We start from the raw sequence: 72089 nt of genomic DNA on the forward strand, positions 1-72089 counted from the left end.
AACCACCACATCAGAAAAAAAACGACCACATTCAGGTTACTTATCAGCTGCATTCTCCATAAAATGTGCTTGAAGTGGCTTTACAACACCATAAACACAGAACCATTCAAATCAATCATCTATCAATTATAAAATCAACAAAATATTGTAAAACAGAGCTACCACTATTGTGTGTGTGTGTTAAGTGCCGTCAAGTCGCTTCCGACTCATGGCGACCCTATGAATGAAAGTCCTCCAAAATGTCCTACCTTTGACAGCCTTGCTCAGATCTTGCAAATTGAAGGCTGTGGCTTCTTTTATTGAGTCAATCCATCTCTTGTTGGGTCTTCCTCTTTTCCTGCTGCCCTCAACTTTTCCTAGCATGACTGTCTTTTCCAGTGACTCTTGCCTTCTCATGACATGACCAAAATACGATAGCCTCAGTTTAGTCATTATAGCTTCTAGGGTCAGTTTTACAATAGTGAAACAAAAAAGCAAAGTAAAACAGCTTCAATAAGTATGGTTGCCAGCTTCCAGGTGGGGCCTAGAATTCACCTGGAATTACAACTAATCTCCAGACTACAGAGATCAGTTTCCCTAGAGAAAATAGCTGCTTTGGAGGGTGAGCTCTATGGCATTACACCCCAGTGGAGCTTCGTCCCTTCCACAAACCCTGTCCCTCCCATGCACACACACACACACCCAGATCTCCAGAAATTTTCCAAACCAGAGTTGGCAACCGTAAAGCACAATAAAATAATGGCAGTGTAACATGCCTTGAGTCTATCACTGGAGAAAGGCAGGCTAAAGTATCCTGAATAAATAAACAGCTTTAGTACATGCTCAAATAACAACTCCGTTTATACTGATCATCTTTGTTTTCTTCTATCCATTAGGTTTCAATACACTATATTTATTAATAACTGAGTATTCCATACATAACAGCTTCTGATTCTACAATTACCAAAGGGATGATGCAAAGTTACTCTGATCTAGCACAGCAGCAGTCAAAATTATACACACAGATCCATTTTAATAATGAAAACCCCACTAATCAGTGGTTTGGGGAAGCCAGACAGACTGAATTAGGTGCCTGCTTCTTCTCCCAAACATAAAATGGGTGGAATGGAATTTTAGTTTTCTGTAAAGAACTCCACATATGCAGCTCCAGCTGTTGGTCTGAGGAAGATTTTGCAGTTCACTTCCTTATCCAGCTAGGCTATACATGTGGAAGCCTCTTTATATGTGCATAAAGTCCTTAGCTGGATCATGACAAGTATGCTTAATCATTAACTTGTTCTCCATTTGTAGCTGCATTGTCTGCGCTCAAAATCACTTTATAGAAATATAACTGCCTGTTCTATTGTAAACCAAGAGCTCCTTTGACGCTGACATCTAACTGTGCCAAACCCAGAGCTAGCTGGAAATAACAATACAGACAAACTATGCCCCTTTGACTACAAGGATTTGGAAACGAAAACAATGGCATTATCGTAACTGCGTCAGCACATCCGCCCTCTGTTCTATTTACTCCAGTGTTTTGTAGACCAAGGCTTCCCGCCTGTCATTTTTCAAAGCTCCGTAATGAATCCAGTCCAGGCGAATATGGGGAGATGATAGAATACAAAGTGTGAGAACACACCTGAGGTTCCATTGCCCTCAGAGTGGTGATTATTAATATGAAAGAGTCAGAATGTGAAGATGTGTCCAAAGTTCTTACAGGCAAAATTGATAGCTCACAGCTTCAGCATCCCTTGGCCTTTGCCAGCTGTTCTGCACCTGGAAATGGAACAAAGAAATCTCCTCCTTCCATTTATCTTTCTTGTACTTGTTGCTTATGGGACCACGATGGCAGGTGACAAAGAATTAGTAGCAGAAGTTTAAGTGTCCACCTGCAGAGCACTAATTCCTTCTGGGAAGACTCCAAGGTGCAACACACCTGCTTTCAAGAAACCTACAATCCTCAGTGTTTCACATGCTCATGTTTCTCTCCCAGACAAAATTGTAACTCACCGGCTAAAAGATGGGGATTATTTTTCATATATTAAAAAAAAAAAACGAATCACTCAACAGCATGATTTAATATTCCTAATGGGACAAGACTAGGGAAATAAATATTTGTGGGAAAAATAGAGGATTGTCTGCTGAATTTCTGAATAATAAGGGGTTTAGTGAAGGAAAAGTTCCATACTTACCCTTACTTGAACAGAGGGAGATCTAGGGCAGCTATTATCCTATCCTGTCCTACAGAAGCATGTAATTTAATGCATGCACATATCTCTTGCACATGTAACTACCACCTTTATTTAAATGAAAGAAGCTAGTCTCATTGGTTTGAATGAAATCGATTTATTTAATACATTTATATACCATCTATCTGTCAAAACAATAAACAGTAAAATTGCTTCAAGTCACTGGTTGTCTTGATAGCAACTCTTTGAGTAAGTTAGGCTGAGAGATCATGGCTGGTTTCTTTAACTTTTTCAGGAGGCATGCTGATTCTGGTTTGCTTTTTTTTTTTTAAGGTAAAGCAAATGTCTATAATGTAACGTTCTAGCTGTATGATACTAGATTCCCACAGTTCACACAACCAAAGCTTAACTCACACTTGCGTAAATCCTAGTTTCTTGAAAAGGGACTCACATCAGTCATTGCTAAAATTACAATACCCAAGGAAGTGACAAAACAGGCAAAAATGGCCAAGGTGATTTAAAACTGAACTGGGTTTCGGCTCATCTGTGATTTCTACACAAACTTTTTATCAGGTCAATGTGATTTTGAAACCACCATCTATGTGAGTTGTTTAGGTATTGTATGCTCTTATGCTTACAAACACAGACCAGACCATGTGAATGAAGATTCTTATGTATGTCGTTCATTCTTTAGTGAGGACAGGTTCAAAGGTGCAGAAAATAAAATCCTCTCCTGTGCCTGTGACACCAGATTTCAGGCTGGGGAACCTGTGTGGATGGACCCTCACATCAAACCACCAGGAGCTTAAAGTCTGAGGTTACTTTAAGGATAATGAGCACCCCTCCCCTCCGAGGCACATAGCATTTTATTTCTAATTTTATTCTTGTGTTCTTTATTTACCCTTACCTTGCCTTGTCCATATTTAGACTGCTTAATGAATCAAGACAAGCAATGCTGTAAAACTAATGAGAAGATGTAAAGCGGGAAGGGGGAGGAATTACAGTATGCTACAACCCACACATACCAATTAGAAATGTGGCTTTGATACAGACAATTGTAACACTTTGGGAAGTGTTAAGAATTCTAATTCCTTATATATACACATACATACATACATATATATATATATATATACACACATATGGAATTGGAATTCTTAACACACACACACACACATACACAGACACACACACACACACAATGTAAAATTGTGAAAAGACAACTCTGCAACTTTTGCAAAAAACTGCAAAATAGTACCAAAGAGCAGGTTGTGTGGAGAGAATAGACAGCCAGGTTCCACAGGGACAGTCTAAATTATACTACCAGAGTTGTTACACAAATCATCTCTATTAATCAGAGTGAAGAGATGAAAGCTACACTGAAGAACAGGGGCTTTGGGGGTGGGGGAGAAGGCCGATTCCCTCCTGGATCCCCAGAAAGTGCTCTCTGCAGTTTTCCAGAAACCATCAGGGGAACACCTATAATATATATGGAAAGACATTGCAGATGGCTGAATGTAGTCTGCCCAATGAACTGGTTTGTTGGTGGGTGTTCAACTTGGATTCTAAACCATGGTTGGTACCTGTTTTTTATCCATGGTTTGTACCAATTGTAGCTTGTTGTGAGGTCTGAATGCAGAAATCCCATTTATTGAGTAACACCACCCATCACACAAAGACTGTGAAGCACAAACTAACAAAACAGTTTGCCACTCAAGCTGCATTCAGCTATTGATGGTTCTTTCTAAGGACGATCCTTCTCCCCTCCCCTATCTACACATAGCTTTCGGGGGGGGGGGATACAAAAAAGGCCCAAGGGTGGTGGTGGGGGTAGGCAAGAAGACCTCAATCTTCAGCAACAATTAGAATCCTGTCAGATATGGTATATTGTTGCTAATGGATTTTGCTTTATGAACTGTTTTATTAAATGCTCATATGTCTGCTCTAAGTCTGTAGGATCTAGAAAACAGTTAATTTTGCAAACTGCAACTGCCCTAACTTATTTTGTTTATTCAGCAACTTCAACTATGCCATTTTCCTTAGCTATATTTTAAGATAGAGAATGCTTACAAGTGAGTGTGGGAAATGTGTCTGTGTGTGTGCAGTACAAGTATCACAAACGTGATACTTCTGTCCCTCCCCAGCCCTGCTGGATACAAATCCCATGGTCCCTGCTCTGAGGGTCCTAGAGTATGAGGACAGAAGGGCTGCAGGTGTAATTTTCTACCTAATATACTCTGTGGGAACTTTCACAGCCCATTCCTGAGCTTTCAGCGGCCAGGGATGGCGGGGAGGAGGTGTTGCTGTGGAGCCTCCTAAGCCGTTCCATGGCCACCAAAATCACGAAAAAGCCTTTTAAAGTCTTTTTTCTTTTAAATAGCGAGAATAGTGAGGCTGCACCTGCTAAAAAGCAAGCGCAGCATCGCTCTTCTCCCCGCCATAGGGTTGCCAACTGCCAGGTAGTAGCAGGAGATTTCCTGCTAATTCAACTGATCTCCAGCCGATAGAGATCAACTCACCTGGAGAAAAATGGCCGCTTTGGCCATTGAACTCTATGGCATTGAAGTCCCTCCTCTCCCCAAACCCCGCCCTCTTCAGGCTCCGCCCCCAAAATCTCCCGCCAGTTGCGAAGAGGGACCTGGCAACTCTACCCCGCCGGCATACCTGGGGCGAAAGGGGACAGGAGGCTGTCTACAGGCAGCCCTGCCCCCCAGAATGCCCCAGAAACGCCCCCAGGATGACTGAACGCCCCCTGGAATGCCGGCACGGGCCTTTACACCCGTGGGACACTGGAGGAAGGCCCCATTGGTGTCCCGGGGTGGCGCCAGAGTAGCCTGTATGCCAGTGTGGGGGTCCTCCTGAGGACCTCCTGAGGACTTTCGTCTTCAGAAGTCAGGAATGTGCTGATAATCACTTATTTTAACCCCTTTCTTGATTCAAAATTATAGCAAATGGTCTCCTGCAGCAAGAGAACTCTCAATACATTTTCAAATCAATCAAAGAGTTAATTAAAATGAGTGATTATAGATTCCTGAAGAGGCTTTCCTTCCAGTGTTCCATTAAGAATTGGTGAGTTTCCTTCCATGTGTGAAACCAAATAGTTAATAGTGCATTCAAGGATTCCTTGTTTGATGCCTTCTTTGAAACCTAGCAATGACAGCTGTGACTCTAGCATCCCTTAATGTTTCCAGTGATGTTGCAAGCCAAAAGAATGCTGTAAATAGAAACCAAACTATATAAATAAAGTAGCATTCCAGAAAGCAATACCAATTTGTAGACAAACACCCTGGACAATTAGGAACTAATGTCTATAAAATATCCGGTTGCCACAAGGCACATACAAACTGATTAGAGACAGACACTTCAGTGAATGAAGACATCTCTTGATGGAGGATGGGTTTGTAAAATGATGCTCAATAATTGCAACCAGATGTTCCAAGTACATTTTCAAGCTTAGCTTTTTGGTAGGCAAGCTGAGGAACATTAAGGAGGTAGTTTTTCCATGAAACAGATCAGAATTTGAGCTGTTCCCACCTATGCCTAACTCATTCTTTTATAGCACTGAGGAGGACACTCTATGCTGCTTTGAAAAGGCTGATAAAAACTTATTTACACCCAGTTTGACATAAAGGCAGTGTTATGCAAGTCAGTGTGGTATTGCTCAGAGTTTTCTTTTTATGATGGAGAAAGATGGTAAATTTCTTGACTATCCCAGAAATCTGTAGGTCTAGGATAAAAACAAACACCTCTCAGGTGGCATAAGGGTCAAGGAGGGGTCAAGGAGAAAATAGTTTCTTTCCCACTAGTTGCCTCCCTCCTCCCATGACATTGGTGTTTTTATGCATGGTCGCTTTAACCTCCTTTATTCCCCGTTTCAGCCAGGATCAAATTTTCCATCCCTGTCATCTCTAGGTTTTAAAAAAGATCAAGTAGATGATGTGAAAGACCTCTACCCTGAGACTCTGGAAAGGTGTTGCAAGTCAGAGTAGACAATACTGACCTTGATACATCAAGGGTCTGACTCAGTATATAGGCAGCTGCATGTGTGTTTTCATGTGACTATCATGTTAGGTAAAGGTGGTCCCCTGTGCAAGCACGGGGTCATTACTGATCCATGGAGTGATGTCATGACATTTACTAGGCAGACTATGTTTATGTGTGTGTGTGTAAAGTGCCTTAAGTCGCAGCCGACTTATGGCAACCCCTTATGGGGTTTTCATGGCAAGCGACTAACAGGGGTGGTTTGCCAGCGCCTTCCTCTGCACAGCAGCCCTGGTATTCCTTGGTGGTCTCCCATCCAAATACTAACCAGGGCTGACCCTGCTTAGCTTCCAAGATCTGACGAGATCGGGCTGTACCATGCTGCCTTCCCTCCTAGATTATGTTTATAGGGAGAAGAAATATAAATATGTGAATAAACTGATTTTATTCATGTTTACCTACCTGGTTTGTTTGTTTTTTTATTTCAACAGTACAACATGGAATTTGGTGGTCATTGAATCTGAGATGTTTGAGTTTAGAAATCTGAATGCCCTGGCTAAAGCCTGACACCTCAGGAAACTGAAATTTGCGATAATTGTATCAATTACAGCAATACTGCTCACAGTTGCTCACGTTCACTGCCAAGATGTCTCAATGGGTTTGGATTAGAAGAAAGAGGATATTTACAAGGCTCAGGAGGGAAAAATTGACACTGAATAGGAAAACAGTAATTATTATGTTTGGGCCATTGCAAAAAGAAAAGTTTTGTTAAATGTACAAAAGACTATTTTTTGAACTCAGATGATTTGACAAGTCAAATGTGTAGAAATCAAACATTGCCTGTGGTGGCAAAAATATCGTTTATAAATAATCCTTTATACCAACAGGGCTACTGAATACACCAGCAACTCCTAAATAATAAGTATTGCAAAGACCTTAAAACAATAATAATGATTGGTTTGTTTTTTCACTGACAATTTCTTTAGATTTTATTTCTATCTACAGACGGCAAAGGGAGATAAACAGTGCAATCCTGAAAAGAGTAACGCCCTTCGAAGCCCATTGAAATCAATGGTCTTGGAATGGTGCAACTCTGCTTAGGATTGCTCTGTCAGTTGCTTATTGCTGCTTTGCAAATGTAATGCAAGCAGACACAGAGAGCTCAGGGAAAAGAAAAGCAAACTTCAAAAATACTTGGGTGATGAATCTTTGTGTTTATGGTGCCTCAATGGCCCTGCCCATCTGAATTCAGACAGTGTTCCCATTATAGAGAAGTTATAATTGCATACAATAATCAATACACAATCCATATATGTATGGTTGCCAACCTCCAGGTGGTGGTTGGCGATCTCCCGCTATTACAACTGATCTCCAGCCAATAGAGATCAATTCACCTGGAGAAAATGGCCACTTTGGCAATTGGACTGTATGGCATTGAAGCCCCTCCCCTCCCCAAACCCCACCCTCTTCAGCCTCCGCCCCCAAAATATCCAGGTATTTTCCAACCTGGAGCTGGCAACCCTCCTTATATGACAAGAGTTAAGCTGTTTGATGAATAGGTGTCGTTTGAGTTTCACAGATATTGAAAAATTAAAATATTACCCTACTGTGTTTCTCGAGAATAAGTCTGTACTTAGTTTTTTCAGGGTATTTATGTTTCTGGGATGCCTCGACAATGCATTCAGATTTTTAGTTTTCTTAAATGTCACAAAACGGAAGCATCTTAGAATATATCTGCCACAGTTGAGCCCTTCCTGACTATGGCAGTTGGGGTAACAAGAGAAGCAGCTGACTTGGAGCTGGCTCTAAAGAGTAAAACTGAAAAGGATTCAGATAAGCACTGTGATCACCTGTTATTAGCCATAACACAGATTACTGTGTGTGTGTGTAAAGTGCAGTCAAGTCGCAGCCGACTTATGGCGACCCCTTTTTGGGGTTTTCATGGCAAGAGACTAACAGAGGTGGTTTGCCAGTGCCTTCCTCTACACAGCAACCCTGGTATTCCTTGGTGGTCTCCCATCCAAATACTAACCAGGGCTGACCACACAGATTACTAGTGCTAAGCAATTTAAGACCGATAGACATGAGCAGTGCAATTCTATGCACTGCAAGTGGTGGTTCCAGATTAAATTTTCCATTAACAGAAGACACCTCTGCCAATGGAACTGAAGTTTTCGTGTTTACTCCATCCGTGATTGAGATCTAAAATGCTGCTCCTTTTAGAGGATTGGGCTTCAGTAAGAGGGGGAAAGGCAGAAGAGCCCTGTTCCATTGACAAAAGTGTCTCCCACTAACAGAAACCAAATCCAGCTCTAAACAGAAACCTGAATCCAGTCTAGAATTACCGAAACCAGCAGCCAGCTATGGCTAGACCAGCTCACCACAAGAAGACCTTGTTAGGGATCTTGATCATTTTAAACTACGTAACCCAGCACCTGTTTATGCAACATGATGTATTGCTGTGTCAGACATTTTTGTGTTAATCTGCTGAAATTAATCTGAAATTAATCTTTAAAAGGAGGCTGTAGTCCACAGCCTCAAAGAAGGTAATAACATTTCAAAACTTTAATGTACGTTAATGGGATATGGCATGTGCACAATGCCTTGCCAAAGATAGAAAGAGAAACAGTATGAATTTAGCATATGGGCAGAAAAGGTGATCCTGTGGTGGTTCAAGATAGGGTTGCCAGGTCCCTCTTCACCACTGGCCGAAGGTTTTTTTGGGGTGGAGACTGAGGAGGGCGGGATTTGGGGAGGGAAGGGACTTCAATGACATAGAGTCCAATTGCCAAAGCGGCCATTTTCTCCAGGTGAACGGATCTCTATCAGCTGGAGCTCAGTTGTAATAGCAGATCTCCTGCTACTACCTGGAGGTTATGGCAGCTCAATATGTCAGGCTGCTGCATTGTGTAATCAAATAAAGTACCAGCAGAGATTTGCCCAGCTTTTAAGGAACAAACTGTAATATCAGATGAGAAAAGGTGTATAGTGCACCACCTAATAGATTTGACTTACCTGTACTCTGGAGAATTTAGAACAGTATTTTTCAAATATCTCTTTCAAGTGGTTCTTGTAGGTTATCGGGGCTGTGTGACCGTGGTGTTGATATTTTCTTTCCTGACGTTTCGCCAGCAGCTGTGGCAGGCATCTTCAGAGGAGGAACACTGAAGGACAGTGTCTCTTTCAAGACTTATATAATGGGCTCTTAAATAGATAGAAACTAACCCATTATAACTCTATCTTTTCAGACAACCTATGCACATGCCTGGTTGGGTTTGAACTGTTTGTATATGTATTTATTAATTTATTTCTGTAAATGTGTGCAGTCTTAACAAGGGTTTTAATTAACCACTGATGAAGGCCCTATAGGCCAAATCGCGTTTGGTATGTGGTTACAGTTATCAACCTCAGGAAATGCCACTGTGCTATTTTAATGCTTTTAAATAATTTCAACCTTTAGCGCTTCATATATATATATATATATCACAAACAGGAAGGTGATTAATTTGTTTTCAATTTTTGTATGTTGTTGTGGATATTTTCCAATTGACTTACTTGTAAGCGTTGATATATGACTATTGGAATGTATTAGGTGGTGTACTATTGTAAGCTCTAGTCCTGAGGCAAACCCATAAACAGATTCCAGCAGACGGCAAGTCTACAAAAGCAGTTTTATTGATTAGACTCGACAGGTTACAGAAGCCATATTCAGAATGACACTAGTAAGGGGCTAAGGCAAGACACATGGCATATATGGAAAAGGAAAAGGAGATAACCAGTAACCCAGGCAACCCCCCTCCCAGAGGCAGGAAGGAGTACTTGGCATTTCCCACACTAAAGGAATCTACGAAGGACTCTATGAAGCCTAAACACGGGGCACGGACTGGCCTTGGAGAGAACTGCAAAACAACACCTGGGAGCACAACCATGAACTGTCTTCATGGCCTGTTCCTGACAACTATACACCTTTTCACATAAAAGCTGGGCAAACCTCTGCTGGTACTTTATTTGACTACCTGGAGGTTGGCAACTCTAGTTCAAGAGAAGCTTGCCAGAAAAAGTATGTGGTAAATTGCAGAAAGAGATGGAAACGGCTTTAGATACAGAGGTAAGGGAACATGTTCTAGCAAGGGCAAGAGAAACAGGGTTGGAAGTATTAGCAGGAAGGATTTGGGCTGCTTTAAATAATTTTTTTTTTTTTTTGCTTTACTAGTACTCCTTGAACCTGAAAAAAGATTTTGATACTGCTATGTGCCATCTTTCCTTCCAATACAGTCTCCTGAAATTGTACTGCCATTTTTTCCAACATCAGAAAGTTTCTTTCAGGCAATGGCATCTTGTTTTGCCTCGTCAGCGCATGAACAAAAGGAGGCACTGTAGAACTTCCTGTCGGCTCTGGTACAGATTTTCCTCTGCGGTGTCACTTTGCTACTGTGGAGAGGGAAGGACAACCGGCAAAGGAAAAGGGTTAACATTAACTTGTGATAACTGCGCCATTAACACATGTCATCAGTGTAACCATGTGCTAACGTTAATCAACTCCAACACTTCTTTTTTATATATAAAACGTCTGCTGGCATTATGCTCCGACAAGAAGAGGGAAGCATTTCCCCTTATTTATATGTTGGGGGGGGGGGGCGGAAACATAGGATTGTCTATATAATTGAGAATTGTAATCGTACTTTTAGAGAAAGGTTGCTAATAAGGACAAGAGGTAATGTTGCTCAGTCCCTAAAATATTGCTTCATGACAAATATATCCTTAATTTCTCAGGCAATGGAAACTAGGGTTTATCTATGTAATGTGGAGCCTGCTTTCACACTATACCTCTGCTGTATACCTGCCACATGCACTGACTTCTAGCCATCTGGTCTGTGTATACAGCCATTTGTCCTACCACTATGTGCCTGGAAAGCAGCTTTGTCCCGTATTCCTCCCTGTTCCTTTCAAGGGAGTGAAATCAACCCATTTGCTGAGTGGAACTGTGCTTATGGAAAAGAAAGGAAGAACAATTTTACCCCACTGTATGCCTTCAGTTCTTATATAGTTCACCTATTTTCAAGGTGCCAAATTCTTCCCACCAGAACTCTTTTTTAAAGCTCCCAATTTGGCTCTTTTGCTGAATTTTAGTGGACTGCTTTATGCCTGTTTAAACTTGTCATTTTTAGTATTTAATGCTTTTGTCAATTTATTATACGCTCTCCTGTGTAAACTGCTTATGCTAAAAAATGTAAGAAAATGAAAGTAGTAGTAGTAGTTTATTGTATAAGACCATAGGCCATTACAATGTAAAACAATAGAACAGCAATTTTAAAATGTACAAACCAATATCATTTTTAAAAAGTACATTAAAATGTGCCCGTTCAATTCTATCCAGCATTGCACAATTTATATTTGCTTTTCTCTGATTTTCTTGGCTGCCAGGCCATAAAGTGCCATTTTTGGGGAAATATAGGGATCCATATCTGATAACAAATGAATTAATTTATCGGCATCAGATAATGATTGCAATGCATTTAGAATGTTTGCCAAGAACTTATTTCGGGGTTCAGTGTATAAATGGCAGACCAAGACATAATGGGGAAGATCTACAGCCCCACCACACAGGCATATACATTGAGCCAGATTTTTTTTTTTTTTTTTTGAGAAACAACCTGCAAGAAGTTCCGTGGGCATAGTTTGGAAGCGCAGCGATGTAAAGGCTGCTCTGAGGCTATAGATTGTGACATCTGCCAGATAGGAGGTTCTAATGTGGTCTTTTTAAAATCTTTTTAAACCATGGGGCAAATTTCATCTGGGAAATTAAATAGCTGGCAATTATAGCATTTTCTTTGTAGACCCAACTCCTTAGTTCAAGGTTGCTCCCCGAGGGCTGGAGCAAGTCATCGGGAATAAAATAGCGGGAGATGATGTTACTAAGGTAATTGGATCTATCATTATCCTTATTTTGCAGTAGGTGGAAACTGCTTTTACCGAGTGTATCGGGAAAATGAAAGTAAGCAAACAGCAAGCAGAAGAACATTAAAAGCCTATGCATAATTCTTTGATTATTAAGTTGAAACACTTCCTGGAACTTGACCAGATGAGTTCAGGAACTACACAGCTTCCTCACTACTGAGCTCTGGAGTTTCCCTGAACTTGACCACATTTCCTTGGAGCCTTAAAGGCATCCTTGGAAAGAAGTTCTTTAGCTTTCTGTAAACTATAATTAGTGTGTACAACATGGACAAAATATAGATTGAAATTAATAGAACACTCTGCAGAGTGCAGTATCTCATTTTAGATTATGAGCTAATTTAGGTCTTCTCAGAGACGTTGAAGAGGAAAACACCAAATGGAGTTTCTCTGTCAAAATACATTTGACTCTGAATAGTACAAGCTAAGCAAAATCATACCAGCTAATTGAAAATGTCAGTATCACTATCAAATACTGTCTAATTAAATTGTCAAGTATCAATTATTTTTGAGTATCGAATATGAATATCAAACTTTTAGTCAACATTATGAGAATATTTAAGCACCAAAATAATATCTGTAGAATATTCACTTTCAAGCTTCCTAAACAGGAATTTTGAGAATTTGGGTGAGTAAATTCATTGCAGCTCTTCATTCATTCATATAAAACCCACTTTTCTACATCAGAAAGAAACCAAAGTAGCTTACAATTTAAAAAATACTACAGAAACAAACAGAAAACGTTAAAAGGCTCACGTGCTTTCAATATTTTGATTAAAGGCAATTAAAATTATCCCCTGCTCCATTTTGGGAAGCACTATGTTCTCCATTTGCTCACAGGTCAGGCGGCAGCCACCTGAACCCTGCCCCTGTTGAAATATTTCCCTTAAACATAAGGTTACTCTCGCTATTCACTATCAAGCTTCCTAAACAGGAATTTTGAGGATTTGGATGAGTAAATTCATTGCAGCTCTTCATTCATTCATATAAAACCCACTTTTCTACATCAGAAAGAAACCAAAGTAGCTTACAATTTAAAAAATACTACAGAAACAAACCAGAGAAGGAGGTTCACATGAAGATGCCTTATACTAAATCAGACCCTTGGTCCATCAAAGTCAGTATTGTCTGCTCAGACCAGCAGCAGCTCTCAAGGGTCTCAGGCAGGGGTCTTTCACATCACCTACTTGCCTAGTCCCTTTAACTGGAGATGCTGGGGATTGAACCTGGGACCTTTTGCATGCCAAGCCGATACTCTACCACTGAGCTAAGCCCCTCCCTTCCTATGTCTGCCTGCCTGATCTTCCACTCAGCTCTAGCCTATGACCCACCACTTAAGAGCTGAAGAAAAAGAACTCTTCAGCTCTTGCCCCTCAGCACATGCCTCCGGGTATGCCCAAACTTTAAGTACCTGTGAGCAGAGGAGAAACAAACGCAACCATATCATATTCAGCAGCTGCTAGCCAGTTAGCAGACTCATCCCTACTTCCTCCCCTGCCAGCTATCTTCAGTGATTAGTTATTTAAGAGTCCAAATCAGTAGATAGGTTTGTTATTTTTGTAACAATCTTTGGTTTTCTGGACTATTAAGGAGTCTATGGAGGGAACCAGAATGCTAAAAGTTTGGTTTTATGCAGTGTTTCACTGTAGCTTGATTGGTGTCACCAGGGAAACACTGGATCTGGTTAGAACCAGGCAAAAAATGACGTAGAAATTCCAAGCACAGAGCTATGGATTGGTGAGGCTGAGAAGAGGCTCAATGACTTGTCAGAAAGTCAATAATGCGTGATAAAAGAACTGGAAAGATTTTAGCTGTCCTGAGAGAAGAGAGTCATGTACTGTAGAAATGATAATTTTAAGGCACTTTGACAAGGGAGCAAATGGGAACTTATGCACAGAAGCTTTTCAAGGCATTTTTTGCCTCAGACACATAGCACTGCTTCCATTACGCTTTGAAAGCTTCTTGAATGGGAAGAATGATATAGTTTGGGCCATGGATCAATCCTAGAACTTCTGAGCTGAACTCTGGAATCTAATGGCAAACCCAGCTGCTACTGCATTTTCCTCCTCCTTTATAACACCTCAAACAGCCCTGGGTCAGGAGCCAAGTTTGTGGGTCACTACCATGACTTCTCAGACAATATGCTGTGTGAGATTGTGGGAAAGATTCCAGGTTTGATATTAAATCTGAGAAATTAAGATCAGGCTTCAGGCAATCAGGATGCTAAACTCATGAGGATGTAGCGAGGTTCCCTAGGGCCAGAACACTCCCCTGTCAATGGTTCTATTCTTTGGCTTCCTGAGGGCTCATCAAAGTTCAGGTCACAAGCAAAGAATGAGGTTTTGCAGAACAATAATCTTCTAGTATCATCCTGGGATCGGCCTTACGATACAGCCTTCCCTGGAGACCTATTAAATTAATTCGGGGCCATCGGCCATCTCCTTGCCATTGTAAACAGGCTTAACACTCAGGTAAGACAGTCTTCACACCTTCCCCATTGCCTCATCTAGCTCCCATCATCCCTCCCTCCTTCCTTATGACCATTTTTGCCAACTGCTGCTCTACCTTTACAGAAACCAAACCAACCAATAACAGCCAGGATTCTAGATTCAAGTCCAGCTGCACCTTAGAAACCACCAAGATTTTGGGGTATAAGCTTCCGAGAGTAATAGCTCCCTTCATCAGAGCTTTGTCTCTTGAAAGCTTATCCCCTGAAAATCTTGTTGGTCTCTAAGGTGCTGCTGGACTCAAGTCTAGCTGTTCTACTACACACCAACATGGCTACCCTCTGAAGCTAGCCAGGATTTCGACTTTCTCCAAATAAGAGCAAGAATTTTGCTAAGTTTCCAAAAATGCCACCAATAGGAATCTATCTCAGTGGTATATGCCCAAGGGCATATCAGACAAAAATAGCATCACAGGAAGGGGGAAATTAGGTTCAGTCTGATCTTCAAGGATTGCTCCTACACCGCTTAAATCACTGGACAGAGATTCCCTCCTTCCATGTGTACTCACCCTTGTTATTTCTGAAATTCTTCAGCCTCGTTAAGACTTCTGGAGGGCAGAGCTGGGGAGGGAGAGGCCTCAGCTGAATATAATGTCATAGAGTCCGTTTTCCAAAGCATTTTCTCCAGAGGGACAAATCTCTGTCATCTGGAGTTCAATTGTAATTCTGGGAGATCTCCAGGTCCCACCTGGAGATTGGCAACCCTAGGTCTGGAAGCAACCTCTGGGTGACTGGATACCACCAACCTGCAAGACTTAACTAGGCCTGGCTGTTTGCTACTGTTCAATAGCAGCCACCTTAGGAAAGCCAATGTCCTGTAGCAGTTAGAGCTTCAGAGTAGGGTCTGGGAGATTCTGGTTCAACTCCCCATCTTACTGTGGAAGCTCACTGGGTGACTAATCCCATACTTTCGCCCAATCTACTTTTGAGCCTAACCTACTACCTCACAGAGCTGTCATGTGGATAAAAAGGAGGAGAGGAGAATAACGTAAGCTGTGTTGAGGTATAAAAGAAATAAATAATAAATATAGCTGAAGATGGGAGGCAGATAAAAGGTAGGTTGGTGAATGGCTGAGAAGGAGGCAGGGAAATGGGAGAGGATATGAGGGTTGCAAGAAGGGTGGAAAGAAGAAATAGCGTGGGGAGGGGGATACAGGGGAAAGGAAGTTCTTGACCGTTCCCTACCATGCAAGTGGGCCTGGCCTAGTAGCCAGCATCACACAACTGGGCCAGTTTTTCTAAGCAGAGGCTGTTGGAGTGGGGGGAGGTAAAGTGGAAGACAGAGGGGCAGATAAAGGTAGGTTGGCTGTTGGGTGGGAAGAAGATAGAGTTGCCAACTGCAGGTTATGAAAATCCTGAAGATTTGGGTGGTAGAGGTTGGGGAGAGTGGGGCTTGAGGAAGGGAGGGATCTCACATGGGTATAATGTCATAGACTCTACCCTCCATGAGAACTAGGGTTGCCAACTTCCAAGTAGGAGCTAGATCACCCAGAATTACAGTTGCTTTCCAGATGACGGAGATCAGTTCCTCTGGAGAAACTGGCTGCTTTGGAGGGTGGACACTATGACGTTATACCATGCTGAAGTTGCTTCACACACACACACACACCCAAAAAACCCTCACTCTCCCAAGGCTTGACCTCTAAATCTCTAGAAATTTCCCAACCTGGAGCTGGCAACCCTAAGGAGTTTGGGAAATCTGTTGTGATTCCAGGAGATCTCCAGGCTCCATCTGGAGGTTGGCAACCCTAGCAGGATAGAAGGAAGCCGGAAAAGGAGAGAGGCTATAGGGGCTTTCAGGAAAGGGAAAGAGTGAGGGAGAGGGAAATGAGATGCTTCCCAGAAGTCCTTGCAGGTTCCCACTTGTCAAAATATAACTATTACCTCCAGTATCAGGGTTTTGTTTCCCTGTATAACCTGAAGCCAGGAGCCCCATGGCGCAGAGTGGTAAGCTGTAGTACTGCAGTCCAAGCTCTGCTCACGACCTAAGTTCGATCCCAGCGGAAATTGGTTTCAGGTAGCTGGATCAAGGTTGACTCAGCCTTCCATCCTTCCCAGGTCGGTAAAATGAGTACCCAGCTTGCTGGGGGTAAAGGGAGGATGACTGGGGAAGGCACTGGAAAACCACCCCGTAAACAAAGCCTGCCTAGTAAACGTCGGGATGTGACGTCATCCCATGGGTCAGGAGTGACCTGGTGCTTGAACAGGGGACCTTTACCTTTTACCTTTATAACCTGAAGCCACTAATTATCTGAGTGAAACATTGTTTAAAATTACTCCATGTACAGTCCAAACAGAAAAACGTTAAAAGGCTCACGTGCTTTCAATATTTTGATTAAAGGCAATTCAAATTATCCCCTGCTCCATTTTGGGAAGCACTATGCTCTCCATTTGCTCACAGGTCAGGCAGCAGCCACCTGAACCCTGCCCCTGTTGAAATATTTCCCTTAAACATAAGGTTACTCTCGCTATTTTATGCTTGGCTTTTCATTTGCCTATGACTGCCACTTGAGTCCGATTATGCCGTGTGACTTTGAGCCTGTGACCTACACTCTGTTGGGAAGTGAACCGAGAACCTCTCTTGCAGTCACCCAGAGCATCTTGGGATAATTATTCTGCACGCTAAGTGCATCATTGAGTCGACTGCTACATCTACCGCATTTTGATTTATGACAAATATTAGGCAGAAGCAGAAGGAACAAAGAAACGGTAAGGCCAGGCACAAACTATACACCACTGATGAAACCATGTTAAAATATGACTGGCTTTAATTATGACACATAATGAGCAGAATAAATACACATATAATGTTTATTGCGGATTCTGTTTCTTCCCTAAGACAGCTGGATGCTGGATACGTTTCAGATCTTGATTTGGTTCAGAGATCAAAGACAATTCGCCTAAGTCTTTTGCTTACAAGTCAAGGACAGATTTCTCTTTAGAACAGTCACAGAATACCTCGAGCATGCTCCGTACTGGCTAGGTAAACACAAAAGAAATAAAACCAGCTGCCTTGTGCTGTGAGCAGAAGAGAAGTAAAGATTCCTAACTTTTGTTTTTCAAAAAAATCTGGAATCTCAGCTACATCCTTGTGCATGTGTAGAGTTCCCTTTATAATCAGACCAGAGTTGTCATCGTTTAAAGATCGAAGGGCAAAGCATCCAGACTTATGAGAAGAGTGCCTTCATTTGTGAATGAAATACTCAATTTTTCCAGGGAAGTACCAATACCCCTTCCCCCAAATGAAGATACAAGACAACCATGTTTGGGTTGAAATAGGTTTTAAGTGTCTGATCTGCAACAAAATTTCTCTCTGACCTTTAGGGTGGATTGCAACAAAGCAGCCCAGTGGATACCAACATTTTGGGAAACCCCACCCTGGCCAGGGTTTTTACCAGCTATCCTAGCCTACACATTTATCTGTGCCAAAGGATAATTCTGGATCCTGAAGAGCTACTGCCTGGCGGTCAGTAGTTTTTAGTTACTTATTTTGTTTACTTGTTTATTTATATATTTCATTTAAAGCATTTTTATGCCGCCTTTCCACGCGATCAGGGTTCCCCAGGCAGCGCACATAAAAATATTCAAACATTTTAACAATTAAAAACTTTTAAAATTATGTAATAATTCCATAAAATACATAAATAACACCAGAAACCAGGGAGGAGGGCCAATAACCACTATTAGGGGTGTGCCAAATGGGGAAAAAACCCTTTTCACCCATTGGTGGAAGACACCAATAGAGGGAGACAAATGAATCTCCCACTGGATGGAGTTCCAAGGTGCTGGTACCACAACTGAGTTTCTCGGGTCACCATCCATCCAGGCTCAGATGGTGGGGCAACCGAAGAAAGGCCTCCAAAACTGATTAGAATGAACAGGTAGGTTCATATAGGAGAAAGTGGTCCTGAAGGTATGCTGGTCCCTGGCCATACAAGGCTTTAAAGATCAATACCAGCACCTTGAATTGAGCTCAGAAGCAAATTGGAAGTCAATGATTATGAAATATGATTGGAGTGATATGGTCCCTACAATCCACTCTAGTCAATGCTCTGGCTGCAGCATTCCGTACCAGCTGCAGCTTCTGGACAGTCTTCAAGGACAGTCCCTCCTAGGGAAATCTAATCTAACCCAATCCAATCTAATCTAGATGTTTCCTGGGCATGCACTACAAGATATTTTCAGCCCAGAAAGAGCCATAGCTGGCTCACCAGCCAAGCTAATGAAAAGCACCCCTGGCCACTGCTGCCACCTGTGTATACACCAGGATTCCTGGGTCCAGGAGCTCCCCCAAGCTGTGAACTTGCTCCTTTGGGGAAAGTGCAACCCTATCCAGAACCTGGGTTTTTTTTGGGTCAGATTTCCCCACCTACCAGTAGCGCCTCCATTTTGTTGGGATTAAGTTTCAGCTTCTTAGCCATCATCCGTTCCAAAACTGCCTCCAGGCACCTTATCACAGTTTCCACAGCCTCTCTGGGATCTGCTGGTAGCACAAGATAGAGCTGAGTGCCATCTGCATATTGTTGGCAACTCATCCCAAATCTTCAGATTACCTCTCTCAGCAGCTTTACATACAAGTTGAAAAGCAAGAGAGTCAAGATGGAACCTTGAGAACCCTCTAGGGCAGAGGCCAAGGGATAGAGCAGCAGTCCTCTAGCTTCATACTCTGAAATCTCAAGGTAGGATCAGAGCCACCGCAGAACAGTGCCTCCCAGTCCCAGTCCAGATAGGCGATCCAGAAGAATACCATGGTCAGCAGAATTAACCAAGTTGCACTCCCTCTGTCCATCTCCTGGCGCAAGTCATCCACCAGGGTGAACAATGCCATTTCAGTCCCGTAACCAGCCTGAAACCAGATTGGAATGGATCCAAAGAATCCATTTTATTCAGCAATCCCTGAAGTCGGCCAGCTCCACTCGTTCAAGCACTTTATTCAAGAATGGTATGTCTGAGACTGGACGGTAGTTATTCCACTCTCCTGGGTCCACCTTTCTTGCTGCGACACAAGGTGGATCACACAATTTTAAAAATGCAATAGGCATGGTGTGATTCATACAAGGAACAATGCAATAGACCAGGATCATGAAACTGGCAAATAACACACAATGAACACTGATAGGAAAGGGAAATACAAAATTACAAAAAAGTGCCATTAAAATTGTCCATCAGCAGTGCAATGAAAACTGCCTAAAATATACACACAGTAAAATGACTACCCTTTATAAAAAATACCTTTCTGAATTATTCTGTTTTACAAATTCTGGGGATTAATAAAAACCATAGGGGCCTTCAATGGCCTGACTTGATATAAGGCAGTTCCATGTGACTTTGGAGTGTAGGGTTGGCAGACCCCTCTTCGCCACCGGTGGGAGATTTTTGGGGCGGGGCCTGAGGAGGGCGGGGTTTGGCAAGGGGAGGAACTTCAATGCCATGAAATCCAGTTGCCAAAGCGGCCATTTTCTCCAGGTGAACTGATCTCTTTCGGCTGGAGATCAGTTGTAATAGCAGGAGATCGCCAGCTAGTACCTGGAGGTTGGTTGGTTGGTGGAGGTTGGCAACCCTATTGGAGTGGGACTTTGGCTCTCTCAAAGCAGGGTTCCTGAACATCCTCCTTCCATTCCCCTGAACACCCAATTTGGTTCAGAGCATTTGAACACCATGGCTGTCCTTCACTGGAGTAGCTGTTAGATTTGCTATGCAAGATTCTTTCTTTTTCCCCTGTGGTAATTATTATGCTTTAGACAGAACTATCTCAGCTCACACAGAGGCAGGCAATGGAACACCACCTCTGGACGTCTCTTACCTTGAAAACCCTATTGGTTCGCCATAAGTCATCTGTGAATTGACGGCACACACAGAGAGAGACTTTGCTACGAAAGGAATACAGGATACTTGCTAGTGTATGTATTATGACAATAAGGCTGCAGTCCTGAAGTGGGGGGGGGGCGTAAAGTTCTTTAGGAGCCGGCGTGATCCTGCGCCAGCATAGGTGCCACCTTATCACAGAATAAAGTGGAACCTATGCCATGGGGGCAAACACACCAGCACCACGAAGGCATGCCCCTGTGCGGGGCTCCACCACCAGCACTGCTACAGCGGCAGTGAATTCCCAGAAGCAGGAGCCCACTTTGGTGTGTGTGTGTGCGGGGGTGGTGGTTCCTGGGGGGTTCCTGGGGTGGAGATGCCTTTAGGCAGCTTCCTAACCCCTTCGGTCCCAGGAATGTCCCCTTGAGCTTCGGCATGGGTACACCACCTTTTTTGGTGGCATAGCCTCACTGTTTTCAATGAGGGCATGTTCTTTTCTTTTCAAAATGTTTTACATTTTTTTTGGCATCTGGGAAGCCTCTGTGTTGGTGGTGTGGTTGTGCCACTCCCGACTGCTGCCTAACTGCCCCACCTTTCAGGAATGGGCTGTAAATCTACCAGCAACCAGCGTTGTGGGACCATAGGATCAGCCTTCCCAGAAGTATACAGTATATTCAAAATCTAGATCTTAAATGTCTGTCATATTATTTGTTTTATATTGGCTTGCACATAACTGAGCTACTGAGAGGGCTGCTTTTAATGAATTTGTCATCTGCAGCCCCTTTCAATGATCAAACTATTTCCTTTTCTTTTTCTTTCAGTAGTCTGGCATTTGATGAATGGAGTCATTCTGTCACACATACATACCCCAAGGTGCACTACTTCGAATACATATTTTGTTGAAGTCGGTGGAGTTGCTGCCAACTTTACTAGACCATGCAAAATGCAATTTTTGAAATGACAATATAATTTTGTACACAGTGTCAGAATTACTGGACTTCTTTTTTATACTTTACGACATTAAAAAAAAGCCCTTTTGGACTATATCCTGGATCTGTATTAAACGCTGTCTTTGTACCATAGTGTGGGGTTATTTCAGGAAGATTAAGCACATGTGCCACCAGCAATTAATACAGCAGCACCCTTACGATTATTAATGTGAAGCAAATATGGATTGCAGATGTGCTCCCTCATTGTTAAATAAAGTGGGTGATTTATAAATTGTCAGTTTTCAGACGGAATTCCCTATCTACACCAGGCATCTGAGCTGGATTTATTTGGAAGAAATGCTCTATAGCAGAAGGTTTTATGTGTTGCTGTTGTTCTCCTTGTAAGCATTAAGGAGATACAGAGTGTGTTATAAATCACACGCTGCCTATAAAATGCCGTTCACGTAATTCAGCAATTTACTGAACCCGTGCAGAGAAACAAAAATAAAATAAAGCCACTATATAAGATCTTTAGGAAATGAAGTGACATTTTTCTCTTTGGGGAGTATGTTCATGAATTGTTTTGTGGTAAAAGTTCTATTGTTTGCCTAGAAACTATTGCTGTCTTTATTAGTTGATGTCTGGAATATGGCACATTTCTTCTCATAATCTTTGATAGTCACATAAGCTGTGCAAACTGCCATATCCATTCAATTTTATTGTGCTTTTTTTTGGCTTTGTATCTGGACACGCATTCTGTGTCTTTGGGGTTCAGCTATCAGAAGTATGGCCCACAGTCTTGCCTGACCTAACATTGATTCTTTAAGCCAGGGTGGGGAACCTCTGGCCCGTGGGCCAGAAATGGCCTGCAAGCTCATTTTATCCTGCCCCCTGCCCGCCTGCCGAAGCCAGGAGCTTCACGGAGTTAGCTGTCGCTAGTCAGGGTCTCCTCTCAGCACTTCAGGCTTTGCTGGGAGGCAGGAGCACATTCCGGCCCTGAACTTTCCTCCCCTCCCAGCTTGCCTGTCTATGTGGCGGGGTGATCCCCTGGCCACATCTCCGCGCCACGGACTAATGCCGCTGGCTTGGTGGGCCCCTGTACAGCCCTCCCCCTGCTCGACCCCCCCAGCCGCACCCCCGCGCCTCGGCAGAGGGGGTGGCCGAGACTCGTGCCACCACAGGGCCTTGCTGGCCTGTGAGCTACAGTTTCCCTATACCCTGTATGCAGGGTATAGCCAATGCAATCTTTGCCCCTCATGGTCTACCCTGACAATCACCAGAATTCCCCATTCACAAATTAATTGAGTTGGGGCAATAGTGTTTAATCTCTTTTATTTGTTTGTTTGTTTTCTAAAACATTTATAGACAGCATTTCCTCGTGGTTCAAGATGGCTTACAATAATAGTGACAAACATTTTCTGTTTAAATTGAAACAGCAAACTCCAAATCTCTGCCCCCTCCCCCTTAAAAGATACCTGCTGTTCAAAGCATCTTGAGAGCCCTGGCACACAGGCAGGTCATGCAGCACCTCCTGAAGATCTCAAGAAGGGTGCCCCCCTCACCTCTTCCAACTGTAGTTTCTGGATTTTCTTCAAGGGCAGCCCCACATAGAGCATGTTGCAGTAATCCAGCCACAAAAGTGTTCACATGAATTATGTGAAGTATTCACAATTATGTGAAGTATTCACATAAACCTCCGGTACCTAAGCTTTAAAAAAGTTTTTTTTTTTTTTTTTTTTTAACAAAATCCATTTTCAGAATACTGCTAAATTTCCTCTGTGGTTTTATTTTAACCTACCAAGCAACAGTGGAAACTACTAAACCTTAATACATTTCTGTATCATACGGACAAATGAGAGATCCCAAAATAATTCTACTTAGATCTATGAAGCTAGATCCATCTAATTTACCACATAGCACTTCTCCCTCCTGAGATTTGTGAGCACTATGAACTCCTCTTGGGAGAGACTAAGTTATTCCATTCCCTAACTACATGCCTGGAAAGTGGAATCATAATTAAACATGCATGTGGTATTTATTTCATTATGTGTTGTGATGTGGTTTTAATTATCATCATCAGTACCAGATTCAATCTGTGTTTCAACATGTGAAAACAATTATGTACTAAAGTTCCAGTTTAGTAATACACAAACAATTAAGCATATAAGGATTATTTGAGCCGGTCCTAGATATTCTGAACCATTATGGCAGACAGCTGAATCCTGACGAGTCACTCTTACCAGCAGCAGTTAACACAGTCCTTATAATTCTAACCATTTTTCTTTTGGAGGGAATCTCAAAGGTAATCTAGTCCAACACCCTTTGTTGGCATTACACCTTAGACATATATGGCATGTGGCCACTTTGAGAGGCCATTTTAAACTGCTTACTAGTGCAGTACCTTACAGTGTATTCCTCAAATGGTGGCTTGTGGAGTCGGTGGAGCCGATTCGCGCACGCCACAGGAATGAAAAAAGCCTTTCAACGGGGCTAAAAGCCCCATTGAAAACAACAAGGCTGCGGCTGCTAAATAGCAGGCACAGCACCACCATTCCCGCCGGCTTAACCGGCCGAACCGGCGTAACCGGTCCAACCGGCATAACTGGCCGAACTCCTCCCCCTGCCCCGCCCCTGGAACGCCCCCCTGCGTTGGCACGGCCTTGCTGCGGAGAAGCCGCACCGGCGGAGGAGGGAGGCGCGGTCCCGCGGCGCTTAGCCTTTGGCGGGACTGGCCTCACCACCAGCGTAAGTGCGTGTAATCACGTGCTTACACTCATTTATGCTGGCGGCGGGATTACGCCGCCTCCTAAAGACTTTCAGCCCCATTCTCAGGAATGGGCTGTTAGTGATTATTACAGTTTTCATTTTGGTGGAGTTCTTGACAGTTTCAAGCAAAGATTCTAAGAGCATGGTCATGTTTGCAGATAAAGGCATTCAATGAGACTGTAGAATATAGTGGTGGATGTACCATTTGACTCACTGAGATTCAAAGTTTTTATTTTTTAATGCAAGTTTCTAAAACTTATGGATATTTATGAATTTATGCCTGGTTAATCTCAGCTGCCATTGGGGTGGCTCAATAAGATTTCCCGGGGGCAGGACTTTGATGTTTCACATAGCTCCTCTCCTGTCTTTCCAAGATGTAGAATCAATTGTATAGAAAATAATAAATCATTTGGAAATGTATTTAGATGGCATAATTTGCTCAGGTCTCAGAATCTAGCTCTTCTTAGTGCAGAATGTTGTGAATTTGTTTATTTTATTTTAGCCAACACAGCCTTGCATATGCTTATTCTTAAGAGCTGGTGAACAGGAAGTAACTCAAGTTTTTTTCTTATGTTTGTTGTCTATACAGTTTTTGGGAGGTTAGAGAGGGAGTGGCCTGACCTAGGTGGCCCAGGCTAGCCTAATCTCATCAGATCTTGGATGCTAAGCAGGGTCAGCCCTGATTAGTTCTTGGATGGGAGACCTCCAAGGAAGCCCGGGGTTATTACACAAAGGCAGGCCATAGCAAACCACCTCTGTGTGTCTTGTGCCTTGAAAACCCTATGGAGTCATCATTAGTTGGCTGTGACTTAATGGCAGTTTTCACAACCAAAAAGGGAGTGGAAAATATGCCAACATGCATGTGGTGAGTAGCCACACCTGAATGCTGACATCTGAGTAGCAGGGCACATGTTTGGCATGCAGTTCAATTCCCCTTCCAACTACAGATAAGGGGCTTGGCAAGAATTCTGCCTAAATCCTAGAAGAGCTATTGCAAGTAAGAGTTTAAACTGTTACATCTGCAAACATTGTAATTGCTCCTGCTCCCCATGGCAGCCATTTTGTGATGGTACCCACTACACTTTATAAAAATTCCAAAAGTGCCCAAAGGCTTAACAGGTTTGAGGACCCTGGCTATAGCATAGCTATAAGCACCATAGTAAACCATGTGAAGAAGCCTCCAAATGGTGGCTATTATCACTTAGGGTCTTTTCTTGAGATAGCCAAGATTGTTCATATGAGATTAGGGTTACCAGGCATAGCCTGACAATTGGCAGGAGTCCAGGGAGCCGGAGACACAGGGGACATCATCAGTGATGGCATGATGGCACTTTTTGGGAAAACCCAGAAGTGATGTCACACCTCTCTAGGAATTGCCAGAAACTCTATGAAGAACTGCAGAATTTCTGGCAATTCCTAGAGTAGAATAATGTCAGTCCTGGTTTCCCCATAAGCGACATCATGTCATTACCAAGATTTTTTTTTTAACATTACTTTTCTCCTGCTTTTCTCAGGAGCAGCAGCGGAAAACAGGAGTGGGAAAATGGCAGGAAAATGGCAGCCCTACAGGAGATATACAAGGTACAAGTTGGCAGGAATACTTGCAAAAGCATGCCAATTTCAGAAGAACAAAATAAATCACTATTCTCTGCACCAAACAACTGCTGTAAACTACATTTATGAAAGAATAAACCACAGCAATCCTGTTTCTAAGATAGCTGACCTTGGTAACCTAGGCATTACTTGTTTTCCTGCACACTGCACAGCACCTTGCAGAAAACTCTGAACCCTCGGATGCCCATGGAAACAACTATTGAAGGACTGGATTGTGATTAGCAAACATTTCCCTGGAGTTTAGAATAGATGCCTTCCTCCTTGACGGTGAAATCCTGACCTTAATTAAAGCATTTATTTAATATATTTGGATACTACTTTCCAAGTGAGCCCAAGTTTTGTATTCTGTGAACTAGCAGAATCAGTAGAATACAAAGCTGAGAGAAAAACAATAAAGCAGAAAATGTGTGTAAAGTGCCTTCAAGTCGCAGCTGATTTATGGCGACCCCTTTTGGGGTTTTCATGGCAAGAGCCTAACAGAGGTGGTTTGCCAGTGCCTTCCTCTGCACAGCAACCCTGGTATTCCTTGGTGGTCTCCCATCCAAATACTAGCCAGGGCTGACCCTGTTTAGCTTCTGAGATCTGACAAAATCAGGCTAGCCTGGGCCATCCAGAAAATACAACCAGGAAATACAACCTGGATTATATGAGATGTGATGCTTGAGTTTTGACTTTTTTTCTTGCATTTTGTTGGTATGAGATTATCAGTGAAAAGGAGAGCATAAAATATTCCCAATATACAGTTGGACCATAAGCAGAGGTCTGTATGCAGAACAGATCTTTCCTGTGCCCCCGTTCCTCTTGCCATTTTTATACCCATGTGACAGTTACAGGGTTGAAGCTTAATGGTAGCAGCTTGCCTAAGGCCATTCACCTACTGAGTTAGAGTTGTGTTGAGATTTAAATAACTGGCTTTCCAGTTCTTACTTGCACAAAGCAATCCTAAACAGAGTTGTCCCCTTCAAAGCTCATTGACTTTGCTTTGCTTAGGACTACACTAATTTTGCAGATTAGGGGACTAGATTAGGGGACTAGAGCAACTGTCCTATGGGGAGCGGTTAAGACACTTAGGGCTGTTTAGCTTGGAAAGAAGGCGGCTAAGGGGAGACATGATAGTCTATAAAATTATGCATGGTTTGGAGAAAGTGGACAGGGAGACGTTTTTCTCCCTCTCCCATAATACTAGAACATGGGGTCATCTGCTGAAACTGGAGGGTGAGAGATTCAAAACAGATAAAATGAAGTATTTTTTCACACAACATATAGTTAAATTGTGGAACTCCCTGCCCCAGGATGTGGTGATGGCTGTCAGCTTGGAGGGCTTTAAGAGGGGAGTGGACATATTCATGGAGGAAAGGATTATTCATGGCTATTATTTAGAATGGATACTAGTCGTGCTGCATACCTATTCTCTCTAGTATCAGAAGAGCATGCCTATTATCTTAGGTGATGTGGAACACAGGCAGGATAGTTCTTGTAGGTTATCCGGGCTGTGTGACCGTGGTCTTGGTATTTTCTTTCCTGACATTTCGCCAGCAGCTGTGGCAGGCATCTTCAGAGGAGTAACACTGAAGGACAGTGTCTCCTCTGTGTTACTTCAGTGTTACTCCTCTGAAGATGCCTGCCACAGCTACTGGCGAAACGTCAGGAAATAAAATACCAAGACCACGGTCACACAGCCCGGATAACCTACAAGAACCAATGAACTCTGACCGTGAAAGCCTTCGACAGGCAGGATGGTGCTGCTGCAGTCGTCTTGTTTGTGGCTTCCTAGAGGCACCTGGTTGGCCACTGTGTGAACAGACTGCTGGACTTGATGGGCCTCAGTCTGATCCAGCAGGTCTTTTCTTATGTTCTTATGTTCTTATGCTTAGGATTGCACTAATCGCCACTTGTGGACCAATTTTATTTTAAGGAAGTTGGAGCCCCAAACATTATAAACAAGACAGATGGGGACAAATATGCAAGCAATTATTTATTTTGCTCCCGGTCCTGTGCTGAGTTGTGCAACAGAACAGAAGGGGGGAAAGAAAAAGAAACAGTATAGCAGTAGAGGATATAATGGCAGAAACAGAGGATGTTTTGCACTCATCTTGCTTGGGGAAATGGAAGCATCAGCCAATGAGTGGGCAGAGAATGGGAGGCTATTTAAAGCTATTCCCTCCTTATCTGGTGCACTTTTTTGCTGTGGAGCTCCCCACTAGGGTTGCCAGCTCCAGGTTGGGAAATACCTAGAGATTTGGGGGGTTGGGCCTCCGTAGGGTGGGGTTTTGAGAGGGGAAGGGCTTCAATACCATAGAGTCCAATTGCCAAAGCGATCTCTGTCGCCTGGAGATCAGTTGTAATAGCGAGAGATCTCCAGCCACCACCGGGAAGTTGGCATCCCTAGTGGCCAGGCACTGAAAAGTAAGCAGGGGACTGTTCCTCTGAGTCCCAGTGATGCATTGATAAATGATGCCAAGAAAAAGAAGAAGAAGAGGAGTTGGTTTTTAAGCGACAACAAGGAATTCCTCTGGTGCTATTAGCAATCATTGCCTGGTATGAAAGCACAAAAAAGGACAATATTGTTACTTATAATTCACAGGCAGTCTGCATTAAAAAAAAGGAAAAGATGTGTGGCATCAGGAAAATGTAATTAATTTGGTGGTGTAAGCCTTCATAAATTATCAAGTATTCCCAATAGCAGTCCTGAAAAACTTACAGAGAACATGAGCTGCCTTTCAATTGCTCTGTTTCTGAGCTACTGGAATTCTTTTAAGGTGGTAAGATGCAAACTGTATGCAAGATGCCGAAACTATCAGCACCATTGACTTATTGCTCCACCTTTAATTAAGACCGAAACATTCCTCTGGGCCATACGGAAGCCAGTAATCTGCGTCCAGAGGCTGTCACTCTCTTCTCTAATGGACTGCAGCACACAAAAATTAATTATAGGGGAAAGGTTGCTGTTCCAGCTGGGACCGAAGTCTCCAGATTCCAAAGCAAATGTTTTGGTGTTGATCAAAATGAGATGTTCTCTTTGCTACAGCCACTGCAGTCCCCAGACTGTACTTGGGTCTCACTTTCACTGTTTAAAAAACCCTCCAAACATCAAATATCTGTGTGGGGGATTCTTTACAATAATTATAGTCTTGCTCTGCCACCCATAGCTGGAGGGGTGTTCTTTTTGTGATCTTGTTTAATTGGTCAGTCCCTTGGAATCTTATCCAGGGCTCAGCCATCCAACCCATTTTTAACACACACAACTCCCATACTAGGATATGGCAAAGTGGCAAAAGTCAATATTCTGGGCATACGATCAGTACCTTTTCTGCACCACTAAGTCATTGCAGCCATCCTCTACACACCTAGGATTTAAGCCAGTGCTTGTAGGCAGAATAAATTCTGGCAGTTCTCAAGATAATCGCATCTTATGAGAACCTGGTTCCACTTTGCATGCAACTAGTACTGGCCAAATTTGCATTAGAATATTCAGGCATTCAATCTCATATCACCTTACTTCTTTTTAATTTTTTATTTCTCTTCTCCTTTTTCCCCTGATCAGGTCCCAAAGTGACTTATCACAACATTCTCCTCTCCTCCATGTGATCCCCTCATCAACAACCTTATGAGGTAGGCTAGGCTAAGAGAATGTGATGAGGTCGGTGTCACCCAGCAAGCTTCCATGGTAGTGGGGATTTGAACTTGGTTTTCTCAGATCCTAGACCAGCACTCTAACCACTGTGCCATGCTGGCTCTCACCTCGGTCCTCTGAGTCCCTCCTCACTGTCCATCACTGCCCTTTTCCACTACCCTCACTTGTCCTTATAGATAAATCTGTGTTTTCAGTGTTGCTGTCATCTTGGAAATTTGCCACCATCTTGGAAATTGAACTATGAGCTTGGATACATAGATAGGTGTCAAAATTATGTCCATATGCAGAGCAATATTAAGGAGGCTGATGGCAGGCAGCAACTACAGAAACTTGAGCTTTAGGCAATGACAACAGAGAGAGGCAACGTAGGATAAAACCTTAGTAGATGGGGGAACCCGCCATTCCAAACATATTTGGGGAGTATAGTTATCTGGGACACTTTGGGTCTTCTCCAAAAGTAAAATGCAACGCAAGCTTATCAGATGATTAAAATAATGGTTACAGTAGTAGAAAAGAGCAAGAGTCCAGTAGCACCTTAAAGACTAACAAAAATATTTTCTGGCAGGGTATGAGCTTTCGTGAGCTACAGCTCACTTCTTCAGATACAGCTAGAATGTGAATCCATCTGTCTTTAAGTAGAGGTAGAGTGAATTCAGACAAGCATTAGTATGTAAATGTTAACAGTATGTAAATGTGAATAGCAGGCGTGATGGGATTAGGTGTGGTATGCAGAAGAGTCTGAGATGTCCAGGGGAGAGATGGGTGTGGAGAAATCAGCATTGGTAATGAGCCATGAATGCAATGCTGATTTCTCCACACCCATCTCTCCCCTGAGCATCTCAGACTCTTCTGCATACCACACCTAATCCCATCACGCCTGCTATTCATATTTACATACTGTTAACATTTACATTCTAATGCTTGTCTGAATTCACTCTCCTCTACTTAAAGACAGATGGATTCACATTCTAGCTGTATCTGAAGAATTGAGCTGTGGCTCACGAAAGCTCATACCCTGCCAGAAAATATTTTTGTTAGTCTTTAAGGTGCTACTGGACTCTTGCTCTTTTCTACTACTGCAGACAGACTAACACTGCTACCCACTGTGAATTATCATAATGGTTACAGTTAGGGTTGTGCAAAAAAAAAATCGGTAAATTTCAGGTGCAAGTTTATTGCGGCCGAATTTTTTGGGTAAAAGTGAAATAAGCCGAATGGTAAATGGGTATTCAGTTTTATTTATGGATTTCCCAAAAAAAATCAGATCCATTATAGTATGTATGGAATTTTTTTTTTTAGGAGCTCTGGGGAGGTGTTTTTCAAGGTAGTTACCAAATTTTGGGGGGAGCTGCAAGGGACTCTCCTTGCATGAATTACAAAGTTGGGTAAAGTTTGGGACAGGGGGTCCAATTTTATGGGGTCCCAAAGGGGTCACCCCCTCTTCCATAGAAAAGCATGGTAAAGTTGAACCCCCTTTGGGACCCCATAAAATTGGAATCCTTGTCCCAAACTTTACTAAACTTTGGGGTTCATGCAAGGAGAGTCCCTTGCAGCCACACTGAAAATTTGGTGACTCTACCTTGAAAAATTTCTCCCCCAGAGCTCATTTAAAAAAATTCCATAGGGAAAAGCCTGGGGAAACCCAAAGTTGAACCCAACTTTGGTGATCAGCTATCCAGCTTAGGCTTGATTCCCAGTTTTAATATTTGGCTTAAATTAAACCCGGAAGAAGCTGAAAAGGCCTTTTTTGGGTTTATTTTCAGTTCGGGTTTATCGATATGCACAGCCCTAGTTATAGTAATCCATGTGTCATTGTGGTGACCTAGAACAGAGATCATAAATCCTTCCCAATTAATAACATCTTAAATATGTTGACTGAAACAAGATATGTCTATAGATTGTTTACAACCATCCCATTACCTCTGGTTACCCTTTTCAATGGAAACCACTGATTAAAGTCTGATTTAAAATCTACAGAGATTAATCCATTAACTGATTAATGCATATGGGTTATTCGCTTAATGCTTACAACCCTTTTAAAAACAAATTTCAAGTCTTAAACCTGAGCATCCACTCTGCAAGTCTGGCTTTAGATTTATTCTAATCAGGAAAGAGAAATGTAATATGTGTCTCTGTCTTGTAGATGTCATTAAGGTAATTGATTTCATCTCCCCTAACACATGTCCCTAGATACCAGCCCTTATCATGAAATCTAGGGAAGGGAAGAAGCAAGCAATGGATATGCTATTAGTATTGTGATTCTTCCTATAGCAGAGTGACTAGGAAGAATCTATTCTTCCCTTACTATTTCTCTCATAGTTTATTCATATGTGTTTTATCAAACCTCATCATTGCCAGTCTTTTTACCACTGAAACATAATGGGTTAGAGCTTGCAGACTAGCAATGGCATTTTCCTGCAGACTAGCAAAGAGCACTCCCTTAATATAAGGCTTCTTGTATGAAGGAAAAGGTTCCTTACACCAAAGCAAAGCACCACAGCTAGGGGGACGAATCCACAGGATCCAACCCAATTTCAGCAGCACCATTGTTTCGTAATTTTGTACAAGACACAGAAATATTTAATGCATGACATTGCTACACACTACATCTCAAGGAAGGTGAACAGACTCACACCACAGAATGTGTGTGTGGGTATAAATAATTTTATTGGAATAAGTGCACAATAGCATCCAAGATTAGTTGGTGTGTACTCTATGATAGCTTTGAAGAGCAAGGGACGCCTGACAGGTGAAGCAAGTTTCCCGGGATATTGATCTTTCTTTAGGGTCAAAAAAATCAGGCCTGGATCCTCCCACCATTTAAATAAAGTGCTACTATCTGCTTCCTGGAAGCAATATGTGTAATGCTTGAACATTCACCAATTCAAAACACGTACTGCTCTTCAATTTTAAGCAGAGAGCTGATTTTTCAATGGGCTGTTCATCTGTTCTCAAGCAGTTCAAGGTTCATGAAGTTACCTTTAATGTATTCAAACTGTGTGGTGCAACTGGTAGTATTTGACACATGTCCATTCTTACATTGCCTGACAATCATCTTACTTAACAGCTCCAGGTTGAGAAATACCTGGAGATTTTGGGGGTGGCGTCTAAGGAGGGTGGGGTTTGGAGGGGGGCTTCAATGCTATAGAGTCCAATAGTCAAAGTGGCCATTTTCTCCGGGGGAACTGATTTCTACCACCTGGAGATCAGTTGTAATAGTGGGAGATCTCCAGCCACCACCTGGAGGTTGGCAACCCTATTAAAGTTAGAGAAAAGCAGGGTATAAAAATCAACTCTTTTTCTTCTTCCCCACATTAAGTTTATTTATGCCCTGTCCCCACACTGTGAGCTATCAGATGATGATGTCATTAAACAAGAACTATTGTACATTGCCTTCTAAAGATGCTAAATCAGAAGGTCTCAGTGCAAGCAGTAGAGTAGGGGGGAGACAGTTTAACTTCCTTGCCAGTAACCTGCAGGAGTTCTGGGCCTACTCAAACTGTTCAGCATCAGTCCTGGTCCTGGACAATCCTGGGCCTAGTGGACAAGAAACAGCTTTTAGTTAAGTATTGTTATAGCTTCTTTTTCAAACCAAGTTACCAGCTCTGAAGTTCCCACAGCCCTTGTTGCCCAAGCCTTTTGCCCATGCAGGCCCCATGATCCCCATGAGCAGCCCTTTTTGGTGGTCAAAGGGGCAACCTCCACCAACAGAAGAGCTTGTTGAATCCAATCCACTCTTGCATTCAGCCCAATGTAAGGTCTGAGTTCACCTGTCAAATCCCAGTCAACAGACGTCCAGACAGAGTCGTCTAAGAAGAAGTTTATTTGGGAAGCATAAGGTGTATAGCAGCAACTTACAGGAAAAGGTACGAGGACTCAAGTGGGGGGAAGTGGGCAGGTTGAAACATATACATCAGAAAGGCACCGTTGGATACCAGGCTGAGCCTGGTTCCCATAGATTACAGTTATCGCGCCGGGGCGCAGGCCGTCATAACAAACCTCTGAGCTACTCGACCTTGACTCCAGCTGCGCTCTCAGACTGGAGCTCACACCCAACCTATTTCTCAAGGTTATTGTAAGGAAGGTCTTGGAGAACTATGTAGGTCAACCAGACTGAGTTCCTTAGAGAAAAGGCAGGATAAAAATATATCAAAAGATTAATAGCTAGAGCTCTTTCCATTTCAATGGCTGTGTTTTCTCCAACTAAGTATAGGGGGACAGCTTCTTAGAAAGACTAAGGGGGTGGGGTTAACGTTCATGGGGCAATTTTCAAAGACCACTCACCTTTGGTCTTGCTAGAAAGATACTTCTGGAAGCATTATAATTCAAAAGATTGGTAGTGAACTATCTCAGAGAGCAATCCCAAGCAGGTCTACTCAGAATCCTTCTCAGGTCTATTCAATGGGGTTTAGGATTGCACTGTTTATGTACTTATCAGATGTTTGTAATACAACATGACATAAATTGATACATTTAACTCAGCTAATAATAGAAATGCCCTGACCTGGATAGCCCAGGCGAACCCAATCTCGTCAGATCTCGGAAGCTGAACCGAGCTGGTCCTTCAGTATTTGGATGGGAGGCTACCAAGGAATACCAGGGTCACTATGCAGAGGTAGGCAATGGAAAACCACCTCTGAACATCTCTTGCTTTGAAAACCCTATGGGGTTGCTAGAAGTAGGGTGCAATTTGGTGGCAAGAATAGATAGATAGATAGATAGATAGATAGATAGATAGATAGATAGATAGATAGATAGATAGATAGATAGATAGATAGATAGATAGATAGATAGACAAGGATTGGATAGGGATGTTTGTGTGAAAATGTTTTCTGAAGGGAATTATTCCTGTCACTGCATATCACTAATGCAGAGATCAGGTTTTCTATTTCTAGGGTCCCTTATTAATGCCATTTGAGAAGAGCAGCACTATCCATTAAATCATGGCAGCACCTGAGATAATAATTAGACAAAGAAGCACAGCTGTATGTCTTGAGCAAGGTTGCAGTTTGCCATGTGAATAGTCTTCAGAAGGAATTAAATAGCAATACAGTCAGCATTCACAAGGAGAATGCAAATCAGATGCAAATGGCTCCTATTTATTTGTCTGTTCTTTGTTTCTGTCTAATAGAAGCAGAGGTAATTGATCATGTGTACCACACTACCTTTTAAAGCTCAGTGCTTCCATTATTCAGGGTGATTTCCTAGGGGGGAAAGGAATGGCAAGTTCATGAGAACAAAACAATCCCCTTTCTTTCAGAGGGAAAGACTGTGAAAATTGCAAGGTAAGAATCAAAAACGTCACCCAGAAATGATTAAGGTGTCCACTGTACAAAGCTTCTCAGAAGTGCCCTCTTCATGGTGGCAAGGTGACCCAGAGTGCAACCCTAAAAACACTTTACTTGGACTGTGCCCCATTGAATAGACCTTAGTAGGAGTCTAAGTAGACCTGCTTAGGATTGCTTTCTCAGTTGTACAGGGAAAAGCTGGGCATGATTTACACCCTGTGCAAGTTAGCATGTAGCGAATTGATGTGTGTTTTCAAACAACTGGGAATCATTATCAGTAGTAGCATAAGTGGCATGCTATAACCTCTACATGTCACATTGTCTCCAGTATGATGAGATTATGCAGAAATAGGGTTGACAGCTCTTAGTCAGGAATACCTGGAGATTTGGGCTGCCTGAGGAGGGTGTGGTTTGGAGAGGGGAGGGACTTCAATGCCATAGAGTCCAATGGCCAAAGTGGCCATTTTCTCCAGGTAAACTGATCTCTATCTGCTGGAGATCAGTTATACTAGCCGGAGATCTCCGGCTAGTATCTGGAGGTTGGCGGCCCTGTGCAGAAATACACCAAATCTTATTCTTTCTCTGCTGATTGTCAGCCTTTGTCAGCAAGCAGCCCCCAGTTTATTATCTGGGCCTCATGTGACTGACAGATAAGAATTCACCTCATCCACCAAGTTGGAAGGGGGGAGGGGAGAGAGAGAAAGACAAAGTAGAGGATTGGTGGCAACAGTCTCTTTTGTGGGAACTTAGCTTGAATAAGGACTTCAATACCTACTGCACTAGAAAAAATGTGTTCATGGCAGGTCTGAAGTTTAATATTTCAACGTAAATGGCGTTCGATGCCACTGACAGTGTTGCGGATTAGGAGATGGTTTTTGAGCCATAGGAATGTGCTGTCATGAGTGGAATAGAACTGCAGGACCCGATGAATAATCAGGGTCAGATGCTGAAAATTAAAACAATAAAATATGCTTTTATAGTGCAACATTAATATTGATTACAGTTTGAAACAAAGAAAGCAGCCCCCTTGAAATTCTTGATTCAAGGCATGCTGCTGTGCAATTCATTTGTATCTGCTGGCAAGTCTATCGAACAGTTGCTAATACTGAGAACGAGATGAAAGATGTTCTAAATTTATCTCATCAACATTTCCATTCAGCATGATAATGGACACTTGTCAATAACACATTGTTGACGCACCAGTCGCAGTCAGGATTCTCTCCGGCATGAAAGAAGCACACACCTTGCAAAATGGGCTTCCAGACATTTGGCACCATTCAGAATAAATGTGCATTCACCTGGGAGCCATATTGTGGCAGCCTTATGGCTGAAGTAAAGCAAATGAACAATTTTCGAATGAACATAAAAATCATACTTAAAAGACTTCAAATGGAAAATATATATATGTATTTTCCAGTCTCCATCTATAAATTAATATGTACCATCTGGGTTACATCTGGTGAAATAAAAGTGTTGTCTCATGAGTGGTGGAGGTGCGAGAACCATGAAGCTAAGCTGAGTTGTGCTGGCACTGCTTACGCTGCAAAGGCAACAGCCCTTGAATGTAGTGCTGAATATTGTTCACAGAACTAAACCATTTGGGGGAACTTGAAGCTGTCCTGTCCTGAAGCTTCATCTTTCATCAATGTAGGCCTTCAAGTGGGACCATCATCATGAAGCATGCCAACTCCATGGTCGAATTAAACAAGCAGTTTAAACAAACAGGTCAACCATAAGTGATAACCAAGATCACAATCTTCATGTCAAGTATTCACTTATTCTCCCAAAAACATAGATATGGTTCTCAAGCACTCTTCATCCAGATGTGTGATTTCTTTTCAGTGGTAGAACTGTTTCCCATGCTTCTGCACTCTAATACTCTAGGACCAAGATTGTTGGGGGAGGGGGCTAGGCACAGAACTGTGAAAATGTGGGACTTCTCCAAACACTTAATTGTTTACAGAGAGTCCATATAATTTATGACCAAACAAGTTGAGTGATCAGACATCTATGGTGGCGCGTAAGAGGCTCGACAAACTTCCTGGTTTTGCTCTCTTAACACAGTACATTTGGAAATGTATGAATAAGTTATGGTGTCTCCTCCTACCTGAGCTGTGTCACAAGTACAAAGGAGAATGACCTCAGTAAATGGGAGCAGGGGTTCTCCTCATGTTGCCATCCACCACAGCCTGCAGGGCCTTAAACTGGCCCCTTCTCTCCACCTTAGCCTGTGCTTTTCTTAATTTTATATGTATTATCATAGAACCTTGCCAAAGGTCATTCAGAGGAGGAGGATAATATGGGAGTGTGATAAAGTGCCCCTAGGAGGTGGAATAGTACCAGTGTGCCTATTCTAATCAAGGATCTGTCCTAAATGTGAGAACAGTTCCATAGGAAATTTTATCTTGGGTTTCCTGTTAACCAAGATGTCAGGAGCTGTCTCAGTCGTCCTTGGGTCCTACCAGTCTCTCATTTTCTTCTGGGAGGCTTCATCTGGCTCGGTATCCTTTTCTTGACAGAGTTAGAAACAAAAACACATCCCACCTGTTAAAAAACTACAAATGATCACACAGGGCTGCTACACCAGGACTAACAAGATGCAAGGTAGGTAGCATCCTGGTTGTTATTCCTTGACATATTGGTGCTAGTGATCCTACCCATCACCATGGGTCATTTTATAATTTGTTTGGTTTGCCTAGACTTTCTTGGGGAATTCCCAGCAAAGCCTTGGGGCCTTTCAAAGCTTTCCCCTAGAAAACTCAAGAAACAATAGTCCTCAGTTAGCTTCCTCCAGCTTACCCATTGGTGCCCCTTCCCTTTTCTAAAGCCTACCACTCTGAAGGGTGGAAGTAGTAAGAAAGACTGGCAAAGACAGTTTCAGCAGCTTTGGATGATTATCATTAAGTTCTAGATGCTCCTGAATTCTTCTATGTACAGAATTAATTTAACTAAGAGATGGGAAGTATAGTGATTCATAAACTGAGTCTGGAAACAAAGGAAAGCCTATTTCCCAGGCTCCTTGGTGGTAATGAATTCAGAACCACCCATTCCACTAGTAAGATGGAAAAATCAAGTTCCTGGTTAAGGATGAGTAAATGTTCTTTATTTTATGTCTAATAGTTTAGATTTCTAACAATGGTTTCAGTTCTTCGTTTTTCACTTTTGGTTTTGTAGATTTATGCATGCTGTATTTTTAATACACAATTTATATGGCATTTATACGATCTCTGGCAGTTATAGTTTATTAATACACAAATAGCATTAAATAAACAAAGAGGATTAAAATATGTACATTTTACAGGAAAATTATGGTACATGAATACAGAATATGAAGGAAAAATTAAATCAGAGGAGGAATTTTCTGGTCGAAACAGCAAGGATGAGAAATTTGAAATCTTCTTTCTTCCATTCACTCCATTAACTTGAAGAGGAAACCTCTGCAGCATCCACCCTACTCTCTCCTTGAGCAGCATAGGTTTTGGCAACATGGAAGGAATTGCTGGCAGGGATGGCTTCCTCGAGTGAACCTTCCACCAGGTTGAGCTGTTATGAGCTGTATATTTATACTTCCTTTTCTCCCCGGTGGAGACCCAAAGTGACTTACAGCATTATTCTCCCCATTTTATCATCAGAGCAACAATCCTACAAGGTAGGGTAGGTTGAAAAAGAGTATCTGACCCAGGGCCATCCATTGAGTTTCCATGGCAGAGTGAGGATTCATACCAGGGTTTTCCAGATACTTCTCTGACACTACAATTACTACACCACTCTGGGTCTCATATGAATATTTACTCATATTTCATGGTCATAATATTACAGTAGTGCCAAGAGGGAAGCTGATCCTCTTGATGCAGATAAGATTGCTCTTAATATCACTGTACTCCCATCATGCCTCTTCATTTCCACTGCAACATATTAGTAGTATACTTGCATCAATGCTGGATGTTTTGTTGCATTGGTACATTCTCTTTTTGCTCCATCACAAAATTATGAGGCTCTTACTTGGATAGCCCCAGGCTAGCCTGATCTCGTCAGATATCAGAAGCTAAGCAGGGAGGCGACCCTGGTTAGTATTTGGATGGAAATACCAGGGGCATGACGCAGAGACAGGCAATGGCAAACCACTTCTGAACGTCTCTTGCTTTGAAAACCCTACGGGGTCACCATAAGTCAGCCGTGACTTGAAGGCACCAACAAAAAAAAATATGAGAACCAGTGTATCTGATTTTACCTTCCTTTTTTTCTCCTTACGCAGCAAACCAGAGGACAAAGCACATAAGCAGCCTTGGAGGACATTCAGACCTGCAGATAAGACTTGTCTTCTGTTTTCTTTTCAGTTGATCAAGGAGACGACTTCACTAATTCTCATCTTGTTTAAATTTAAGTCTTTTTCCTTAAGTGGAAAATAACACAGAGCAGATGAATACACCAATCAAGGATGAGTCCAGTCATTGTTCCCTTTATCAGATTTGAGAATAGCCCAACCAAATTCAGTGAATGGTCCTCTAAAAAGTTAACAACATAGGAAGAACTATCTATTGTTTTATATTGTGGAGGCAATTCCCACCCTTGATCTTAGCCAAAAGGCCGAGAAGCAATTCCCTACAAGGAGGAGTTGGAATTAAAATACTAGAATTCAGTGATGGAACAAAATGTGCAATTTATTTACTTAGGGAAGTTCAAATCAGAAGTCACATCTGGCTTTCATTGAGACCCTGGGTTTTATTTAAACCAGTTTTCCAGATGGGTTTGTAGAAACTCGGGAAGGGCAGCTGGCTGGCACATTAGGACAACTGAGAGTGACAGAAAAAGGATCCAAAGAGTATCCTGTGAACATTCTTTTAATGGCAGATTAATCCCAGTGTTTTAAATATTTCAGAGTGTTTTTAAAATTTATTGTAACTTATTGCTAATCAGCATGAGTCTTTGTAGATAGGGTTAGGGTTGAACGTCAAAATATACCCCTCTCTTTTAAAATTATTTATTGTCTTGTAGCTTGTAAATTACTATCTTGCCATTTGCACACTTCAAACCATTTGCTTCAGAGTCGTCCACTGAAGTTTGTGAAAGTAGAATGAAACAAAAATGTTGCAGCTATAGCATGAGAATGTCTAAAATATATTCTTTAACTCTAACAATTCTTACCATCAGGCTACATTGTGGTGGGAAGTTCTGTCCCCTTCCATCTTGAGGATGCAGGACCAGCATCTGTCTGCTAGTTGCAAGGAAACAAGAAACAGGGTTTGGGGCCATTAGTACTTCAAAAGACAAGCAGAAGGACTAGAATAATATCTAATCACAGAGCAGTCTCCATAGTTATCCCACGTTATCATCACAACAAACCTGTGAGTGTGAGGTAAGTTAGGCTGAGACCTAAGGTCACCTGAAGAAGTTTGTGGCTGAAAAGGGATTTGAATCCGGGTTTATTCTTGGAGGGGGGGTAATATAAAAGTGTATGTGTGAATGAGAGAGAGAGAGAATCCCAGTCACGCAGACAAATCTACACATATACTGCTATACAGACAGAAGTATTCCTCCCCCCAGGATCATGAGAATAGTGTAGATCAAGAGTAGGACCTGCTGTTACTATCACCCCTCTCTGGGCTTTCTGTGTACTGAAACAAAATTTCTGAAAAGGGCTACTCACTTGCTCAAGGAAACTGAAATGATGGGTGTGGGGTGGGATTTGAAGCTCCCATATAATACAACTAGTCACTTTCTTACATAATAGACAACCGAGCCCCCTTTGGGAGCCCATAGGGAACAATTTCATATATTTAGCTGGTCTTATTCTTTCCTGTTTATATGGTAATGAGAGGAGTTTGAACAGTTTGAAAACAATAATTATATCATGTATTTTAAAAAGAAACACTATTGCCAAGAGCAGTTGGCTTGCAACATACAAATTTAGGCTTTGAGCTTAGTAAAGCCATATATCATTATTATTGAATTAACAAGCAGGGTCAGGGGGTTACATGTAACTTAATCTTCTGCAACATGTAATTTAATCTTTTTCATATTCTCCATGGTCCTCCCCCCCCCCCCACACACACATTATTTCTCAAATGCTTTCTTCCCATCAAGATGGACCATGAAAAGAAGCATAAGCTATCAAGGTTTAGACTATGAAAATGTACTTTATCTACATTCTGTGGACACGGTCAGGAAAAAATATGGTTCAAAATCCAAGAGGTATGTACCGCAGGTACAGGACCACCTACAACACGTACATAGCAATCTGTCTCCCTAGGGATGCTTCAGAACTAGCATTTGTAATGTAGGGAAAATATAGATTTTTTTTTTCTTGAGAAGAAAATTTGAAGACAAAACAGATACCCGTGGAAGCTGTGGAATTTCATTCTTGAGGATTTTAAGATGAGGGTAGACAACAGTTGACCAGTGTATGATCTAAACTACAACTCCAGTGTGTTACCTAAACTACAGTTAAAGCTGTTTCCCCCCCCCCCCATTTCTATTATCTATCATTCTCCAAGATTCTCTTACAAGTTCTCAACAGCTGAAAGAAAAGGACTTTGGAAATCATCAGGATGTTCTTTCATAAAAAGGCACACCAAAAAGTATTAATGCACTGGCAACTTTCACGGCTACTTGAATGAACGACATGTCACACAGGCTGGTGTATATAAGAGATAGATCCCCAGGGCCATTTTTCAGAAATGAAAAAGTTCAGGGAGGTGGGAAAGTAGCCATGTAAATTAAGTGCTTAAATTTCTCCCTACTCAACCATTTTTCTATTTCAGACCTCCTCATCTTCAGCAGCTTTTTCCCTGTAGGATTCAGGACACACTTATCTTAGTTTTTGCCATTTGACAGGGAAGAAGAAGAAGAAGAAATTGATTTTTATACCCCTCTTTTCTTTATCATAAAGAGTCCCAAAGCGGCTTACAATCACCTTCCCCCACACACATAACAGGCACCTTGTGTGGTAGGTGAGGCTCAGAGAGTTCTCAGAGAACTCAGCAGGCTTCATGTGGAGGAGTGAGGAATCAAACCTGGTTCTCCAGATTAGAGTCTGCCGCTCATTTATTCAAAATAATAAAATCAAAGATGAAAACAGAAAACCAGATTCTGTAGGGTCTTATTTTTTATAAAAAATGGTTCATATAGTCTCAATATGATTAGCAGCATATTTAATGAATTAAGCTTAATAACACTGAAAACACTGTTATAAACATTGTGGCATATTAATAATGGATAAAATTAGTCACAATTAAATTAAAAATATAATCTTAGAAACACTGTCTACAATATAGGTAGAAATGATCATTATCTAATGCTGCCATACATAAAAATCTTACACTTACTAAAACTTATATTTAAAAGCATTTCACTCATTCCAAAGGGGAAAAAATGTTTCATAGAAGGTTTTCTTTTGTTCCTGCTCTCTTAAATTCCCAGTTTGTGGGAAAAGATTTCAGAAAAAACAGGGGAGGGGAAAACTTCTTCCAGAATCTTTCCAGGCCTTTCCCAATCTAAACCAGCTTGAAGAATGCATAACACCAGTAATCAAAAACTGTTTTGACTTCCAGTTAGAGTCTGTCCATTTGAAATGCTGTTGTTAACCTTTAAACATGAGTCAGGATACCTGAAAAACACCTCATTGCATTTGTTCTTTCATGGGCTGTAGGGTTATTTGGGTAGGCTCTGACCTGAGAGCAAACTTGCAACTTTTCAGAGGCTGGAAAAGGGTAGAAAAATAAATAATATTTTTAAAACCTTAACTTATTCATCACATATTTTCCTGAAGGGGTTCAGGATATTAGACATCATAAGAACAAAAGAAAATCACCCCTTGGCTGAAAAATAGTTACTAGGTCATGGTGACCTATCAGGCTTTGTGGCTAAGCAGGAATTTGAACCCAGACCTTCCTAACCCAAGTCTAACCCTCTTGCCACCAACCAGCACCTTTTTGTTTATACACGTCCCCATGGTATAGAAATGGCTAGTAAGATTGCTTCCTTATAAATGCTTTTATTGCACTTCAAAAACCTATTTACAGATTTTAAATGAGGGTTATATGTGTTAGAAGAAGAGTTGGTTTTTATATGCCGACTTTCTCTACCTCTTAAGGAAGAATCAAGCCAGTTTACAATCATGTGGGTTGGTTTCCCCTCCCCACAACAGCCACCCTGTGAGGTAGGTGGAGCTGAGAGAGCTCTAAGAGAGCTGTGACTAGCCCAAGATCACCCAGCTGGCTTCATGCGGAAGAATGGGTAAACCAACCCAGTTCACCAGATTAGCGTCCGCCGCTCATGTGGAGGAGTGGGGAATCAAACCCGGTTCTCCAGATTAGAGTCCACCGTTCCAAATCACCGCTCTTAACCGCTCCACAAGAAAAGGCAGCCAATTTCAAATGTCTTGAAATGCCTGAAAATTTTGGTCATCACCAGCAACCTAATCCTTCTAAATGCAACAAGAGGCAGCCACCTCTGACTTTTGATAAGAATGAAAGTTTCTGAATGGTTATGGCCTCCAGCCTAAAGTCAGTGTCTACAAAAAGGATATATTTTAGCATGAGACTATAATAACATGAATGTGCCATTCCAAACAATAGTATTATGACTACCTTTGAATATCCAGCAAACAATATTTAGAGCCTACGATGCTTTTAGTATTGTGCATCCCAAAGATTCTTCACATTCTGTTAGTATAGGCCTATCCCAATAAACGATGCTTTGTTAAAATATTGACAAAGTGCTGTTAGTAACAAGGACCCTGACAATTTTGTTTCTTGGCATATGGGTTTGAAAACAATAATTTCCTAACTAACTAAAAGCCCCTACATTTTGTACTAACATTCCTAGCTTTCAAAGGAAAAAAATGACACACATACCTACAATAAAGGACACGGCAGGCATTTTGATTTCCAACATATGTTTTGTTCTTATGGGCCTCTTGGCTTGTTACCCTACATTGCTGACTGGTAAGGGCCAGCTGATGGTTTCAGAAGATGACTTTGTTTGCAGTATTCAACATAATCTGTATTTAGAAATGAATGTGAGTGTAAAAATACTTTAGATAAATACATTCTTACAGAAAATCCTTTCACGAGACTGCAAATCGTGTAAGTTAAAAAGAATGCTAAAATAACTGGCTGGACAATAACTTGCTGGACAAGTTACAATTTTAGTAATGTATCCTTATTCTAACCACCTCAAGACTATTTTGAAACCTCAGCCTGAACAATTCAGGGTCAGAGACAGGAGAAATTATCCAAGAAGTAATTCACGGTACTGCATTGGTGGGGAGCAGATTGTTCTGTAAAACTGGAGGAACAGCAGATTCTGAAATGGGATATTTTCCTGTGTCAGTCACAAAGGTCCCTACTGCATAATGATCCAGAGGCATCTACAACTGCTGGGACCTCCATGGTACCAAGTGGATCTTCCTAACTGAAGTCATCACAGACCAGAGGCTTTGGATGATTTGCTACGTGTGTGGTGCATCGTGAAGTCTGTGACATCAAGGGAACTACAATTAGCAACAGTACCAAAAGGGGTTGCCATAAGTCGGCTGCGACTTGACGGCACTTTACACACACACACACACACACACACACACACAGGAGAGTAGAAGGAGACAACAGAACAGAATGCTGTAATGTATGTTCCAAGAGTTCCTCTTTAGAAATATGTATTTTCCAGGGTCAATGAGCTTAGTTTGGTTCATTGATGTAAATCTATGTCCTTAGTTCAGTGTAGGGTTGCCAGGTCCCTCTTCACCACCAGTGGGAGGTTTTTGGGGCGGAGCCTGAGGAGGGCGGGGTTTGGGGAGGGGACTTCAATGCCATAGAGTCCAATTGCCAAAGCGGCCTTTTCTCCAGGTGAACTGATTTCTATTGGCTGGAGATCAGTTGTAATAGCAGGAGATCTCCAGCTGGTACCTGGGGGTTGGCAACCCTAGTTCAGTGGTTCTCAGAATGGGGGTCATGGTTAAGGAATTTAACAAGGAACCTGTTCAACAGTCAAACATACCCTGTTTGATACTCATGATCAAGCTGTGATGAAGGGTATGTTCAGCTTGCACTAAGTATGCAGCTGCCTGTTGGTCAGATGCTGGATCAGGGGATCAGCTGGGGGTTGTGTTCTGATCTCCCAGCACTTCCCTGTATGAAAAACATGTGCAAAATATATATTCATACATCTCCGGTTGCCAGGTGGGTGGTTTCAGTGGGGAATTGCCTGACAATCCACCCAGCTGCTCCAGAACAGTGATTGTGTGTGCACGCAGCTGCGCGCATGCGATGACATCACTACTGGGTTTACTCTAAAGTGGCCGCAGCGATGCGGCGATTCTGGGGGTAAACCCAGAAGTGATGTCATTGTTTCCCCAGCCCCTAAAACAGCTGCCCCAGCCCCTAAAATCTCCTGCCGATTGAGAGTGAGGACCTGGCAACCCTACACATCTATAATATATAGTTTACCAAAAATGTTTCTGCAGAATTGAGGGAAATGTTTTTAATTGTCAGCCTGGAACTTCTACAGAACAGGTTGACATAAGATAAACAGTCTTCTGCACATGGACAATTCTGCACATTCTTGGAAACATGTTCATGCTGTGTATTAATTCCTGCTGTGACATTTGGGCCATCATAGATACGTAAGGCAGAAATTCCTGATATTTTGATGGCTGGGGAAAAAATATCACCACAGTCTCAGAACTGGCCACTGGCTATGTCTGTACTTGCCCAATTCATAACATAAACATTGCCCATGTGAGCATGGATCCAAAGTCTGTTATAGCTGCTTACCTGGATATCAGCCTCTCTATTTGCTCTGTCTACTGCATGTGCTCCCTCTTTATGCAAATTATCTTGGGAAATGACACTAATAGTTAATGACAATAACTATAAAGTAGTGATTTGTAGGAACTTGGTTGCAGTCAGTGTTTAAATTTAGCTACATAGATGGCAAGTTAGGTGCTCTTTTTTGTAAACAAACAAAACTCTGGGGGAAATAGCCAGCTGTTCTCTCAGGTGTTGTGCTGCATCCCATAATATTTAGTGGTAGCTTTCAGCCACCATCTCTTCTCTTGTTGACAAACTGCTTTAAAGGATAAAACATAAAATGTGGAATACTAAATTAATCAGATATTAGGGGGTAAGAAAGAGGGAAGTGGACATGATGTAGCCCAAGAATCAGCTGCTAGTGAGAATATCCCCCCATTACCTACTTTTGAAGGGTAGTAGGGTTGCCAACCTCCAGGTACTGGAAGAAAAAAAGGCACCACTGTACTAATATCATGGAGATAAGGAATTCAGTACAGGAGCAACAAGATATGCAAAGGTGAAAACAGTATTTATATACTACAATACACATACACAGTGACTACACATAGAGGATAATATTACAAAATTAGCAAAAATAGGCAAGGTCGAAGTTTAAAGTCACATATGAGTATTTTTGAAGAAAGTCAGTCTCCAATTATGATGACTTTCAGGCAAAGAGGAGTTGGCAACAAGGAGATGATCGTTTCGACCTCCAAAAGATACTCTTCCTCAGTCCTTCAAAGACCTCTTCTATCTTGTCGTATTAAATATTCCCATATAGGGTAAAGACTCAAAATGTCGGATACATTGAATCTCCCACGTAGGGTAGAAAAACACACAGCTTCCCACTTAGGGTAAGATATAAAGTGTGTATGTGTACTGTAGTATATAAATACTGTTTTCACCTTTGCATATCTTGTTGCTCCTGTACTGAATTCCTTATCTTTATAACCTCCAGGTACTAGCTGGTAATCTCCTGCTATTACAACTGATCTCCTGCCGATAGAGATCAGTTCACCTGGAGAAAATGTCCACCTTTGGCACTTGGACTCTAAGGCATGGAAGTCCCTCCCCTCCCCAAACCATGCCCTCCTCAGGCTCTGCCCCAAAAACCTTTCGCTGGTGGTGAAGAGGGACCTGGCAACCCTAGAAAGTTGGTCTTCAGGAGACAGCTAGATTTGAGTCCAGAAGCACCTTAGAAACCAAAAAGCTTTGACTCTCAAAAGCTTATACCCCCAAAAAAACTTTTTAAATTATTTTTTATGTTTTAAAACCACATAAAAACAAAACATACAACATACAACAAACACATCTTATGCGTATATATCTGCAATAAGACCTTCGTCAATTACTATTTGGAGCGGATCTGAATCATTCTATACCTTTTTGCATTATTCTAAAAACATCTCTTTAAATCTTTAGAGAAATAAGCCTTTAACAAAGTGGGAAATAACTAGACGTGTACTCTAACCTTCATGCAATCTAAATGAATTGCCGTACTGGATAATTGTTATATAATACTAGCAGTATACTATGCCTCTTAATCGGTGGGTTTGCCAGGTCCTTCTTCACAACTGGCGGGAGGTTTTTGGGGCAGAGCCTGAGGAGGGCGGGATTTGGGGAGGGGAGGGACTTCAATGCCATAGAGACCAATTGCCACAGGCAGCCATTTTCTCCAGGTGAACTGATCTCTATCAGCTGGAGATCAGTTGTAACAACAGGAGATCTCCTGCTACTACCTGGAGGCTGGCAACCCTATTAATCGGTATGTTTAAAATATTAGTAGCACTGCAAATTTATTATTGTTAAAACTAATAATATATGCTTTTACCTATTCGTGTGTGAGTGTGAGTGTGTGTAAAGTGCCGTCAAGTCGCAGTGGACTTATGGCAACCCCTTTTGGGGTTTTCATGGCAAGACACTAACAGAGGTGGTTTGCCAGTGCCTTCCTCTGCATAGCAACCCTGGTATTCCTTGGTGGTCTTCCATCCAAATGCTAACCAGGGCTGACCCTGCTTAGCTTCTGAGATCTGACGAGATCAGGCTAGCCTGGGCCATCCAGGTCAGGGCATTCACATGGTATCATATAAACATAATTTCCTGTAATACATAAAATATATAATTATCTAAGCCAAAAACTTTGTTGGTCTCTAAGTTTCTACTGGACTCGAATCTAGCTGCCCCACATTATCTGTTGGTTTGGTTATTATTAAAGCATTTATATCCTGCCTTACACTTGTGGCTCAAAGCAGTTTACAATTCTAAGATAAAAAACACACACAAAATACAATAAACCGTCATTTAGCCCCCTCCTGCCCACCACCCAGGCTTGCAACTAAACCCCCATTCCAAGTCCATGCAAATAAAAGGGCCTTGCAATGCTAGCAAAAAAAAAAAATCTGAAACCAGTGCCACCCACCTAGTAGGGGATAGGGTTGCCAACTTCCAGGTACTAGCTGGAGATCTCCTGCTATTACAACTGATCTCCAGCCGATAGAGATCAGTTCACCTGGAGAAAATGGCTGCTTTGGTAATTGGACTCTATGGCTTTGATGTCCCTCCACTCTCCAACCTGGCAACCCTACGCTCACCTTCTCAGGTAACCAATTCCAAAAGGTGGGAACCACTATAGAAAAGGAATGGACTCTAGTAGATGCCAGGAGGGCACCCTTAAGCAGGGGAACAACTAGAAGACAGCAACCAGAAGACCGAAGTTAGCTCACGGTGACATATGGGGAAAGATCTTAGATGGTCCATCAGATTATATGAGTCCTAGGCCATGAAGGGCTTTAAAGGTTATAACCAGGATTGTAAACTGAACTTTTAATTTATTTTTATTCATTTAAAACACTTTTATGCTGCCTTTCCACCTGATCAGGATCCACAAGGCTGCAAACATTAAAAAAAATTTAAGCAATTAAAAATGCAGTTAATATGATAAAATAATTCAATCAAAACACATACACAACACTACAAGGAGGACCAGTAACTGTTGTTGGGGGTATGCCAGACAAAAATTAAAAAGTCCTCACCAATAGATGGAGACAGATGAATTTCCCTGGGGAGGGAGCTTCAAAGTTTTGGTGCCACAACTGAGAAGGCCTTTTCTCAGGTTGTCACCCATCAGACAGTGAGGACAATCAAATCAAAGCCTACAAAGATGACCAGAGTGTATGGGTAGGTTCAACTCAGAAACAAACAGAAACTGTGAGGTGCTAGTGCATCTTTACTCCTATAGCCTTTCGTGCAACTTGAAATCTTTTTTGCATCCAGTATCATCCAATCTAAATAAATCTTCAACGTGCCTCTACTGCCTCTACAGGCGGAGGGGCTTTCCATCATGCCCAATAGCACTGCAATTGGCAGCAGTGGTTGCCATTGTCATCGCCTCTCCCTGTGGCAAAGGTGGTGGTGGTGATAGCAATTATAATTAGGGGGCTGTGGCTTAGTGGTAGAGCATCTGCTTGGAATGCAGCAGGTCCCAGGTTCAATCCCTGCCATCTCCAGTTAAAGGGACTAGGCAAGTAGGTGATGGGAAAGACCTCTGCCTGAGACCCTGGAGAGCCGCTGCTGGTCTGAGTAGACAATACTGACTTTAATGGACCAAGGGTCTGATTCAGTATAAGGCAGCTTCGTGTGTTCATTATCTCTCTCTTCCTTCCAGGAGTTAGGGGCTGCTGTTAAATGGTGGCTGAGATGATGTAGCACTGTGAGACCACATTTTGTCCTGAAATTTCTAGCATTTGTACAAACACAGACTTTGCTTCCACAATTTTGGTGTTTTTGTTTTCCAAATAACTTTGATATCAGATTTACTCCCCTTCATATTTCCTTTGGTTTATTTTAAAAAAAAAAAGTCTGCACATGGCCTGATAAGGCAGATTTTTAAATCACTTTGTGGCCGGGTTCAGAATTAGATCTATTGATGTATATATACTTGAATCATTATATAATTGACTGTAAGACTTGATTTGAGGATGTTAGCAAAAATTTGATTTATTCATCCTCGCCATTTGGGCTGTGTATAGATTCTGCTTCATTTTGTGTAGAGAGATGCTCTGTGCTTTAACAAGATAAAATGAACTGTTCCCATTATCTGAGCTTCAGGCTAAGTGTTCTCTTTCACCAGCAGACAAGTGGCAATATATCAGATTCAGACATTTACTAGTCTCTACATTCAGCCCAGAGGCCTATTGTATGCCCACTTGACCCCAGTGGTAGAAACAATACATATGGTAAAACATCCCACTATTTCCTGGACTGTGTCAGTTTGGTTAAATGACCTTTATAAAATCTGGACAACATAATCTCAAGGAGCAGGGGTTTCACACCACTTAAATGTGAAAATGTATGGGTAATGATTCCCAATTCCACGTTAAACTTTACTAGTCCAACAAAAGTAGATATTTTATTCTCCTCTCACCTGTTGGCACTGCAGGTTAATTGATTCAGTTCATATGTTTTGTGCTTGCAAGACTTCTCCATGTATAAAGGCTTGGCTTGACAATATGCTTGACTTAGCCTCAAGGAAAAGATAACTGGACATAAGTGAAAAATTACGGATGATGATTTGTGATCACTGCTGTGCTCAAATTGCAATTTGATCACACAACTTGTGATACTTTCATACGACTGAAAAAATCCACATTTTTATCAAACTCTCAAAACTGATCTAAATCAGTGGTTCTTGATATTTAATCAACTATCACCCACCAAGTATGCATTATAGTCATCAAATACCCCACAATCAGAAGCAAGCACTCCCTAAAGACAGTTACATATGCATATTTTGGAGAGAAAGCGGCATGGTTATAGTCCGATCTCGTTAGATCTTGGCAGCTAAGCAGGATCGGTACTTGGAAGAGAGGCCACCAGATACTGTAGAGGAAGGCGATGGCAAACGACCTCTGCTTCTCACTTGCATTGAAATCCTCTTGCTGGGGTCGCTATAGGTCTGTTGAAACTTGAGGGCCCTTTACACAAACACATCTGTATATTTATGATATATGCATACAATACACAGATTTCAGGGATCCATTCAATTATAAATTTGTGCCTAATAACCATAAACTAACTCCTTAATGCAAAGTTTGATTCCTATTTGTTGGGCCCCCTTCCCCCTCTCCTGGCAGAGAATGCTGGGATCTGGGAATAGGGTTTTGCATTTTAAAAAATGCTATTTTTCAAATTCGGGTATATTGGAGCCAAAAATATTGGTTTTCCTGACATCCCTGAATTCCAATACCAGCATGGTATTCGGGTTTTATTCGGGGAATCCAAGTTTATTTGGCTTCATTATAGCTTATGGGGCAGTTATCCAGGGGTCGGGGGGCTGTTTTTAGGCTACAGGCACCAAATTTAAGCTAGAGGTACCAAATTCATAATACCGAGGTGTTAATGGCATGTTTCAAATTCAAATGGACTCCTCGCAACGTCCTTGAAAACATTGGGTCCTATAGGGTTGCCAACCTCCATGTGGTGGCTAGAGATCTCCTGCTATTACAACCGATCTCCAGGCGACCTAGCAACCCTAGGGTCCTAGCATATATGGTTGGTGGGGGCTAGGTGAGATGGTCTTCATATTGGAATCACTACCAGCCGTTCGCCCCCACCATTGCCAGTTCCTGTCTTCAAACTGCAGCTTCTGAAGCTACATTTCATTCAAAAAAAAAAACTTTTAAAGAAACACAGGACTTCAGTTTGTGTTTTTGTCCTAGGATAAATGTCAAATTTACTTCAGATTTTGCTTTAGTAAACAATTTTTGTGGCCAGGGCCAAAGTAAACATGGCAGTGTTGACACGTCTGTCGTGGGGACACTGCTGAAATCTTACAGTGATTTTAAAATGCTGCTGAGGCCCGATGCTCTTGTCCCCACCTCCCTTTTTTCATGGGGCAACCCCACCCCAGCAATTTCAATGCTGGAAAAGGCATGTGGGGTGGAGAGATACAAGAACACCTCTGCCCTCTGAACTGTGGGCCCTTGCAGCATTTTAAAATCACTTTGAAATGATGGCGGCATCTCTGTGGCAGATGCAAGGATGCCATCACAGGTAGTTTGGCCCTCATAGTGAGGACAGGAAACATTGTTCTCACTCCGATCGGGCTTCCTGGTGTCGTTGTGAGTGAGATGGCATCTCATAGCCAATTCAGTGAGGGAAGAATTTCCTTGCTATGAATGGTGGTGAGAGGGATCAAAAAAGCTCTGTTGCCTAGGCAACAAGGCTAATACTTACTGCCTTGCATGTTATGCTGGCCATTTCATTGCTCCCCAGCGCTGGGTGGAACGACTTTTGATCGGATCGATCTCCCCAGTTATGCGGTTATTCATAACTACTTGGGGCAGAATGGGCATGAGGATATACATTTAGATATCATTCATCTGCACTGAGTTACATTCAGTGGGGAACATGGACAAGGACATAAATCAGAACAAACATTCCCAACTACATTGTCCCAGTTGGTCAACTCAGCATAATTGTCAGGGCAAGGGAGGGGTGGTCCCATTACTTCAGCAATGGGGATGCATAGGGTTCCTTCCCTCCTCTTCTTAAAATCTGCCCTCTTGTAAACAGTTTGACATCTCTTTGCAAGGGGGTATGAAAAAAAATCATCAAGAAGAGCATGTTTCACAGGTGCAAAAATGTTCATGACATGCCCTTCCCTCCTCCTCTTGTTTCACTACTAGATTTAATGGCTGGAAGGGTGGAGGAGGGAGGAGGAAATCATATGTTAATTTATGGGCAACTAACTTACATCCAAGAAAATTCTACCAACGCTGCTGTGAGTTGGAGAATGGTCTGAAAAACATCTGACTTCTAGTACATCTGGGACTGCACTGAATGGCAAATTGTTGTTTGCCATAGATAGTATATAGCACGCATTGACTCACATATACAAAAGGAGGTGTTTATGCCTGTGCTTTTAGATCATCTTAAATGGAAGCTGCTCTGGTTTCAACACACCAGTCTTTCCTTGTGGAAGAGAAACAGTGACATCTTGTGGAAGATGTCACTTTCCTCCATACTTTCTATTTTATTATATGTTTATACTGCATTTTTATTACAGATGATTTCTAGGAATCACTGGTTTGAACCTACAGATTTGAGAGTATATCTGCCAATGCTAGGTACTTATTTTTGGACATTAATTTTATCTCATGTTTAAATGGTAATGCTGTGGAAATACGATGAAATAAGACAATTATTATTTTATGTACTAACTGTATACCATTATAAATGTGCATCACAGCTTGTGCTAAATTAAACCGATTGTATCCTAAACTGCATTTCTGCTTGTGCAAGATATGTGCAAGTAATTACCTGCTATTGGGCTATAGCAGTATACCAAGCACTATCACCTGCACAAGCAAAACTGTGCTAATGAGGCATCTTTGTCCATTCATGTATTGCTGGATCCAACCTTGTGTGTCGTTTTCTTTTTGCTGCAGTAGCAGCATTCAAAGTCATGCCACAAACCCTTTCAAAAGTACTTACCCAGTGTCATGAAGTGGGCTAGGGCATGCTAACAACAACAGTAATAATAATAATAATGCCCTGGTAGAATCCAGTTCTGAGGTTTACAGTCAAAATCCTGGGAGAAGCCTAGACGTCAAGAGCACATGCTTGATATGGAAGAGATCTATTACTCTGACCTCAATAGTTCCAGTTAAAAGGTCACAAGCAGACTAGGAAGGACACTATCTAGAGTTGGCAGGTCCCCCCTGGCCACTAGCTGGAGGCGGGAGTAGGGTTGCCAAGTTGGAAAATTCTTGGGGATGTGGGTGTGGAGCCTGGGGAGGACTGGAACCTCAGTGGGGTACAATGCCATAGTGTCCACCCTCCAATGCATCCATTTTTTCCATGGAAACTGATCTCTGTAGTCTGAAGATGAGCCATAATTCTGGGAGGTCCCCAGACCCCACCTGGAGGCTGGCATCCCTTACACTGCCTGAGTCATTGGAGAGTTGGTGTCATCCAAAGTAGACAACATTAAGCTTAGTGGACCTATGGTCGAGTATAAGTCAGCTTCATATGTTGGGTCTGAAATTATTCTATTAAAACATTTAACACAGAGAGATAACATCATGCAAAAAATGTCTAAACACTGAAAGTTTTGATTTTTTGAGATCATGTTTCCATATTTAATTTTTTTTTACAAAAAAACAAACCTTGTTGATTTAGGGTTTTGTTAGGAGAAATTCAACTTGGATTTTCTTCCATTAAATTAAATTTTTGGCACTGACGTTAATATGAAACTGTCTACCTGTGTCTGTGAATTGGAAGCATTGTTCAGATGAATTCACCTGTGCAAGTTTCTTTTTACAAAACTACAGTATTTGTTCAAATACAAGGCTAGGTTTTTTTTCATAGGTATGCCATAGAAAAGAAGAATAGGTTGTCTTCTTACATTCACATACATATTACAGTCATCTTACATTCACATACATATTACAGTTATGTCCAATTTTTTGAGTATAACATTTTTATGGGGGACATCTGACAGGAGGATCATCTACTTTTCTGATAAATATGGTCTGTTGTTCTTTCTCACTTATATACCCTGTGAACTGGATTAAATCCTATGGATCCTTTCTGCTAGCGGTGACACTTTCATCCAGTGCTGATTGAAAATTCTTCTGCCCTAAAGGGAAATGCCTCCATTAACAGAACAGATCTTTGAGATCCAATCAACCCAACGAGACCTCTTTAGTCACGGAACAATTTTTGTTTGTTTTTAAACAGAGTAGAAATTGAAGATGCTTCAAACTTACTTTCCTGTTTGCTGCAACATGGATCAGCTGCTGTTCCACCATAAAACTCCTAATCTATGAGCTACCTACCTATGAACCGTATCAGCTAAAACTGTAATTCCATAACAGGCCTTTTTTAAAATATCTATTGGAGGAGACCATTTCCATTATGAATCATAGTTTCTCACCTGCATTTGATTGCAGACTTTGGATGTGAAGAATAATGTATCTATGTTTCTTAGGACTCTGCACATGGGATAAAGATTTCATTTGGATGTGGTTTGGGGGTCTTATCCTCTTGCATTGAACTTGTTTGGACCCTTATCCTATGCATAACCCTCCTGCACTCCTTATTTCCATGCTGATAATTCCTGATGGGTAGCTGTGTTAGTCTGTAGCAGCAACATAAATCACTCCTGGGGGTTGAGGGTTAAAGTGGCCGCAGCGATGTGGTGCTTCCAGGGGTAGACCCAGAAGTGACGTAACCACCCACGCGATTGCCCCGTCCCTCCCCCTAAAACCTCCCGCGGATCAAGAGGGGGACCTGGCAACCCTAAACAGGGTTCCCCATGCTTTTTAACATCTATAGGAAACTGCTGGGAGAGATCGGCAGGGGATTCAGAATAAAGTGCCACCGCTATGCAGATAACTTCTCTACTTCTCTTTAGCAGCTATCAGGTGGGTCTGTGGAAGTCCTAAATAGTTTCCTGGAAATGGTAATGGGATGGATGGTGGCCGATAAACTGAAGCCCAGTCTAGACAAAACTGAGGTCCTGTTGGTCAATGACAAAATCTCAGATCATATGGATCAGCCTGTCCTGGAGGGGCTTGCACTCTTCCGAAAGAAATGGTTCATAGCTTGGGAGTTACTGCTGGATCCTGGTCTACAGATCTCCTCTGTGGCTTGTAGTGCCTTTTATCAGCTTTGGCTGATATGACAGCAACATCTCTTCCTCAAAAAGTGTGATCTGGCCTCAGTGATCCATATTTTGATTACATCCATGTTAGGTTACTGCAATGTGCTTTATGTAGGGCTGCCTTTGAAAACAGTCTGGAAACTTCAACTCATGTAAAATGTAGCAGCCAGGCTGTTGTCAGGGGCCAGGGTACAGGGATCATATCACTCCAGTGCTGAAAGAACTGCACTGGCTGCTCAATTGTCTCTGGGCACAATTCAAAGTAGGAATGCTAGCTCCAGGTGGGACTTGGGAATCCCCTGGAATTACAGCTCATTTCCAGACTACAGAAATCCCTGGAGAAAATGGATGCTTTGGAGGAAGGAGTCTATGGCATTGTATTTCACTGAGATCCCTGTCCTCCCCAGGCTCCATCCCCATATCTCCAGGAGTTTCCTAACCTGGATCTGACAACTCTACCCTCCCATCCCTTTCCAGTGGCCGGGAGGGAGGGGGCTGGCAACCCTAATTCAAAGTGCTGGTTCTTACCCTTAAAGCCCTAAATGGCTTGGAGCCCAGGGTACTTGAAGGACCGCCTTCTCCCATTTTGTCCAGCCCACCCGTTAAAACCTGCCTCACAAGTTCTGCTCTCTTTGCACTCACCTCCAGAGGTGAGGCAGGTGGTAACCAAAGACAGGGCTTTTTCTGTAGCGGCACTGCATTTGCAGAATGCCCTTTCCCTTGAGGCTTTCTTTTCCGCTCCAAACCAAAATGTCTCTGTTCTTCCATGCTTTTAATTAAGGGAATGGTTTTTTAAACACTATTCTAGCCTAGAAACTGTTGTTTTAAGCTGTCGGTGGTCTGTTTTTATGATCTATGTTTTTGTGCTGGGCAGGAGCTTATTAAATGCTCGGGCAGTTCCTTGAAAGGTAACACAAAATGTTCTAAATAAATACATATATCTCCAGATTCCTTTGCAACACTATCAACTGCTTCTGTTGTCATTAGTGTGGCAAAGTTGTTATGCACCACTGCATTCTGGCTTTCATTGGTCAGAAAGAAGAGGAATTGCATTAGGGGTCTCAGAGTTTTACTCAAAAGTGTCTCGATTCTGAACTGTTCATAGCCTTTTGATGTGCAAGAGGACACTCCCCTTTTTTCTCAGCAAAAACGAAAATTTTCTTTGAAGTCATGTAAGGGTTTCTTCCAGTTTTCCCTCTGTTATTTTTACCCTGGGGTAGAGTGTGAGTGGTCTGCAGTGCATTTGAATGGCCAGATGAAATGCAAACTCTGGTAATGAAGCGATGGCTGCATCTGGTTGAATTTTTCCTGTCTATACAACTCTTAAAGATACAGATCTCGGGCACTGAACTTTGCGACCCTTTTAAGAGAAAGGTATCAGGAAAAGCACATTTTCAAAGCAAACTAAATACTTCATTTATACTTCAAACTGACTCTTTGTTCTTAATATTTGGAATTTGTGGAAAAAAATGATCTGTGGATTGATTTTATTTTATTTTTGCTTGACTTCATGGCATGTGACTGGTATGTGGAAATCCACATGAAAATATATACATCAGAGCTTTTAAATTACATTTTAAGGACAATCTTCAGGTGCCTTAAGTAAGTTCCAATATATGGCATTAAACTGGAAAACAGCGTGTGAAGGGAAAGTCTTGAATCTCATGAATAATTATTGCAAGGAACCAAAAAAACCTCACGTACATTACAGGTCACCATTTTAACATAGCCTTGGAAAAAGTGCAACAGAAGGACAAGTTTCAAGGAAATAAAAAGTCTCCAGCCAGAGATTCACCAGGAAAAACTGAAAGTGAGATACGGCACATTGCAAACCATAGCCCAAGTTGTTGCCAATTAGCGTTGATTCAGAGGGAGCCCGAACATTCAGATTTTCATTTCTATTTACCCCTGCCACTAAATCTGTCAGAACGCGAGCTGAGAAACCAAGAGAGGAAAATCAAGACTCTGTTAAACAAGGGCTTTAAAAATCCCTCAAGGTTGCCACGCACATTATAAAAGGGAATGAAGTGCTGGTTCCTGGGCAACGGCACAAACATCTGCATCCCACATCAGGCCAGGTGTTCCAAATCAGGACAAGCCAAACCAAAGCCAGGCCAAGCATTAATAAAAGAAAGAAAGCAGCAGAAGCCAAGCGTATCTTTCTCTGCTTCCTGCTTGCCCACGTCCCCTGCTGTGCCTACATGTGCAGTTGCAGTCATTTCTCAGCTGACTAAACCACACCTGGAATGGCTGATGGGCAGCAGCAGCTGCCTGACACCCACAGACGAATTCCCAGGAGGCATCAGGTGTTTGTATTACTCTCCCCAGGGAAACAGGGTGCTCGTTCACTGCACAAGCGTATAAGATGTCAAGGTGAATTTGTATGTCAGTTCATGGTATTTAGGCATTGCACTGAAACAGTTAATGGAGGAGATGCATCAGGAAGAAAAGGGATGTGGCCCAGAGAATGGCTTTCCTTGCCTACCCAAGCCATGTTGGATTCACCTGCTATTTCCCATATTTCTGGTCACACGGAAACAAGCCTTTCGCTTCTTGTGTGTGTGTTAAGTGCTGTCAAGTCGCTTCCGACTCATGGCGACTCTATGATACAGGCTTCTTAGGCAGCCTAATTTAAAATACACAGGATTAATCGTCCAATTAAAGAAAGCCTGTATTCTTGTCAGTGAGTTGAAACAAGCTTTACTTTATTCACTGGATAATTACCCAAATTAATTGAACTATCATTTCATAACTTTGCTGGGCCTACGGATCGTTGGTTGTTTACAATTTCATAATCAGAGCTCGCTGTACTTTATTAATATATGTTAGTTAATCCTGCACATCCAGAAGTCTTAGGGCAAGTGGTTCAAAGCAAAACCTGAGTCATTGATATATATCCATGTCCAAGTTCTGAATCAATTGGCCTTGTGTCACAAGGAGAACAATAAAGGCAGAGGTAAAGACAGCTTGGGTCTTATATAGATAGGTTCCGAAGTGGGATTAGACCACTTCATGGAAAAGTTAATGAAGATGGTGGTAGAAAAAGCCACCAAGTTGCAGCCAAGTTATGAGGGTTTCCACCATTGCCTGGCTCTGCATAACAACCCTGTCTTCCTTGGTAGTCTCCCATCCAAGTACTAATCAGGGCTGACTAGAGTTGCCAACCTCCAGGTATTAGCTGGAGATCTCCTGCTATTACAACTGATCTCCAGCTGATGGAGATCAGTTCACCTGAAGAAAGTGGCCACTTTGGCCATTGGACTCTATGGCATTGAAGTCCTTCTCCTCCCTAAACCCCGCCCTCCTCAGGCTCTGCCCCAAAAAACCTCCCGCTGGTGTCAAAGAGGGACCTGACAACCCTAGAGCTGACCCTGCTTAACTTCTGAGATCTGAGGCGATCAGGCTAGCCTGGGCCATTAACAAAGATAGCTAAATGGAAACCCCATTTCCATTTAGGCAGTATGCTTTTGAATATTAGCTGATGGGGACAACTGCAGAAGAAGGTTACTGCCTTCCAAGCCTACTTCTGTGCTACTCTGAAGCAGCTTGCTGTCCATTACTGGAAATAAGATTGTAGACTACATTTGTTCTTATGTAACAGTGCTCCTTTTGAGGGGGTCTTATACTTGTTTACAGCCAAGGTTTTAGGGCATCGCTTAGGAAGGTGTGATTAAAGCTAGCCTAGCAACATCTCACAAATATCATGGTGCTGGCCTTGAGGCAAATTCAAGAATTCCCACAGAATTGTGTTTAATTAACATTTTATGTGAATCCAGGGGCTGAAATGTCTGCAGAAATATGAGGGCTGTAAAGTTGATACTCAGAATTTCTTACAGGCAAGAGAATGCCTCATGGCTTTATTGGTGCTCAATGAATTGCATAATTTTGTTATTTTTGAGAAACAGTGAGTTCCCAATATTCACAGTCAGGCTTGAGCTGTCTTTAACATACCAGGGTGAACTTTCCCAGCTGTTCACAGCACAAATCTTTCCACTAGCAAACAATATTTCATGTTCCGCATTCTGTCCAAAAGCTTTATCAAAGAGGCAGTAATTATAATATCGTGTTGCCTCATGAAAGTGGATCATGCAGACTGCTGCGTTTTATGCCGAACCTTTATGCTGCTGGAAGCTATGTCACATTGCCCCACATGGCTGTGAACCTCTGCCTTCAAAGGATTTGCTTCTCAGCTTCATATAGGACCTTTGTGCTCAGATCTTTGTTACCACATCAAGAGAATGACACATTTTCCTTCCCTCTCTTTCTGTCTGAGGTACAAAAAGAGATTTCATCCTCCGAGGAAATCCTTTTCCAGGTTGGGGCGGTGGGGGGAGAGAATATTGTCACATGAGATGAAGTGAGTTGTGACTTAGATTGGAATCACTTACTGGAGCCCTAGCACAGTGATACTTGCTTTGCATATATTAATCCCTAAATTCAGGGCTGATGTCTCCATTTAAACTGTAAGTGGTTAGAGCTGGAGTTGACCTTTGAGAGACAGTGTGGTGTAATGGTTAAGAGTGGGGGGACTCTGATCTGGAGAAACGGGTTTGATTCCCCACTCCTCCACCTGAAGCCTGCTGGGTGACCTTGGGCTAGTCACAGATCTCTCCGAACACTCTCAGTCCCACCTACCTCACAAGGTGTCTGTTGTGGGGAGGGGGAGGGAAGGTGATTGTAAGCTGCTTTGAGACTCCTTAAAGGGAGAGAAAAGTGGGGTATAAAAACTAATTTCTTCTTGCCAGGGATCCTGCAGCTGAGCTGAGGATCCGTTGCCATCTTGCTGTGGCCAGTTGAACCCGACAGGTGCTGGATAAGATCCTTGGAGTATTGGCTGGAAGCACATAAAGGGCTAATCAGATGAAGTGGATGGTGGTAGATTACAAAGAAGCTGGTGGCAAGGGCAGCTAGCCATTTGCAAGGGAGCATGCTGGAAGGAAAGACAATCTATAGGAAGATCTAACAGACCACAGACAGCTCCAAATTAGCAGACAGGTAGCTCCCCAAAATTGCAGAATTCACATATCATGGCTCAAACCTAGCTAACCGATCCAAGCCCCAACCTGCTGTGAAATGTAAACAAAACTTGAAGGGGGTATATTTTGGCATGTAGCCTTCCACAGTTTTGTTGCTAAGTATGTTTTCAGGGGGGCTTCAAGCTTGGATTCATTGTCAAGGATGAGACTTGGGATAAAGAAATAACGTAGAGATGAGATGATATACTACATTCAGGGTCTATGGTCTTTTATGCATGGCTGCACTCGCCATCACCCTACTGATAACTTCGGGTCTTTGTGTTGATTATGCATGCCGCTTCTGACCGTCAAAGGTCACCTCACTCTCCCCCCTGTGTTTCCCCACATTTTGAATTTCGAGATAAAGCAGGTCTCTGAAAACACGGGAAAAATGTGGGGAAATGCAGCGGGAGAGCGACGCAACCTCTGACGGTTGGAAACGGCATGCATAATCAACACAAAAATCCGAAGTCATCGGAGGGGTGATGGCGAGTGAAACAGTCATGCATAAAAGATCTATGTCTAATTGCAGCGACTAACCCTGCATTGATGGGTCTATGGAGATGCAGTTACCGTTTCACTGTTGGCATGGAAGTTTCCTCATACCTTCCCCTCTGGGTCAGTGTTTGGAACAATTGGACAGGTGGCAATCCTAGGAATGAAAGTTAACATAACTCAGAGTATCTTATGTTCTACTTTTCCATCCCAGGCATCAGATTCTATGAGAACTTCCCTAATAGTTCATTTCTAATTCAAACCTTTCATCATGGCAATGTTGATATAAAGTCCAGCAAATTAGTGGAAGGAAACATAAAGTGTTATTTATGCTTGTTGCCATCGCACCAATTATACCCCCAGACATTAGGAAAGGTATCTTGTGCTCACTGATTATGTGAGCCCACTTGTTAAGGACAGATAATTCTGTCACACAGTCCTTACCTTTCCTGTGTGTGTGTGTGTGTGTGTGTGTGTGTGTGTGTGTGTATGTGTGTGTTTTACTGAAGCTTTGGGTTATTGTAATAGGGATTTCCAGATGGTGGACTTATTATCTTATATTTGAATTATTCACTATTTGGATAATGGAGCTATGCGGTGATGGGTTTCACAGTTAACTCAGTCTAATTAATGTATTTCTTTAGGGTATAAACTACAACATCTAGGAAATTGCAGCGACTGCATTTTTAGTTCCAGATTTGAGCTATGTAAGCAACTTATCTTTTTTAAAAAAAATTTTGAAGCTATTCACACAAAATTCCTACAGAAAAAAAAGTTGAAATAGACTTAAACCTCAGGATTCTTGGGAGACGAGATGATCCTTAAACCTGTTTAACCCTGTTTAACCCGTCATGACAGTCTCATTAAAGATTTTTAGATGTGCCTTTTTTAGATGTGCCTTTTGCTGTAGCTATCAAAGAAGTGATACAACCACTGTCACAAAACGTCTCTTGCACTTCAGCAGAGATTTAATGGATGGAAGATGAGTAACAAAAATCCAGCCTCTGTATCACAGTTTGAGTCTCTCCCTTGATCGCTGATGTCTAGGCTATTGCTGGTGCTTTCATGCACCCAAAGACCAAAATGCATTTTTAAAGTTCTAATACAGCTTGTTTTAATGACTGGAAGTAGTTTTATTCAATGGCTGAAAAACACTGGGGCTCATACTTATACAGCAGGTGTGTGGTAATTTTAAGGAGAGGAACCTTCAGTGAGAAAAGAAGAAGAAGAGTTGGTTTTTATTTGCCGACTTTCTCTACCACGTAAGGGAGACTCAAATCGGCTTACAATCACCTTCCCTTCCCCTCCCCACAACAGACACCCTCTGAGGTAGGTGGGGCTGAGAGAGCTAGAATCTGGAGTGACTCTTCCTACTTCAGACCTCAGATTTCTCTCACAGTTAGTCTATCCTTCAGCTCTGCTTTGCAGCTAGGCTTGCGTCCTTTCCAGATCTTCCATCCATCTATGTGGTGGGACAGAGGGCCTGTTTTTGGACTGTGGATTTCTATTGCCCAGCAAATTGAAGCTGGACGATTTTGCTGTCATTATAACAGAGCAATTTTCATTGTGGAAATACTGTGCCAGCACTAATTCTCAGATGTTATCCTTTGATGATGATACTTTGCTGAAGTATGTTTCAGGTCTCTGATCAACACAGACCCATTGTTAGCAAATAAAGCCCACAAAGCTTAGAAGAATAATCTTATGACTTGAGTTTGTTGCCAGCTTAAGTGATTTCTTCTGACCACATTAGATGACTTTGGGGTCCGAACTGGTGTTCCAAAGACGTGACAGGGTCAGAAAGGCAAAGAGATTGCAGAGCCTTGCAAATTTTATAGGTCAGTAAAAGGGATTTTCAAGCCATATGCTTCTTGAACAGGAAAGCCGCATCGAGGCAACACGAGACTGAAGAAATATGATCTTGCAGATCAAATTGTGGTAACAATTCTGGCAGCAGCAATGCTCAGAACCATCTGCAGCCAGTTTAGCAAACAATCTGGAATGCCACCAGGAACAAATTAAAATAGTCAATCCTGGAAGCAATGAAAACCTCCACATGGGAAAGCACGTGGCTGGATAAAACGGTGTTTGGGGGGCTTTCTGGTCCCTCACAGCCTAGCAACGTTATTCCGAAAGCATCACTTGAATTTTTCACTGGAGCTTTTGTATGAAGACTGAAAGCAAAACAAAGGGCCAGTAAGGGAAAGCCTGGAAAGGAGAGGTGCCGCAACCTGCCTGCTTGCAAGCCTGGAAAGTCAATCAGCCTCTCGCGGTGCTCGCTGACAGTCCCGCCGTTCGCGTGAGACAGCGTATGGCACCTCCAGCTGACTCTGACCCATCTCTCCTGCTGCATTCTGTTCTACATATGGAGCAGGAGCACTTGAAAGGAAGTGTGTTGATAAATCCCACTACGAGGAAAGTGCGTTTTAAAATACTGTATGCAGTCCAGGACATGTGTAACACCTGCAACCCTGATGTAAAGGACTGTCACAAGCAGGGGGGGGGAGGAAATCAGTGGGCTAGAGATGGGGGAAGGAAGGTAATTGCAGACTTTCGAAATGGGGTGAAAGGAAAGAAGGCGCTCGTTTATTGCTGCAGAGTATATGGCACCAGCTTTGCTATCGTCTGGAGTGATATACTGGGCTTTTCTACACAGGGTTTTTGATCCAGCTTGGCTTCTTAACTGCATCAGCCCCCCCCCCCCACATGTATTATTTGCCAGTCATGGGGCGAAAATGCATGGTCGCTTTAGCCTCCTTTATTCCCTGTTTCATCCAGGATTCAGCCAGGATCGAATGCTTGTTCGGTGAAACACATGCGTTTAATCCTGGCTGAACCTGGCTGAAACGGAATAAAGGAGGCTAAAGCGACCATGCGTTTTCACCCATGGTTCTCCCATGGTCGTCCCCCCCAAGCTGTTCCCATGTATTTTCACAGCTGTGTGTGTGTTAAGTGCCGTCAAGTCGCTTCCGACTCATGGCGACCCTATGAATGAAAGTCCTCCAAAATGTCCTATCTTTGACAGCCTTGCTCAGATCTTGCAAATTGAAGACTGTGGCTTCCTTTATTGAGTCAATCCATCTCTTGTTGGGTCTTCCTCTTTTCCTGCTGCCCTCAACTTTTCCTAGCATGACTGTCTTTTCCAGTGACTCTTGTCATCTCATGGCGTGACCAAAATATGTTGCTGCGGTTTAGTCATTTTAGCTTCTAGGGTCAGTTCAGGCTTGATTTGATCGATAACCCACTGATTTGTTTTTTTGGCAGTCCACAATATCCGTAACACTCTCCTCCAACACCACATTTCAAAGGAATCTATTTTCTTCCTATCAGCTTTCTTCACTGTCCAGCTTTCACACCCATACATAGTAACAGGGAATACGATGGCATGAATTAATCTAGTCTTGGTGGCCAGTGACACATTCTTACACTTCAAAATATTTTCTAGCTCCTTCATGGCTGCCCTTCCCAGTCTCAATCTCCTTCTGGTTTCTTGGCTGCAGTCTCCCTTTTGATTGATGGTGGAACCAAGGAATAGAAAGTCTTGTACAATTTCAGTTTCCTCATTGTCAACCTTAAAGTTGTGTAATTCTCCTGTAGTCATTACTTTTGTTTTCTTGATGTTCAGCTGTAGTCCTGCTTTGGCACTTTCTCTTTTAGTAAAGTAAAGCTACCAAAAGGTAAATCAAAGATGAAATTGGAGATTATAATTCAGAGAAAACATTGGAGGAATGTTGAGGGGAATGAAAAGTTTCACTTTTGCAAGGTCTTCCATGCACAGCTGCCATTGACAGTACATCTTTCTTAAAAGGCTTGTGAATTATTAAATATACATACGAGTGATTAAATATACATTCATCACTACACTACAAATATCCATAAAAGCATAAAACGTTCAGGCACCAGTAAACAATTCCTCAAACTGCATGAGTCTTCTGTCACGATCAGGACTTGCTTGAGGACTAGGGTTGCCAACTTCCAGGTACTAGCTGGAGATCTCATGCTGTTACCACTGATCTCCATCCGATAGAGGTCAGTTCACCTGGAGAAAATGGCCGCTTTGGCAATTGGACTCTATGGCATTGAAATCCCTCCCCTCCCCAAACCCCACCCTCCTCAGGCTCTGCCCCAAAAACCTCCTGCCGGTGGCGAAGAGAGACCTGGCAACCCTATTGAGGACTGCCATTTTGACAGAACTCATCTTCCTAAAGAGCTACGAATTAATGATGCAGCTAAAATTCCAGATTTCAGATTGAGATTTGGAGACTGTGTTTGTGGGATATAGAAGCAAAATCTTTAATACATTCAACAGAACAGACAACATCACCCTGATCACAAAAGTAGTCCTTGTTTGCCATGCATTGAAATGAAGAGCAATCTCTACCAAGAAATACTTATACCTTTCTGAAGGGTGTGAGTACACTGCAGTTCCATTTTGTGTGCTGTGATTGTTCACTGTCAACGCTAATAGCAGCCAATAACTATGAACTGTTGACATTTCACAATTAAAAAGGAGAGAGAGAGAGAAAGAGCAAATTAGCTTGTTGTTTTTAATTGCTTTTTCTAAGTTGCCCATGGATACTGCTCACAATTAAGTATGTTAATGGACGACTCAAATGAATGCTTTTAATGACTCTTTTATTCAAATGAAGGGCAGAATTTGTCAAGGGGTGTTTGGAGGATGCACCGGGAGTTTTAACAACATACAAGGAAGGGAACTACAGCCCTGTACAGAAGTATGTTTGGTAAAACAATACCTGAGCTTTCATTGGTGTGTTTAATGTAGTAGTTTAATGTAGTAGCATTAAGCCTTGCCATGCTCCTTCCCTTGAGTACCATGAAATGAAGAGGCAATTCTCCTGCTGACTGTGGCTTATTAAAGGCAAGGAAAACTGTTTTCCCTTTCTATGATTGATTAAAAGGGTTCATGCTGGATTACTGTATGGCCAGGTACAAGATCCAAAGGAGGAAAATGCTTTATGGCAGATTCACCGGGCCCTGTCAGCATTGTAAGTCAAAGATAGCATGTGTCTTTTGTATTACTGAAAACTGTGGTAAGAGAATCTGATCTGGTGGTCAGAAGCTGAGCAAATGGACTGTGGTGATGTAGTGGTCCATTTGGACCAGGATATGGTTATGGCCACCAACTTGGAAGGCATTAAGAGTGGAGTGGACATGTTCATGGAGGACAGGGCTATCCATGACTACTGGTCAAAAATACTATTTTATCTCCAGTATCAAAGGAGCATGCTTATTATATTAGGTGCAGTCAGGACAATGCTGCTGCAGTCATCTTGCTTGTGGGCTTCCTAAAAGCACCTAGTTGGCCACTGTGTGAACAGACTGTTGTAGTTGATAGGCCTGATAGGACTTGGTCTGATCCAGCATGGCTTTTCTTTTTTCTTACATATGAATGAAAATTCCATGTGATCAGCCTGGATACAGCCCCAGTGAATGCTGAACCCATGGCAAATGAGCCTGACTGCTCCACCATACCCCACAGCTTAGCTAACACAACTTGCTTTCAGATGTTTTACAGTTGCATAGCATGCTATGATCTGGACACAAGGTGCAGCGATTGGCCTACTGCTTTGCTGGGGATTAAGTGTTCATTCCATTCCCAGTCGTCCAGTGGACTAAGTGATCCATGTATCACAAGTGGCAACTTTCAATATGAGATGCAGTTTCTTGTTTAAACCCACCTCCATGTGAAAACAGAGCTGATACAAACCCACAAAGGATGGCTAACACTGGGAAATCAGCATGGTGATATTTGGGTAGCATAGTGGAGGAGTGGGGAATAAAACCCAGTTCTCCAGATCAGAATCCACCACTCCAAACCACCGCTCGTAACCACTGCACCACACTGGCTCTCTTTGGTGTGACAGAGCATTAGTCACACTGATATACAGGGGGTAGGGTTGCCAGGTCCCTCTTTGCCATCGGCAGGAAATTTTTGGGGCGGGGCCTGAGGAGGGCAGGGTTTGAAGAGGGGAGGGACTTCAATGCCTTAGAGTCCAATTGCCAAAGTGCCCATTTTCTCCAGGTGAACTGATCTCTATCGGCTGGAGATCAGTTCTAATAGCAGGAGCTCTTCAGCTATTACCTGGAGGTTGGCAACCCTAACGGGGGGTATCACATGGTATTTTCATTGCATCAGACTTGACATTTCAAACATGCCAAACTCCACCCAGATAGTGCTAATATCAAAATGATGCCGTACACCAGAATAATGAATTTGTAGCTTTTTGTTCTAATTTTGGTAAAGAATAAGCATACAAAATAAAGTTCAGGGTGTGTTTTATTTCTTAAATCTTTTTGACTATTTTTTTTTAAAGAATCATTTTATACGAAAATAATCAACATGAAACAGATAAGAACTTCAAAAGAGAATAACAAAGGACTGCTCCCACAATCCTCTTCTTCTTGGCTAGCAATCCACATTAGAGCTGGAAAGAGCAAAAGCTGAGCATAAAAGAGAGCTGGATGGGATTGTATTGAAGCATTGGGGCCTTTGGGGAGCTAAGGGGAACGGAGCAGCTTTGAATTAAAAACACAAAACCTGCCCTTGGACACAGAGTTCTACCTGACATCTGAACGGCTCTAATTGATTTCAGTGGGAGTTGAATTCATATATCCAATGGCAGACTTTAGCATTCTGTGTTTAAAATGCAGTAGCTTAACGCATTCAACAGTTAAAATCCACTATAGGTGCTATTGCCAGAGGAGATTCTTGTCAAGATAAAGCTTGATGGAAGGGGTAGGTTGCAAAAAATAAAATTAAAAAAAATGGGGATTTATGAACTGATGCATCGGTAGGGATATTTTAAATATAGAGAGATGATATAGATATAACAAAAGATATAGTGGACGTTTCAAGTTAGGGGAAAGAAAGCCAGATGGAAGTTAAGGGTTTGTGGGGGGGGGGGGTTTACACTCCATATTCCTTTAAACATGCAAGGAAAGGTATGAGTACGAACTTAGTTAGTTGGATGGTAAAGACAAAATAATTTCTCAGTCCTGGGCAGATCTGGCATCCGAGCTGGGAACAGGGGAGCTGAATAGGGAAAATCTACCAGCTTCCTGAGTTGATCTTTTGGATTCCTCACAACCTTCCTTCACCCTCCTTCACAATCACTCAGTATAGGACACATTTGTATTAGCCAGGCATTTCCTTGGCTGCAAGCAATATGGTCTAGAGGGATATGAATGGTGATTGGATCCTGATGGTGGGAACTGTTTTGCTTTCGACGGTTAGGCAATCTGCATTTATGTGGTTGTGTTTATTCTCTTTTATTGGTCGCAGATGCTCAGTCAATAGGTACCAAATGCAACAAGAAGTCATATTTACTTCCTGTTTACATGCTTCTTTTTACTATAACTTGCAGGCAGTGGATTTAGAACTTGCTAATGCCAGCTGAACGTTTGGCCCAGGCAACTGTCTTTTGCTTCCCCGCGTGGTTTTGGCCTGTCTGTTGTATATTAACTGAACCCGATGACTCACCTCTCCACTTCTTTCCAAACCTGCCACAAAGAGTTCTCCTTTAACTTTTCTTCTGCAAAAGTCGCTGAAAATGCATAAGAGGTACATTGAGAGTGGAATTTGGGCTGTTCCATTGGTATTCTTACTGGACTCTTGGGATGTATTATGTATCTCACATATGTTCCACAAAAATGCCTTTGGGCCGTAGAAACAACTAGATAAGATCTCCAGTATTTTACTCCGACTAGATGGCACTAATGACCTTTGCTTTGATTCAGTTCCTTTGTGAAATCTTCCAGATAACTTCCAGAGCAGCAGATGAACAGAAAGGAGAGGGGGGGGGAGCATATTGGTATAAACATTATTAGGCTCCAGAAACTGTTCAAATCTAAGGGTTACTCTCCTGCTCTTGGATTTGCTCAACATTTGCAATGAATAGGGTTGCCAACCTCCAGGTAGTAGCTGGAGATCTCCTGCTATTACAACTGATCTCCAGCCGATAGAGATCAGTTCACCTGAAGAAAATGGTCACTTTGGCGATTGGACTCTATGGCACTGAAGTCCCTTCCCTCCCCAAACCTCGCCCTTCTCAGGGTCTGCCCCAAAAACCTCCTGCCAGTTGCAACGAGGGACCTGGCAACCCCAGCAATGAACAAGTACCTATGCATTTAATGAGCCCTGGTTAATTTGAAGTAAATGCTTGATTGATTTGAAGTAACTGATAACCCGCTGGCTTCCGCGATAGTTCCAGGGGTTTGTGCTAAGAAAATATAGTTTTGTTCTGCTTTCATTTTGATAACATGACAGTTCAACAAATGTGAACAATTAGATGTCCCCTATTTGATATGTAGGATTGCCAGCTCTGGGTTGGGAAATATCTGGAGACTTTACACGGGGAGCCTGAGGAGGGAGGGGTTTGGGGACAGGGGGGGATTTCAATGCCATAGAGTCCAATTGCCTAAGCGGCCATTTTCTCCAGGTGAACTGATCTCTATTGGCTAGAGATCAGTTATAATAGCAGGAGATCTCCAGCTGCCACCTGGAGGTTGGCAACCTTATTGATATGGTTGGTTTCCAGGTTGTGGGAACTGACAGGTTTATAGACAGGCAAACAGACAGAAAGACATATATTCAACTTTGGGTTCTGCATTAAGGTTGCCAGGTTCCTCTTTGCCACCGGAGTGAGACTTTTGATAACATGACAGTTCAACAAATGTGAACAATTAGATGTCCCCTATTTGATATGTAGGATTGCCAGCTCTGGGTTGGGAAATATCTGGAGACTTTACACGGGGAGCCTGAGGAGGGAGGGGTTTGGGGACAGGGGGGGATTTCAATGCCATAGAGTCCAATTGCCTAAGCGGCCATTTTCTCCAGGTGAACTGATCTCTATCGGCTGGAGATCAGTTGTAATAGCAGGAGATCTCCAGCTACTACCTGGAGGTTGGCAACCCTATTCTGCATAGAGTTACCAACAACCTGGAGTGGGGGGGAACCACCTCTATAACAGAGGCTTAATGGGATGTTATTTACCTCTGAGCCATGAAAAGCTTCAGCTGCCCAATTTTATACATTAGCTTCTATTAAAGGCACAAGACCATTTTTCCCCTCCAGGTTGTTGGCAACCTTATTTCTGCACTGGCGAAAATGGCTCCTGTCTTTCAATGCTAAGAGACAATCCTTTGGAACTGATGAACGCAGCACATAGTTTTACCCTCTGTGTAGGAGCTGGATAGCAATGAAGGTCTTTTATGGGAACCGTCAGCCAAGTTCACAATGCTTCTTTGATTAGCCAAAATGGTTTTATATGTTATGCCTTGGGATGTTTCTTCAGATTCTTCTCTTCCAGCCCCCCAATTTTCTATTATTTGGCTTAAATAACACTTTGTGTGCTGGTTTTTATTTCAAATAACAAATGGCATGGTTTGATTAACTAAACAGTCTGAACATAATACTAATATTTATGGGACTGGAGCTGGCATGATACTCTGAAGACCAGGCATTTAATCAATTCTTCTCCTAGTATTCATTCCCCATTTTGAGAGGGAATCCTCATCACAAGGTGAGAAATCCCTGTAGTCATCCCACAGTTACTTTTTCTACTAACTGTTCCTCCATTTTTGAAACTTGGGTTGCCAACCTCCAGGTATTAGCTGGAGATCTCCTGCTATTACAACTGATCTCCAGTTGATAGAGATCAGTTCACCTGGAGAAAATGGCCGTTTTGGCAATTGGACTCTATGGCATTGAAGTCCCTCTCCTCCCCAAATCCCACCCTCCTCAGGCTCCGCCCCAAAATAGTCTCCCATCAGTAGCAAAGAGGGACCTGGCAACCCTATTTGAAACCCTTCACTGAATGTTTGATTAAACCTCTGTGCTATGAGATGTTGTATTTATAAGCTAGGGTTGCCAACCTCCAGGTACTAGCTGGAGATCTCCTGCTATTACAACTAATCTCCAGCCGATAGAGATCAGTTCACCTGGAGAAAATGGCCACTTTGGCAATTGGACTCTATGGCATTGAAGTCCCTCCCCTCCCCAAACCTTGCCCTCCTCAGGCTCCGCCTCAAAAATTCCAGGTATTTCCCAACCCGGAGCTGGCAACCCTATTATAAACTCATGTAAACAGAGAAGCATCACTAGCACTCAGGGGCACCCAGTGAAAATGACAGGCAATCGATTCAGAATGGACAAAAGGACATATTTCTTTCCTCACAATAATTAAATTGTGGAATTCACAGCCAGTGGATGTAATTATCGCCAAGAGCATGGATTAAAGGACAGAATCATGGAGGCCAGGCCCACTAATGGCTACTTGTCACAGTGAATAAAGGAAACCTCTATATTCAGAGGCTCCACTTCTGAATACCAGTGCTAGGAGGCAGCATCTGGGGAAGGCCTTGTTTTCTATGCCCTACGTATTGGCCCTCCAGGGCAGCTGGTATGCTGCTGTGTGAAACAGTTGCTGGACCAGATGGATCAGTGATCTGACCCAAGAGGGCTCTTCTTATGTTCTTATATTCTTACCACCCTTGAACACATGAACACATGAAGCTGCCTTATACTGAATCAGACCCTTGGTCCATCAAAGTCAGTATTGTCTACTCTGACCAGCAGTGGCTCTCCCTGGTCTCAGGCAGAGGTCTTTCCCATCACCTACTTGCCTAGTCCCTTTAACTGGAGATGCCGGGGATTGAACCTGGGACCTTCTGCATACCAAGCAGATGCTCTACCACTGAGCCACGGCCCCTCCCCAGATCACCCTCACAAGTCTGTCTGATCCATTCTCTCATCCGTTTAAGATACGAATAGTGCAATCCTAAATAGAGTGTAATTCTGCTTTGGATTGCACTGTAAGTGAACAAAATTATCTTTTCTCGGATCAGCTAAAGTTGATGCAGAATTAGGCATGTTTTTTAATCTTCACTGACCTTCTCTACTATACAGCTACCTGCATCAGCCAATCCCTTATGTGTCCCCTATTTGAAAAAAAGAAAAGAAACTAAATATGTGTGATGCCTGGCATATAAGGATAGACTTTCAGCAGGTGAGATACCAGTGTAGCTACATTTGTTCAAAACCACTTTGCACTGTTGTGGGTACATATACACATGCAAATCAAACTGCAAAACTGCTATCCTGAGGCTTACTTTGAAGGATCTTGCAATGCAATCAGAAGCATCTACTCAGAGCCGGTTGAATGCAGCATACTTGTTCATTGCCCAAGATCCCAAGATGGCCTGGGGGCCCATTTGCCAAAACAAAGAGCAGTAGAAGGAGCTCTGCCTCACTCCTAAAAAATGGCAAGGCTCTATTATTTCACCCCTCATAGAGACTATGGAGGTCAATACAGAGTGCCGTCTGCCTCCACTCACAGTTGGTGTGCTAGAGGAGCAGAAGATAGGTTCGGCTCAACCCTGCTCCCTCCAGAGTCCGACCACTACCCCCTAAGTCCATGTGAACATCAGTGGAAGCGCACACCTCTCTCCCTGT

Source organism: Euleptes europaea, chromosome 8 (genome assembly GCF_029931775.1).
Source record: "Euleptes europaea isolate rEulEur1 chromosome 8, rEulEur1.hap1, whole genome shotgun sequence".
NCBI classification, from domain to species: Eukaryota; Metazoa; Chordata; class Lepidosauria; order Squamata; family Sphaerodactylidae; genus Euleptes; species Euleptes europaea.